General features: G+C 43.5%; 1 protein-coding gene across 3 annotated transcripts; it reads left to right on the top strand.

Moving 5' to 3' along the window:
* Positions 1–13,655: 13,655 nt before the first annotated feature.
* Positions 13,656–57,702, top strand: lmo3 (LIM domain only 3). Of its 3 annotated transcripts, XM_032505392.1 has the most exons (5): positions 15,597–15,911; positions 16,026–16,438; positions 18,895–19,108; positions 48,040–48,165; positions 55,102–57,702. In XM_032505392.1, the coding sequence occupies exons 2-5, from the start codon at positions 16,414–16,416 to the stop codon at positions 55,205–55,207; spliced, it is 471 nt and encodes a 156-aa protein (XP_032361283.1). In that variant the 5' UTR covers positions 15,597–15,911; positions 16,026–16,413; the 3' UTR covers positions 55,208–57,702. The 3 variants fall into 3 exon arrangements, with proteins under 3 accessions (XP_032361285.1, XP_032361283.1, XP_032361284.1); XM_032505394.1 differs by lacking the exons at positions 15,597–15,911; positions 16,026–16,438 and adding an exon at positions 13,656–14,230; XM_032505393.1 differs by lacking the exon at positions 16,026–16,438 and having other exon boundaries at positions 15,599–15,911.
* The last annotated feature ends 14,387 nt before the right edge of the window (positions 57,703–72,089 follow it).

The following is a 72,089-nucleotide window of genomic DNA, read 5'->3' as shown; positions in this document are numbered from 1 at the left end:
TATGTTTCTCTTGTACAGCACTTTGTGACTTTGTCTTTAAAAGGTGTCATATTAAATAAATGAAGGAATATTGAAAATCCAAAACTTCTTTTAAGGAGGTTGTGGTTGGGGGGCTGGATGGGTCAAACAACACAGGACTTTCACCCCAGAGACCGGGGATTGTGTCCCCGTTGTTCTTCTCCTAACCACAACCGTCCCGATATTGTAGTGCGTCCCACTTGTGGCGGTCTATCCCGTTGATGTGGCGTTTCATTTCCCCATTGTAGCGTCCCACAGAGACCGCGGGTCGTGTCCGCAGCCCGACCTCATGGCAGGTCGTGTAATGGTCACGTTTACGTTCATAAACGTAACTGTTGACACATCCGTAGATCAAAATAACGTGACCATTTCCCGAATTGCCGTGAGACCGGGTTAGCACATCACACTTCATCATAAAATACAAATTCTATAGTTTTAATGCAGTTAACATCCACAGACATGTCTACGTCTACATATTACATCACCAAAAAGAGATACAACAGAAATGTTTATTAATTTAAGTTATGTTTTAAAAAGTAACTGTTATAGAACCACTAGCAAGAAAAAAGTTATAACATAAAATATGTTTATTGTATCTCTTTTTGGTGTTGTAGTTTGTAGACGTCCCTAAGCGCTCGTCTTACTTTCGGTAGGGCTAGCAGCAGAGAGCAGAAGCCATCAGGCAAGTTTAATATAAATACATTCCTGGTGTACAAGCTTTCTATTGCCTTGTTTTATGAGTACATAACCTATTGGTACTACTGTAAAGGTTTGATACCATTTCAGGCATTATTAGTAGGGTAATTTACGAGATTCACACTTGTTTCCATTAGCACTAAGCCACTCAGCTGATAGCGCTAACTCACCATTGTTATGTCAAGGAAAAAAAGTTTGTTTGGCTTGAGGTCATGGTACAAAGGACCCTAGGGTGAAATTACTCCAAACCATCCCTTTAAACGCCCCGCAGCTCCATCAAATATAGACCTGGCACGTATTTTTAGCGGAGCGGAGAGCCACTTCTGGGATGCGTTGGCAGAGCATTCCACAGTCTCTGTGCTGCATACGTGAAGCTTTGATTACCAACATGATGTGATAGGAATATTTTGGTTACATTCTACAGTGATGATCCCCTAACTTACTTGTGGATCATAATCAGCATCATTGGAATGTCATTTGGACTCGACAGGTGTGGTCAGATGGTATCAAAGACCAAAGGGGTGGAACTACCAGAAGCCAACACACACAGGGTAAGGCCGGTCTTGAGGTGCCAGCTGAATGGGAAGAACAAGGTCCGAGCCATCAACATATGTGCACTGCTATTCATTACATACCCAGCTAGTATAATAACCTAGCTATAGGAAGAGAGAGAAGCCACTGGTATCAAGACAAGAAAGCTCCTCACAATGCATGAAGGGTTTCAGCATTATTCCAGCACCCTGTGACTATACACCAAACGGAAGAAGGGTGGCCAAGGACTAGTGAGCATCAGAGCCACCATCCAGGATGAAACAACAAAGATCCAGGACTCACTTGGAAGATGGCCCAGAGCAATGACCTGCTAAGTTAATATCTCAGGCAGCAGAGATCTGGTGATGAGGAGGCAGTGGAAGAAGAGGAACCATCATGGAAGGGCGAGCCCTTGCAACACATGGGAGTGGGTGATATTGGGAAATCATACCAGTGGGTGGAAAAGGCTGATCTGAAAGATAGCACAGGGGAACTAATCATGGCAGCACAAGAACAGGCACTGAACACAAGATCAATAGTGGCTCGGGTCTACTATACAAGGCAGGACCCCAGGTGCAGGCTGGGTAAAGACGCCCCTGAGGCAGTCCAGCACATAAGATACAGGCAGGTACGCTGTTCATGGAACACCATAACCAAGTAGCTGGCATAATGGACAGGAACATCTGTGTTGGCGAGATGTTGGGGGGGATGGGCTGAACGTCCTGAGGTTAAAGTGGGAGGCACCTTCAAAGGTGGCAATGAATGTAAGAGCTAAGATCATATGGGATCCAGACTGATAAAAGGGTGATGGCTAACCAACCGGGCATTGTAGGTGAAAACAGCAGAAGGGAGTCGTGATGAATGTAGCACACTCAAGCGATAGCAACAAGTAGAAGGAACATGAGAAGCTTGAAAAAATACCAAGGCTTAGAGAGCCTGAATAACAAAGACATGGATTCACATTTCTACAAACAAAACAAATACAGAAACCTTTTCTCATTAGTGGAAAAGATAGGTCTGACAGGGTCAAGATATTTACAGTAACCTTTTTTGAAATGACAACCAGTATACGACACAGATGTGATTCAAGGCTTATCGTATAGATGGAGATGAACTGGCTCAGTGTGTGGATTCACAATGTTCATTTTTACCCATCCGTTGTATGAACATCCAGTTTTTCCAGAAGGTAAAGCTGTAGCATCCCATTGGTTGCTTTTTCAATCTTCCATTTGCCACCAGCCACTCTTTTATTTCCTGTCCAGAGTCAGAGAGAATGATACTGCCTATTTCCAAAGTCCCAGCTCTGTGACTGCTGCTGTTCCCTTTTTATATTCTGACTAAATGAATTAAGTAATCTCCATTAACTCTCAGTGGAGTAATAAGAAGGGTCAATACTCTTTGGCCCAGCTATTCTTTAGATTTGGAGGGCTCCCTTCTGACCTATTACTGAAGGTGATTCTCCTGATTTTTTGAGGAAAGATGGCTCTGGAACTTAGCTCTGCCACTTCTCTTTCTACCAAAAGACAAAATTGGCCTGCGGGGGAGAAAAAGGGTTATCATTAAAATTACGTATCCCTTGACCCCACTTGAAGGTCATATACTGGAAGCAATTACTGAGTGTGACTTTAAGGAGAGGAGACAAGAGGAGGAGAGGAGAGGAGAGGAGGCTGGTCCATAGTGGAGACATGCACTTGGGATATCCCCCTGGGGGAGAACGGGGGCGGGTGGGATGGGTGGGGGGCGGTAATTGTCAAAGCCCTCAAAGAAGATTCTCTTGGAAGGACAGACATCAGAAATGTTACTGATGGGACAATCCACTCAAATCTGATAAATATGAATATCAATATTCCTCAACCAACTGCTATGTCGTTTAAAGCTTTCCATCAGCTGTTCAAAACACTGCTGTCTGTGAGTCATATGTCATAAGTTTCACATTTCACAAGGTGTGTGTGCTCAATTGGAGAGAAAAAAGAGGTGTGTAGAAAGGATGAACAGCCAACAAAGAAAACAGAAACTTTAAATTTTCAACAGGAAGTAGATGACCCCAGACCACAGAAATGATCAGCCACACATCCTGTATTTGCATTGTCATCTCACTGTTATGTGAAAACCAGTGGTGGACATGCTTAAACCACATTCACTCGAGACCAGTTTCATTTTCAGACAGGCTACTTTTACTCATCTTGAATATTTATACTAGTACTACAGCACAGCAATTTCTGTTTCATCATCCTTCCAAAATATCAAGCTGGAAGCAACATTAAATTGTTCCTGTAACTGAAACTGTAACTAAGGGCAGCATGTATGTCTGAGAGCTGGTATCAGCTGCAGCCGAGAGATCAGTTTAGGGGTCTGGGATGGTAGTAGTTAAAGGTCTACAATCGCACAGTCCCCACCCGCACTGCTGCTCCACCGTCACACACACAGCCCTGAGAGGCGGGACTGCTTCTATTCATACAGCTGTCACTTGGTTTGGTAAGTTGAGTCTCATTCTTTTAACGGGTTTGTACGAAATCTAGGAGACGGCCGGCTGGTCACGTGACATCGGCAACAGAGCTCCATGCTACGGATCTTTGTGACATGGCTACGGTGCTCCGCATGGTGCTTTGTCAGGTCAGCGGTAGTTGGTGGTTCAGTTACCTGAGAACAGGGGACTGTGAGCCGGGTACAGAGCACCGCTGTTAGGTTACGTGAGACCCAGAACAAAGAGATACAAACAGCACTCGGAAAACAGGATAATGTAAAGGTGGTTTAATGAGTGTAGTGACAAGTCCAACAGAACAGGTGACAGGTCGGAGGGATGGTGGAAGGCAGCTCGGATGATCTGTGCTGAGAGGCAGAGAAGACACGGTGAACACAAGGAAACACGAAACAAACACAAGAGGAAATACTAGAGCACATAAGCCAACTGATACAAGAGCCAAGTTACCACGTGAGAGTAAGTAACAACCTGGCGCCAAAGAGGTGATCAGCCCGGGTTTATGAATGGCAGGAGTTGATGAGTTGATGGGAAACACCTGAGCGGATGACGGAACAGGTGATGGTAGCCACGCCTCTAGGCAGGAACGCCCTCACAGCCAGCCAGACAGACAAAACAAAACAGAGGAAAAGCATGCCAAAGGTTAGGGGAGGACAGCAGACCACAACAACCGCGAGCTGCCGGCCATTTCTGCGGAGATTACCTCCTAGGAAGGTTTTAGGAAGCAGCGACTGTATTGTGTTTTGTCTGTTAAACTGTGTCTGTGTTCTTCATATTTATGTAGAATTCCAGTTTGCTCTTCTTAAGTAAATAATGCGGCTCTGGTAGATGTTTGTCATGCGGTGCAAGCACCGCCTCTTTTATGTGAAAACGCACCGCTGGATTGGGAAACCCTGGGTTTATTGAACTAGTTGTTAACCACCGTCGGGACACAGCTTATGCGGGACCGCGGTTGTTACGTTAGGTGAAGCTGGGGAACTGAAAGAAAGCCAGGGCATGTTGATCTGGATTCGTTGTGCAGGCCTTAGGTGTCATGGTGGTGTTTGTTTTTGTGTTTGGCGGTGTTTTTTTTGTTTCTTTTTCCCCCATTCCATTGGCAATGTTGATGCAGCTGACTGGCTGAGGGCGTGGTGCAATGAGGGTGTGGTTGACTGAGGGTGTGGTTTAATGAGGGCGTGGTTGGCTGGCTGAGGGCGTGGTTTAATGGGGCGTGGGTAGTTTGCTGAGGGCGTGGCTGGCTGAGCTGGGTCTATCTGACGAGACACACCTGGAATTCATCTTATAATCACTCCACCCATAAAATCCTGTTGGTCACAATTCCACTTCTATGCCAGATTGGTGTGTTTGATATAGATAGACAGTTAACTTTATTCCTCCCCGCAGGGAAATTAAGGTGTCTTCGCAGCCAGCTACTTAAATAAAGTTAAACCATAAAAAACTACTATCAGTACAGTACAATACATTAAAATACAATACAGCACAGTCACGGTACAATACAAATGCACTTAAAAAGGAGGGATACAAATACTGATATCTAATATCTGTCCTCCAAATAAAACTACAGTGGGACTGCATAATGAATAAGGTGCAGAGAGGACATAAAGCCAAGATATGAATGTTTTTATACACAATATACCGCCAGCATGTTGTCATGGCAACCACCAGCATGCAGTTATTGCATCAGGAAAGCCAATCATGAAGTAGAGCAAAAAGGAATCAAATTTAAAAGTTCAAGATGGTAGATAGTAGTTTTTAGACTCCTGGACTAACCTTAAGTTTCCATTTTTCCACCACCTGCCCACAGCCGGTTCTCTAGGGACCTTTAAAACCTTTATAATAATAGTGATACATCTTAGTAAACACCGCTGTAACTATCTTAGTCTCCGTCTGTGCACTTCAGGGTCCAAACACAAAAACAGAAACTTAACACCATCACTATCAAAGGGGACTGATTATGTTGCCATGCTAATTAAAATAATTAAATGCTGCCAGGAATTGTATTTGAACACACCGCTCCTTCTTAACTGCTGGACCTGTAATAAAACCTCTCAGTGCATCACAAAGCACCACTGTCAATGTATTGACCTGATTTACATCAGTACATTTGTTTTGTTTTTTCTCATACATTTTTAAGTTTTGATAAAACGCATAACTCCTATTCAGTTTATGTTAATGTTCATTAAGTTCTTTTCATTTTTTACCTCCTGCTGTCAGTGGTGAACACCCGGATTTCTCAGTCGTTCCAGCGCTGCTACTACGAGGTTTAAGTTTTCTCCCGGGCAGCCATCTAGCTGTCACGGTCCAGTTTTGCGTTAAATAGATACCTCCACAGTTGGTAGCTAGCTGTCAGCTGCCTACATCCGGTACACCATCTTCTCCCTGTGCCTGACAGTCTTCCATCTCTGTGTTTGGCTAACGGCTAGCTCCAGGCTAGCACTTTTGGCAACCGGCATGAAGCTCAAGTACTCTATACCACAGCTGCTAACTCTCAACAACTGCTCCATTCCAACGGGCATTGCTGCCATCAGAGAACATGGACTTCAACGCCGTCCACATTACATCCACAGAAGTTCCCGTCATAAGTTTGCTTACCATCAGCCTGGCCAGCCTTCTTCAAACATTCAAACAAATATTCAAACATTCAAACAAATATTGCGAGATCTCTGCACGCTCCGCTAAGCAGCATGGGAAACACTGCGAGATCTCGAAACACCTAGCAGGCCAGAAAACTTGGATTGGATTACAGTGTACTATGGCCTATACAGAGATTTACCACAGCATCAACACTCAAAATAGAACTTTTCAACACACAATCCATCACAAATTAAGCATCCTTCGTACAAGTCCACATCATGGACAAAGGATTAGACCTCATGTGCCTGACAGAAACATGGCACCAGGGGTGGCCATGGCCAGGGGTTTACTCAGCGCTTTATGAAGTCTGTCCCCCCGGTTACAGCTAACTGGAGAGAGTCTGCAGCACTGGTCGTGGTGGTGGCCTAGCTGTCATACACCGACAGAACTTGGAGCTGTACCCCCTCCCCCTGCCTACACTGTCCTCATTTGAATGCCAAGCATTTAAATGTAAACCCCCCTTCCCCATGACAATGCTCCTTATCTACCGGCCCCCCAAACCCAACTCAGCTTTCATCTCAGAGATACACGACCTTCTCACAACACTCTGCACCACTTCTGCCAACATTATTATACTTGGAGATATTGATATTAATAACCCTTTCAAAACTAGAACTGTCAGCTTCTTACACTCAGCCCCCTGGTACACCTACGAACTCCGGCAAATGAAAACAGCTGGGCGTGTCCTTGAGCAGTGCCACAAGGCCTCAGGATTCACTGTAGGCAGGCCTACCAAGAACATCAGAAGTCCTATGCAAGGTCCTTGAGATATGCACGTTCACAGTTCTATTCCAACATTATCGACAAGAGCCCTGGAAACTCCAAGCAACTTTTCTCTACCATGTATGACATCCTCAAACCGGAAAGTCATTCTCATTCAGAAGCCACAGAAGAGAAGTGCAACAATTTCATCACTTTTTTCAAAAAAAAAAGTAGACACCATCCGCTCCCTGATATCAAGTTTCTCCACACTCCCTGTCCTGACTGCCGACCCACAGCCTGCGATTTCCCAAACCTCTCTGCTGTTTTTTGTAGTAGTTGCCGCACAGCTTCAGGACCATCTCAAACAAAACCTTTTTGATAAATTTCAGTCTGGTTTCTGCCCTGGCCACAGCACAGAAAAAGCCCTGGTCAAGGTCACAAATGACCTGCTGATGACTGCAGACGCTGGTTCCCTATCTCTTCTCATCCTCCTGGACTTGACTGCAGCATTCGACACTGTGGACCACAACATCCTTCTCCATCATCTTAATTCCACTATCGGTGTTTCTGACTCTGTCCATGAGTGGTTCTCATCTTACCTCACCGGGAGAACTGAGCATGTCGCCTTGGGAGAGGCTAAATCCCTGACGCACAACGTCCCCTGTGGTGTCCCTCAAGGCTGAGTGCTCGGCCCCACCCTGTTAATCCTCAACATGCTCCCCTTGGCCATGTCATTGGCTGGCATGGAATCTCATTTCACTGCCATGCTCATGACACTCAACTCTACCTCAGAACAAACCCAATCCCCTCTGCTGCTCTGCCATCATCCACTCTGACCACCTGTCTGGAGGAGGTAAAGGCATGGATGAAGCAAATCTTTCTGCAGCTAAACAGCTCCAAGACTGAAGCCAGCTTAGTCACTTAGGCACTCCACACCAGGTTCAGTCATCTGACATTACCAGCATCTCCCTTTCTGGCAAAAATATTCCACTTTCAACATCAGCCACTAACCTGGGTGTTAAAATGGACTCTCATCTGGCCTTTGAGGCTCTCATCAAAAATCCCTGCAAGACCTCCTTCTTCCACCTCAGAAACATTGCCAAACTCTGTTCCACACTTACTCCAGCAGATGCGGAAAAGCTTGTCCACGCTTTTGTCTCCTCGAAGCTGGACTACTGCAGTGCGCTCCTCACTAGGATCCCTGAGAAAAGCCTTCAGAAGCTGCAGTAAATCCAAAACAGCGCTGCTAGGATCCTGTTGAGGGTGGGGAAAGATGACCATCCCCCCCTATCCTCAAATCACACCACTGGCTTCCTGTCTCACTCAGGATTGAGTACAAGGTCTCCCTCCTTACCCATCAGTGCATCCATGGTGAAGCCCCCCACCCTCAAGGAACTTCTCACCCTACAGACCTCAATACGGACCCTTCGATTTTCCTCAATCTCCTGAAACCTCCCAGGACAAAGCACCGTACAATGGGAGATTGGGCTCTCTGCTCAGCTGCTCCCAGACTGTGGAATGCTCTCCCTGACACCACCTGAGGACACCACAGTCTGTGGATGCTTTTTAACGTAGCCTTAAAACTCACCTATTTAGGAGAGCTTTTGAACTCTTGCCCTTTTCCTTATTGTTTTTGTTTATTTTAGTTTTTAGTTTTCATGCTCTCCATATGTTTTTATTTTAGCACTTACCTGTTTTTTCATGTAGCACTTTGGGATTTGCATAAATATAAAGTGAATTACAAATTAAATTTATTATTATTATTATTAAAATAGGATTTATTGTTCATCTCTCCATATATCACTCTACTTTTAATATATTTTTTCAAGATGTTCATAGGCTTGTTTAGTCAGTTCATTGTTTACTTGTTTACTCAGATCGCCATGGTAACCCAAGTGTCCACATGGTTTGGGCTTCAGGGTCGATTTCTGCAAATCTCGGGTTAACATCCTGACACAACCCTGGAAGAGTTTGATTTCCTGTTGACTTCTGACTTATCCCGCGGGAAGGAAGTTGTTCGGAGAAAGTGGGAGGGAGACAAAAAAGATGGCGTGCAAGAGTGTGAAAGTGGCCATAGGCCATATAACAGTTTGTGTTTTTCATGTTGAATTGTGGACAGCTCTCTGACGTCACTTTGGAACAGTTTACAGTTGGTGAAGTGAGAAGCTTGCTAGTCATAGATGGTTAAAGAAATGGACCAACAGATCCCGTTGTTCTGGACGGAGACCAGTGAAGGAAAATAGAAGCACTTTTCCGGTGATGGCTAGGCGTTACTGCACCGCCTGTAACTGAGCTTGACGACGTAGATGTGACGTGGGCAACGTGTCTGAAAGTTGTAAGTCTTCTGGCATCTGTGCCAACAGAAATCTCAATAATTTCCAATCAGCAGAAATGGAGAGTGTAGGTATGTTTATGTTAGGAGATAACAGACATAGGCTAATTACTGCTAACAAACATGCTAGTTAACATTAGTAATTAAACATAAACAGCTGATGTACAGTAAGTCCAAACTGTCTGCGAGCTTCTCCTGTCAATACGGTGATTTGTCGACTATGCGACAGTAAATCGCGTGGTTATGACACAATCGTTAGCCTATTTTTACAAAAACGTCTGCTACGGAGCCATAACGTGAGATACAAGGTAATGGAGCCTTTTATACATTGTCATGTTTCTTTAGAAATACACAATGCACAAATAGTCTTGACGCTCTTCAGATGTAAAGTTATTTACTGTCAAAGTGACGTCAAAATGAATGCCACTCATTGGGATGCTAACAGGTGGCGGCGGGCGATGGCTTCATAGCATTAAAATGGCGCCATGGGAGCTACGCTTAAAGAGGAGAGGCTTACCCTCTTGATGCTAGCTAGTTTAGAAGGGCCGCCAGCGTTGAAGAGACAGGGGTGGCATTCTTCGCCTGCACGGACCCGTGTGGAGACTGCTGTCAGGAGTAGCTTCAGCAGTTGTTCTGGATGTTATTTTATATATATATATATATATATATATATATATATATATATATTATATAGGTACATACATAATATATGTATATCATTTGTTTCGCTCCTTTATTTCCCAATTTCCTTCTGGTTGGCGACTGTAGTTTTTGTTGAGGAAGAAGTGCATCATTTGTTGGGGGATAATGGGCTGTGATTAATCACAATTAATTGCACATTTACAATACTAGGATTCACTTGTAAACGTGCAGTATTAAAATAAATAAATTAAGGCTGTCAATCACTTAAAATATTTAATCGCGATAAATCGTGTAGGTTACCACCTGAGCATTAAAAACTCAGGTCACATCCACAGTACACGCATACAGCTTTAGCGAGCCGTCTGGACCCTCTCTCCATTTACGATTCATTGTTTTTCTCTTGGCTCTTGAGCTTCTTTTTAATGATCATTTGAATTAGTTCAAAAAATGTAATGTAAAAAGTAATGACGCCGGTTACTCAGACTGGGAATTCTTTCTTTAGATGAAGCGTGGGGCACTTAAAAAACCTTTTTATTTGTGATTCAGGATAAGGTTTGACCTCTGAATTTGCGTTAACTCGTTCTATTTTCAGCGGTGGATGAATCCACATGTGTTGCTCTGGTGAGTATTTGTGGCAGCAGGATGGTGTGTGTTTGGGATTGTGTCAGAATAAAATACAATGTGTGTGTTCATGTTGATGAGGAACATGTCGTTGAGTGCAACAATGACTGATTAGTTTCTCTAGTTGTTGGAGAACACTGGAGCTGTGTGACCCAGAGGAAGCAGATAGATCTGGCTGGCTGGCCCCCTCGCCCCCAGACGAGCTGCTTTCTGTTCATTAAATGTTTATTTACAGATTTAGAGGGCTTTTTCAATGTAAAATAAAGCCACACTAGAGCATATAAGCATACTGCTTATGCGCTCCATGGCTGCAACACAAGCGCCTTGAAGTACGATGGTCACTACGGAAACCAAAAATTCCAATACAATTGGAACTGATCGGATTCCAAATGGTTCCAAAAAAAAGGATTCCACTGGAATCGTAATGTTTGAAACAATTCCAAGTCGGAATCGGTTCTCGATGCCCAATCCTACAGCACCAACCTGAGGAAAGTAACTCCTCCATATTTATACTCCTTCCTGAGATGGATTCTAGGCCCTCCCCCGCCCACCTCTCATTTCTGACTGCCTTGCTATAGGCAGAAACTCAAACGTGACCCATCGGTGACAGGGACCCCTCAGCACTGGTGCAACCAATCAGACTCAGCTCTACAACACTGCTTCAGCAGGACAGACTCAGCTCTACAACACTGCTTCGGCAGGACAGACCCAGCTCTACAACACTGCTTCGGCAGGACAGACCCAGCTCTACAACACTGCTTCGGCAGGACAGACCCAGCTCTACAACACTGCTTCGGCAGGACAGACTCAGCTCTGCAACACTGCTTCGGCAGGACAGACTCAGCTCTGCAACACTGCTTCGGCAGGACAGACCCAGCTCTACAACACTGCTTCGGCAGGACAGACTCAGCTCTACAACACTGCTTCGGCAGGACAGACCCAGCTCTACAACACTGCTTCGGCAGGACAGACCCAGCTCTACAACACTGCTTCAGATTCTTTATGTATACAGTGGCTTGCATAAGTTTACACACCCATGCTAAAGTTGACTGAAAAAGGAATGAAGAAACATCTTTTGGATATTGATCTTTGTGCCTTAATTAAAAAATGAGGAAAAATACAACATTTAAGGACACCAATTTCCTTCATGAATGAATAATGTATTGTAAATAAATACATGTTCTTCCTTAAAATACAGGGGGCATAAGTATACACCCCCCTGTGTTAAATTCCCATAGAGACAGGCACATTTTTATTTCTAAAGGCCAGTTATTTCATGGATAAGGATGATATGCATCCTGATAAAGTTCCCTTGGCCTTTGGAATTAAAATACCCCCTCCCCCCATCATTACATACCCTTCACCATACCTAGAGATTGGCATGGGGAACTTTCCATAAAATCATCTCTCAATGCAGATCCCACCAGCTATAAGGCTAACTATAATAACACCATGCCAATCTCTAGGTAGGGTGAAGGCTATGTGATGATGGGGGATTATTATTTGCCAATGACTTATGTTATCGTTGTGCACATGACTAATAAAGAGCTTTAAACCTTGACACACACAACACTTGGTAGTATACATTGTTTATTGACAATAGGAAAATATAGAATATCACCAGATTTAAACTACTGGACCAGACGAAAACAATGTACAGACTGTGTGTGCTGATAATGCCTTCATATACATCATAATATATATACCATAATATATATATACACTATAATATCTGTCCTCCAGTCATAAACACACACACGCACATATACACGCATAGTGCGTAACACAACCTTTGAGGGGACCCTTGATTGACATAATGCATTCCCAAGCCCCTTACCCTTACCTTAACCATCACAACTAAATGCCTAACCTTAACCCTTACCCTAACCATCACAACTAAATGCCTAACCTTAACCCTTAACCTAACCTTAACCTAATTCTAACCCTAATCCTTAAACCAAGTCTTAACCCTCAAACATCATCCAGCATTTTGGCCCCACAAAGCTGTCAGGAACCCACAAGTATACTGGACTCTCGTTTTTGGACCCCACTAATGTAGTTAAACATAGCCACACGGCCACACACACACACACACTTATTATGTTATGTTTATGTTTATTGTCCCCATGGGGAAATTAGGTTTCAGCATAAATCACATCAGACGGCATTCTTAAACAACATTAAGACAAATAAGACAAAGAACACACACACACACACTCACATGCACACACACACACACACACAGGAACATTTCAATTTGGGTCATGCATCCAGACAGAAAAATGATCTGAAAACAAGTGTGACAACATAAACATTTGGGAACATTTTATCCAACACAGCTTTCTCAGAAGACACTTGATTACACCCCGTCACAAATAGTTTTTATACGTCAGTGTGAAAATTGTCGTCTTTTGAACATGCAAAAGCATGACATTACCATTTCCCCAGTCCTTTCTGTTTTAGCACTCTGGCTAATTAGATGGGTGATAGGAGTGGCACTGATTGGCATAATAAAAGCTGCACTACCACTCCTCCTTCTCTCTCTCTCTCTGTTCAAAGGAATTATTTAAGATAAAAAAACACTATGGAAAGAAAAATTCTCCCCTGATAGATATTATAGATATTATCATTACAACCATTTATGGAAATGCACTAACTTACTTCTTTCCCCCTTCATCTCTTTGTTTCTCCATCTCACTCTCTTTTCTCCTCACTCTCTCTCTCTCTCTCTCTCTCTCTCTGTGTCTTCCAACGGGTAAAAAAAGGGAAGGAGAGGGGAAGGAGGAATAGAAGAGTGAGTGAGCTCTGTCAATTGGAGTGAGTGCACTGCTAAGTCTGGCTCCACTACAAAGGTTAGCAGATCTGACTGTCAATAGTGTCTTGTGGGTGGGAGGGGGAGGAGACATGGGGGTAAGGTGGTGGGGGGCGGTCGCTTTGAGAGAAAGAGATACTTTGATATTTCGGAATGTTAGAAGGGTGAATGTGGAGAACTGGAGGTTGGGGATCTAATTACCGGGCCATAATTGGGGGCTGGGGAATAGGTTGCCGTCCTCTCAACTCGCTGCAGATCAATTATGTTAAGAGAACATCTGTAAGTAGAGCTTAATGAGGTCCATTAGAGCAACATGCGCTGCCTTCCCTAACGGTGCTTGTCAGCTTCTTGGATGAGCTGGAGTGTGCTGCTGACTGGGGACCTGGTGGAGGGGCTTAAATAGAGAGGAGGCTCCACTCTGCGCCGCTTTTTCCTGCCAGAGAACCAGAGAGACACACAGACAGACAGACAGATAGACAGACACACAGACTGATAAACAGACAGACAGACAGACGGACTGACAAACTGACAGGGAGCCGGGACGCGCAAAGCCGTGGGGGGAAGCAGAGTTTTAGGTTCAGTGTGATTTGACATCCCAGCAACCTGGGCAGAGAACCAACTCCTGTCACCAAGTTTTCTTTTACACAATCTGGAGTTGCTGTGAGAAAGTTGCCTTGTGCCTTCAGTCAAGAACGCAGGGAAGATAGACGGCGCTGCAGCGACCCTGAGGAGAGGTTCTGGGCACCCCCGGCTGTACTTTAAGGTAGGCTGTGTTCAGTCCTCTGTGTGTTTCTGGCTTTCCGCGAAGCAAACCTGCGCGTGAAGAGTGTGCGAGCTCCGCAACAACAAGACTTAGACACAAGCAGCATGCAGCACCCATCCCCTCCACTCATCAGAGCGGCTGCTGCTGTAACGGAGCAGCCACCGGTGCTGAGGATGGGCTGTCGGGGTTTGGTGCTCTCATTTGATTTGTTGTTGGGGAGGGGTGGGATGGGGGGGGGGATGGGGTCAGGCACCGACAGAACAAGCGTCTCCTCTGTCCGTGTGCGCACATGTGATGGGTAGCTATATAAAATAATGGGGGTGCGTGTTTCCATTGGCATGTCCTCCATCCTTCACCGCTGCCTTCTGTCTCCATCTCCCATTCATACGGAGGATGAAGAACAGAAGGGCACCGGGAGAGAGGTGGCAGCCTTACACACTCTACACACACTCTACACACACACACACACACACTCTGCAGAAAATTGCATGATTACCAAGATAGGCCGCCTTGAAATAATTCAATCCATGACAAAAGCTAATTACTGGCAGGTAATACGCTGTCAGCTTTAATGCTTCTCATCACTCATAATGGCGCAGAGAGCATTTTATGACCCATCTCATTATCGCTGCATTTTAGGCTGGAGCCGCATGCCAACTATTGACTCGCGTCTCCTCAACCCACACCCCCCCCCCAGCAGAATATTTAAGGGAATCACGTAAAGCTGTCAGGCTGTGTGTTGGAGCCCCGTGTGGAGGCGTGAGGTGCCCTAACTGATGCTGATGCTATAACATGGCCAAAGGAAGGGTTGGACAGAAGAGTGTGGAGAGGCTGCCACAAATGACGCCTGCGTGTGCGAACGCACATGGAGAATGAATGCCAGAGAGAGGAATCAGGATTGATTTCATTGTCCATGTTAGCTGTGCTTCCTCTTTATTTACTTTTCTCAGACTAGTCTGTCACTGAGCCCAATGAAAACACACCACATGACCACCACCACGGTGAATGTTGATGCCAGTCTTTGTCCTCTTCTGGCCACAGAGAATCCTTTAGAGGGGCATTCAGCCCAGAGTAGCCTGGTTTAATCCAACACATAACTACATGTTGAACTCTCTTTGGACCTTTGGTAAATGAGTCTGGTTGGTGAAGGACATGTCAGTCAGGTGTCAGAAGAAGCCGCTGTTTTCCCGCCCAATAATGTGTCCCTGAAGACACAACGTGTCCTGTGGACAGACCTAGGGCTACCTGTGGTTCTGGCTCCAGAATGGAATGAGCGCCGCGCGTCTGCGCGCACCCCGGCTCCAGAATTGAAGTACGTTGGGAAGAAATGGGCGTTCCGGGGGCGCGCACGCGATGCTTGCTCCGTCATATAATGGAGCGGCTGGTAGCTAATAAGTGAATGACCTTATCGTGGCGGTGTAATGTTTCAGCGGTGAGTGACTGGCTGTGACTTCTCCCGCTGCTGCACCGGCTCCGCACGCTTTCCGCACGCTCTACGCGTGCTCTCCGCGCGCTCCAAAGGCTGCACGGCGGGCGCCCCAACACCTGTAGCTGGGTCGGATCCACGTGGAGCTCGTTCGGTCCACCCTGAAGATCAGCGCAATGCCAGTTTGGTGAACTTTTAGTGGCCAGAGGGACACAGACTTAGCACTTCATACTTCTGCTTCACTTGTTGAGAAAGGTGAGAGAGCTGAGACAAGACATTTATTTAGCCTACATGTTCCAACAATATTCATAAATGTTCTTCTTCATCATTCCATCCAAGCTGAAATGAATGTCAATGTGCTGGGTGCAGGCCCGCCTGTGAGGTGTGAGATGTGAATCCAGCTGTGTGAGTGTGTACCGTTGGCCGGTGGTGCCCGCTGCTTGCTACGTCAAAGCGCTGATTAGGAAGCAGCGTGCAGTGAGCGCGAGCCGTGGCCAGGCGGATCAGACGGGCTGTGTGCGGCGGAGGAGAAGCATCTCTTTGTCGTCCTGACTATAGTAACCGAGCTCTGGCCGACGGCAGGAACAGAGCCGCTCCGCAGCGTCCCCCTGCCTCTCCTTCCTACCCGGGCTCCGTGTCGGATATCCCCGCTGTAGGCTAACAAAGCCCGCTGCCTGCCTCCCGCAGACGGCGGCTCTCCGGACCAGGCGGCTCCGGGTTGCATGGTGGTGCTTCGGCTGCTTCAGCGCTTCAACAAATGCAGAAAAGGGAGAAAAGTTTCGGTAAGAGCTGACTTTATGAACGGCCCGTTTCATGTGTGCTTAGTGTTAGCGTGGCTCCGAGCTGCTTTAGCCCCGTTGTACAGAAAGCTGTTGCCCGCTGCTATGGTGTGCGCGGAGCTGCATGACAGATTGGGTCTGTGTGTTAAATCCGTTATTGGCCTTTAGCAGCACTCCGCTGCCATGGCAACAGTAATTAAAGTGATAGGGTGAAATGTCAACGTGTGTAATAGCAGGCTGTTGTTCGTCCGCCTCGAGCCGCGGCGGCTTACGGGGACGTGCGGCCGAGGACGCGCAGCTGGCGGCCGCAGCGCAAGCTCCACAGTGACAGGGTACACACACACACACTCACACACACACACACACACACACACACACACACACACACACACACACACACACACACACAACGTACTCCGGGCAGCTGGCTCTCTTTCCCTTTATAGAGCATGGAGCTTTTGTTGTGCACTTCCCCTCGGAGCGCTCACATTCCTGCCATGCTTCTCCCTTCTCTAGGGTTGATTGCATAGTAAAACCTCTTCCTTCTTTTGGTTTGCTAATGAGTCGCGGGGACTTTGTAGTGTTAACGAGGCTGTACAGGCACAGCGCGCGCCTCGCCGGTGGCCAAGCCGAGAGCCTCACACCGCAACCTGTTTCTCACTGTCTTTGCACATGATTTACAGTCAAATGGATACTGGTTTGTAGGCGGGCTATAGGATGTGAGAGGCGAGAATTTAAAATGCTATAATTCCGTGTAATGCAGCTCTGACTGTTTTCTCTCATTCCTAGTTAGACAAAAGGGCTTCTTCTGCTTAACTTCCAAAGGTAGCCACTAGTTAACAACATGAGACCACAACACAGAGCACAACTTGCAAACGTGAGACTTGATCGTCCATCATCACATCAGGTTGGACAAGTTGTGTGTGTCCGTGTGTGTGCGCGCATACACATACTGTTTACATCAGTGTGCTCTGACACACAGTGACTGCAGATGGCTGGATCTGCATCAGGATGGCTCAACCTTTTGACTTTTGTGTACAAAGCTTGGCTGTATCCTAGTGAAGTTGATAGTAGTAACCACTGGCTGGCTTCCAGCAAGGGAGAGACTCCAGCCTGCAGCGTCCCTCAGTGCTCAGACAATGCTTCCATCATCCTGAAATGTTTCAGACTGAGATCTACAGCGACATGTGTTCACTAACGTGGAGAAGAGGAAGTGTACAGCAGTTTTTAAAACAACTAAAGCAGAAACTAAGAATTAGTGTGTGTGTGTGTGTGTGTGTGTGTGTGTGTGTGTGTGTGTGTGTGTGTGGTGTGTGTGGGGAATGGGGACAAAGGGGAGTGGGGGTGTGCCTCTCTTTAGGAATGGAAGGAGAATACTAATTCCAGCCCAGTGTGAAGCCCCCACCCCCTCTGCCCCCCAATGGGCCAACAAAGGCTCTCCCCAGTCAGCTCAGGCCAAACAATGCAGGCCACTGCCTGTAGCCACGCCCCTTCACACACAGAGGAGGTCACTGTGAAAAAGTGTCTTGAAGAAACGTGAAACTGTGGCTTTGTGTGTGTGTGTGTGTGTGTGTGTGTGTGTGTGTGTGCGGGCTGCATCTTCAACTGTTATTTTACAGTACTGGCACTACAACAGCCTCTTCGTCTCTGCTGCTACATCAGCTTTTTGTTACGTCTTGTTTAAATAATCAAATTAATTTAAAGCAGTGTTACATAACACAACACCACATGTCTGTTTCCTGGGAGGAACACTGAAATCCATGGGGCTCCTCAATCTAGTTTCCAATAAAAGTGGTGTGTGTTGTGTGTGTGTGTGTGTGTGTGTGTGTGTCCAATCCATACTACCAACTCCTTTTCCTTTGTGCATTGCATTGTGGGACAATACTTCAACAGTACACCAATGTTTTTTTACTACACGTCATTTTTAAATAAGTGTGCACTTAATGTTAAGTACCCTTCAGTATGCTGGACTTCATTTTAAGTACACTTAGTGTAGTTTTTTTTCTGCCATTTAAAGCTGAAAAAGGTGATTCTTTAAAACTTGTTTTCTAAGGTCTCCCCTTAGAACCTCACAGTTACAGAGTCTAATCAGTGTTTTATACACACAAAAAGACATGTTGAAATTGCCTCCAGTATATGATACCTTATTAATTTGCTGTATAGTAGTGCAGGTTAAAAAATGAATGACATGAATGAAATAATTCCGAATGTTTTTTTTTTCACGTGTCTTATTTCATTTTAGTGCTAAAAGACACGTGTGTTAAATACCTGAATATTGTACTTTTACCATCGCTGCTGCTCAGAAATCGAGGAGCACAATGAAGACAAGTGACAACCCCTTATCTTTCATCATTTCACATTTTACATAACAAACACATGTTGTTGTTATTTGTTTCTTTGGTTGTCCTCTTCTGTCAGTGTGTCTGAAGCCTCTCTCTGTCTCTCTCTGTCTCCTTCAGGTATACAAATGCTCTCCGTCCAGCCGGACACCAAGCCAAAAGGCTGTGCCGGCTGCAACCGGAAGATCAAGGACCGCTACCTGCTGAAGGCCCTGGATAAGTACTGGCACGAGGACTGCCTCAAGTGTGCCTGCTGTGACTGCCGGCTGGGCGAGGTTGGCTCCACGCTCTACACAAAAGCCAACCTCATCCTGTGCCGGAGAGACTACCTACGGTAAGAGAGACAGTGTGTTCATCGCGGTCAGATATGACTCAGTGTGCCAGTGTGTACAGGGCAGCACAGAGCATCGGTATTCACAGGAAGGCGTTTGCTTTTGGCCAGGGACCTCGTTTTAAGGCCACACAATTTGGCACAACCCAGCTATTAGAAAAGTGGCATATTTGACCAGTAAATTATGGTATGGCACTCAAGCCTTTAATTATTTGCCAGTGTGGCCTAGTGGTTAAAGAAGCCAGCTTATGACCGGGAGGTCCCCAGACCGACAGGACAAAATCTGGGTGGGGAAAAAAATTAAAAGGCGGCACTTGTCCCTCCCTCATGACTACCACTGAGGTGCCCTTGAGCAAGGCCCTTAACCCCAACTGCTCCAGTGGAGCTGCTCAGTGGCCAGCGGATCAGACTGTGGTTGTACTGGGCAGCTTCCAGGTAGGAATGTGGAACTCTGGGAATGTGATCAGGGGCGTTCCTGAATTTTAAAATTTTTTAAATTAACAAAACAATAATAATAGTTAGACATAGGTATATTTTGTTCTTTTTATATTCTTTTTTCTTTGATTATTTTGTTCTGTTTCTATTTATCTCAAATTAGCTTCAAATATATTTTTTTAAGATGAATGTAGAAATGTAGTTATGTATGTAGAAATTAGCTTTTTCTTAAACTTAAAATCTTTCTTCAACTTTAAAATATGGCAGCTGTTTTGTTTTTAAAGTGCAACTGAAATAAAACAGCATCATTAAATATATGTATAAATAAATATCACAGGTGACAAATTATGAAGTGCAAAATGTACTCTCGTGTCCACAGCCCAGCCATGTCACTAACCTTTCTGACAGTTAAAGGTTCAAGGGTTATTTATTCTCCTGTATTAATAATAATAACATAATATAAATATAATAATGTGTTTCCTGTATGAAGAGTGGCTCTCTTTGCACCGTGATCCTCTGACTGACAGAGAGAACTGGTTGCAGCGTAAACCTTCCAGGCAGTGGAACATTAGCATCTTATTGACTGATTGGATTACTTCATATATTTAGTTGTTTTCTGGATTCAGTTCACTCTCCTGTTTATTTTGGTAAAGACTGAATCACGTCTTTAATTCACAGAGACAGACTTGTAGATCTTTTTTATTTGCAGTGCAGCGTGTTGGGAGTCTGGCATCATAGTTTATCAGTGTGTCTCCGTAACTGGACATAAGCGGTCGAGTTGGTAAGGTCCAATCCGTGATCACAGGGAAGACTCACTGCCAACACACATGTAGTTTCTGCATCTTTAAAGCGCCTATATTATGCTCATTTTCTGGTTAATAATTATATTTTGAGGTTGTACCAGAATAGGTTTCCATGGTTTCATTTTCAAAAAACACCATATTTTTGTTGTACTGCACATTGCTGCAGATCCTGTTTTCACCCTGTTCGTTTAGGTCTCTGTTTTAGCTACAGAATGAGAAATCTCACTTCTATACTATCTTTGTTGGGTGTCACACATGCTCAGTAGCTAGGTAAGGTCACATCAGCTATATAACTCCTTCTCCAACTTTGGTCAGTCCAAGGCAGGATTAGCTGGGAGACTTCTTCTAGACGAGGGGCACTTGTGGAATACCTGCACAACAGGGACATGGAAGTAGTTCTTTTGGAGATTATGGTTGACTAGCATGTGTTGTAGCAGTGTGTTGCCATTGAGAACGAGATAGCATGCTACGGTTAGCCACCTCTTCTCGACTAGTGATGTAGAAAGCTGTGCAGATTTTGAAGACCTCACCCGGAGACTGAAGAAAGAGGACATTCAGAAACCGGATCTCACTCGAACAGCATGGATAGTTTTTTTTCCAAGTTTGTATGCAGGTGGAAGCACCAGAGACACAAAATAACACTCCATATCCCAGAAAAAGTTTTTTTTTCATTTTTTTTTTCATAATATGGGCACTTTAACAAACTCTTTAGTAATACATGTATTATTGGGCCATTTTAAAACAATCTTTTTTTTTAAAGGCCATGAGAAGAGGTGAAATTATTTCCAATATAAATTAGTATTTAGATTTAGTTGATTTCGTTTTTAGAAAATAAATAACAGAACATTTATATATAATGTGAAAAGGGTTAGAGGGTTAGGGGTTAGGGTGAATGTTGGAAAACCATTTGAAACACTTCTTTCTTCTAATTTTAGTAAAGTGTTTCCATCTCCCTGTTTTACGTGCCTTTGAACATAGTAAAATATGACTGAGATGAGTGAGCGTGAAGCAGCAGCGCTTGTGGCTCAGAGGGTAGCTTGAGTCATGGTGGTTTGATAACTTGCTCTCTCTCGTGTGTGCGTGAGTGGGTGGGTGTCTTTGTTTGTCTTTGTGCGCATACATGTGCATGTAAAATGTAAGTTGTAAATGTAAGACTGGGCTAACATAAGGAAAGCTAACTGGGCTACAGGGAGACTGGGCTAACATTAGGACAGCTAACTGGGCTACAGTGAGACTGGGCTAACATTAGGAAAGCTAACTGGGCTACAGTGAGACTGGGCTAACATTAGGAAAGCTAACTGGGCTACAGGGAGACTGGTCTAACATTAAGAAAGCTAACTGGGCTACAGTGAGACTGGGCTAGCATAAAAGCTAACTGGGCTACAGTGAGACTGTGCTAGCATAAAACCTAACTGGGCTACAGTGAGACTGGGCTAGTATTATGAAAGCTAACTGGGCTAACATTAAGAAAGCCTTTCTGATTTTTGAAGTCAAAGTGACTCCAGTTCACTGGTTTAGTGGAATGCTGGGTAATAATTGTTGTGTTGCAGATTGTGATTAGTGACTCATTTTCCACAAGCCAATGACATGTAAACACACACTGAATTTGACTCAATCACACAAACACGGTCCTGCTGCCCCAAATTTGTATTAATCCGCCACTGAATATACTTCTCAAAAAAGTCACCATTTCCTCCTGTTTGGGAGTAGCGTTTGTTAAAAACCTCCATGTCCAGCTGTAACAACTGGTGTTTAGTATGAACCAAAGGGCCTATTGAGAGACAGACTTACAGCCCACTGAGTGTTCACTGGTCTTCCTGGTGGCTACTGTGTCACAAAGGCTTTGGAACAAAAAGTCTAAATGTGGTGAAGGAATCCGTTGTTTTCCAAAATTGAAGCATTCGAGAGCAGTGTTTTGTGAGCAGGCGTGCAGGAAGACCATTTTCAACATGTTATTCTTTCATCTCCAAAGTTCAGGGTGACTGAATTGATTTGACGCTGACTATCACAAAAGTGGCCTGCGAGTGGATGCGCTCTGACATCTCCTCACTGGCGGCTAATGAATGGCAAATATAGAAACGGCAGTCGTCCACATCTGATCTGCAGAGCAACAATGAATGCCAGGCTCCATCACTGAGCCAATCAATGGCAGCAGCATCACAAAGCAATACAATTTCACACACACACACACACACACAGACACAAAAACACTCCCTTACTCAAAATGCAACATCAAATCTATTATTTCTACTTGTGTTTATCTCAGCTGTTAGCACAGGTTAGCAACAGGAGAGGAAAAAATAAGCATGACTACACATTTAGTCCATTATTATATTCAGTTGGCTTTAACAGTAAATTAGTTGGGCCTTCATTATACTCCCCCACCCCTTTCTCCAAGTCAAACCTTTTCTGCTTAGCAGGGTGGTATGTTATTAGGCTGGACATAACCAGGGTTAATATAATTTTTCAGGGGTCTACAACCATGAGCCATGTGATCTCAAAAGCATAGAAATAATAATCCTTTATCGCACACTATGCACAAACAACGGAGGGAAAAAAACATACGGGGAGATAGAACTTAGTTTCAGCAGTCCCAGTGTGATCAAATGTGATGTACAGAGAGGTGTGTGTGTGTGTTTTTGTGTAACCAAGCCGTTCCTTCATAAACCGGCAACTGCAAACATAATTACAGGTATTATCTCCCAGAGCTTGATTTGTGCTTTGCTCTCTGAATATGGAGAAATGCAGCAGGAACGTTTTATCAACAAATGATCCCTTTGAGAGCAAAGCGTCCATTGATGATACTGGTAACAGCGCGACACCCCTGTTTATGCTGATGTCTGATTTCCACAGTACACAGTGATAATGTTTGAAGGGCCAGAGGAAGGAGGCAAGCACACAGGCTGACACATTTAAGTTAGAAAACGCAGAGAAAATGAAGACTGCAGTACACACACACACACACACACACACACACACACACACACACACAGCTCCAAGGCCAGCTGCAGGCGTGAAAAAGCTGTTGGGCATCAGTTAATGGAAAACTGTAAATTCCAGGCATCCATTTTAAAGACAGCACCAGGAGAACACTTATTTATTTATCTATCTATTCATTCATTTTTTTTAATCCAACTTCAATTTTCCTCTACAGTGGTTTTACAAAGATTGTAAATGCAGGCAAACTCACAGAGCCGTCAACATGGCTGGATTTATTAAGGTTTTGGAAAGCTATCAGTGAGAGATAACCAACATGTAATAACTTACATGTTTTTTTCCCTCCTTCAGAATCAACTTTGCCGCCTTGTACAACCATGTATGTGAATGTAAATGAAAATGTATCGTCTTTCATCTCACATCGGGCTTGTGATGCGTTGTCAGTTTGTATGTCGGCGCCAGGCGTGACTGTGACATCGAGTCAAGCTTTATCTCCAGGGACCGGCAGGGAGAGAGGAGAAACTCATCTATTCTTTTCAGAAATCTCATTTAGATACATTCATCTTTGTGAACACGTGTCACACCTTTCATAAAAAACTGTTCAGTGTGTAATTACTCACAAAGTAGCAAAATATAGTTTTCTCAGCTCTGACATTCAAATGCAGTGTTTAAGGTAGATCCACTGTATAGCTCCATCCCACCCCCAAACCATAGACCATAGGACCATATTAGTCGTTTACTCCCCCCCTCCTGGACTGAGTGCAGTTTATGTACTGACTTAGCCAGTGTGTGTGTGTGTGTGTGTGTGTGTGTGTGTGTGTGTGTGTGTGTGTGTGTTTGTGTGTGTCGATGAAGACAGATTCAGCAGCTGCTCGGCTGATCAGAAACACGTTTTGGAGGTCTATTTTAGTAAAATATGAGATTGTATTGTGAGTATGGCTTTGAATTTCCAGAGAAACCAGACCCACGTGACGCGTTTGTCCAATCAGCTGCCGTCGACAGTCAGCGTCGCTTTGGCGTGTTCACAGACACTTTTTTTTGGTCAACCTGGGGAGGCGGGCAGTCCAAAGGCCTTTTCTGTCATCGGTCTGCCGGCATTTTAGTCTCCACATGATCTTAGAACTCACCAGGAACTCTGGTACTTTCTGTTACCCATCTTCCTTTTTTCTTCTTTTCTTTGTAACTGAGTAATTTGGAGTCCAAAAGCCTCAAGATAAGACACTATTTGCTAAACTTGAAACACTTAATATGCATGGGTGCCCAGAGCAAATTCCCATCCCGACACTGAAACACTGAAAAAGATCCAGCCCAGATCTGAGGATCTTGTCAGCATCCACACAACCCACCTTATGTGTCATCATGTGGCTGAAGTAATTATTATCAAACAAACACAGGCCTTTGACTCAGGAAGCCAGGGTTGCCGAGTTAAGTCCATGATGCAGTGATTTATTATTTTTTTTAAAGATTATGTTGGTGGGGGCTTTTCCCTTTATTTGATAGTGACAGTGACAAGAAAGGTGGGAGAGAGATGGGGGAAGACACGCTGCAGGGCGGACCCAAACTACATGTTTGAAACGGCACCTGTCATGATTAGATTTTTACCGTGGTCAAGGGGAACGGTTGAAAACATCCACTGTGTGGCCTAGTTTGCTCTCGCAATAATAACTGATATGATAACGGTCATACATGTTGTTAGAGAGTCTTGACGTGTTCCATCGCCATGGTGTGAGGGTGTGTTGCAGTATCACTGGAAGATGGCCGTAGAAGGTTTTTAGTTTGCAAATTAATGAAGAGCAGCGCTTGTACTTCAGCTTGAATTCATGTCAGATACAAAGATGATTAGTTTATATAACAATAATATGGAAATACCCATAAAACCTTGTTAAATTCCAGCAGAACTCACCTCTCCTCTGTTTGTGTATATATGTGGATATACTATGTGTGTACATGTGTATACCTGCGGGCATATATACATACATATGTATACATATATACATAGTATTTATATGTGTGTTAATATTAACAACACGTGCCGGGGAATCGTTCACCTTGTAGCGCTGTGGCCGCCTCGCTGCTGCGTCTGTGTCTGGCCTCATACAGAGGAGTCTCCAGGGGAGGGGGGGTATGTATGTGTACATACACATATGTGTATATACACACATGTGTGTTCCATAGTTGGACCACAACATGGATACAAACGGTCTGCTGTGGAGTTTTGAGTGATAACATGACACATAAGCAGCATATATAATAGTTACTTTGTGGAACATACTGAACATACAGAAGGATATTCATTATTGTATTGTTTGTTATAATTATTGTATCATTATTGGAGCCACATAAATCATACAAAACATATTGGCCTCTATGAAGAACTAAGCTTTTTACAGGCTCCTTTAAGGCCTACTGGAATGACTGTTGCTAACTGTACACTGGCTAATGTAGCTTTACTGATACTGATGTAAGAGCAGCGGGGCACATCGCTCAGTATTGATTGGTTATGAAAAATAAAATCTCCCCCACAATAGAGATAGAGACGGCAGCAAAGAGTGATCAGTGTCAGACTGAATGACTGAGTGCTAATGAAATGCCATTGAGTGTTACTATACAGCTACCCAAATCACACACTGGACTCATTGTTATGGCAGCGATGGATGGCAAACAGCCCCACAAAGAGCTGCAGGCCCGGGGTCTTATAGTAGCCAGAGCACAGCGTCCCGCTGGGTGGAGGATAGCCAAGCTCCTGGGAGATCTGCAGGACGCTGCTGTAGTTTGTCATCAGCCCCCCCCCCCTGATTGTCTGCAGGCTGAAAGATCCAGGCCAGCTCCCCTTTCTATAATGACTAGCGCAGATGTTCAGCTCTCCTCCCAACTAAGAGTGAAGGGCTTCACGGTGAGCCGACCGCTGGTCCCTGACACCACAGCTTCCTGTCCTCAGTCAGAGGACAGACAGTTCATATTCGATGATTATGAAGCGGGGAGGTAGATGGGCAGCGTGTCCCATTTTTATTCAGCCTGTCCTCAGCCAGAAAATGACCGTATGATTACGCAACCAGATCATAACGCCCCACAATGTTTTTCCACAGGAGAGCAAACAACGGAGTGAGGAACTATAACAGTGCCAAATTCTGCATAAGTTGGCAGGTGGTGGTGGGGTGGGTGGGGGTGGAGGGGTCAGGACTTTTACTCAGGAGCAGGGTCGTAGCACAAACTTCAGCACCCTGTACAAAGACATTCTCTACGGGCCATCCACAGCTCTTTATTCTAGCATGTGTTTGGGCCTTCGTCACATGAGGGCCCTTGGTATTCCCCTTTACCCCCCCCCCCCTCCGTCAGACACCCCTGCTCAGGAGACCGGGGTTTGTGGCGTCACCTTACATCCTTAATAGTAGTTTTACGTGACTCACTTTAGTTCTTGATGTTTTACTAACCCTAACTATTTTTGTTGTGTAAACTTAACCAGTTCCATTTAGGTATGAGGATGTGTTGGAATTAAAATGAGTAGCAAGAGTTAATGTACCATTGCCAGACTGTAGAGGTTATGTGCAGATATTAAAAACATTGTCAAGTCATTGAACGTAATCAGTTCGCTGTCTGGTGACAGAGTCACTGTTAAACATCATGCTTATAGCTGCAAGTTGTATATAGATTTTTTAAATTGCCATTTCTGATAGATATGAATATGTCTACAAGTTTCTACAGAGTTTACAAAAAAAGTCCCTTCACATATCAGATGCTGTCAGCACCTTGGAAAATGATTGGTAGGAATGTCGAAATATGTGTGTGAGTCATAAATAGAAGTAAACAGCAGACTGAGGGCCACATTGGCCAAGTGTCTGTAAAGAACATGATCAGAACATTGGGAGCAGTACACAAACGGCAACGCACCTACAACCAGGACCACTAAGTTGAGTCTGAGACGAGACTGTCGAATGGGGGCCAAGTCCAAACTGTCTCAAGACCAAGTTAAAACTCAGACCACTAACATGTGATGGATGTTGACTCTGTGGGAGCTCTGACAGTTTAAAAGAGGACGCTTGGTCGTGACATGGTGTTGCCGGCACTTGTAAAGGACATGTCAATAAGAAGACTGGACTGGACTTGATGTACCACCTTGATTTAAGCAAGCCAAAAACAGTAAGTGAGCAGTTATTGACATCAAATGATGACCAACCAACAATAGAATATAATGTCTTAAGCCTGTCTCTCCCATGTCTGCACCTGTGCTGTAATTGTTTTGGTATTTTTGTAGTTGGAGGAGAATGGGGAGGGTTGTTTTTTGAAGGATGTGGCTCTCTAAAAGGTTACAGTGCCCGCTGTGTCAGTGAATGCCACCATCATTACTTACTCTGTCCTTGGGCCTGGCCACATTTGAGTTTTTCTTTGGCGTGACAGCAGCAGACCAGTGCTGTGTTAACTGCAGTTTAGATCTGAAAGTCAAGCCAGTCCCAGACTGACAGACCGACAGGCTTCACTATCATGTCAAAAGGCACATGAGGTGAAGTATTAAAACTGGTTTGCAGAGGTTCATTCTGGTGCAAAGATTCCGCTTATGACAAAATCTTTTTTTTTGGCCTCGTACAGACACAGCCTTCAGTTGTTGTTTTTTTGAATCACTTGAGCACTTGAGGGGGAGAATTAGCCTAGAATGTGTCGGCTCATTCAGGCCCCAGATTGAATCCTGTCTCCACTGCTACTTAGTACAATAGAACACTCAGCTTCTCCTGCTCAGCTGCTAATGGGACTCATAGGTAGAGAATGCCCCCCTCCCACACACACACACACACACACACACACACACACACACACACACACACACACACACACACACACACACACACACACACACACACACACACACACACACGCACACACACACACACTTTTAGCCTTCTTTGATGCTGCTAATCAGGCTCTCTATCACTTTAGATGATTACCTGATTCTAATTACATACAAGGGGGAAACTTTGTTTGATGTCTTTTTGTGTTTTCTGGCTGTGGCTTCCTATAGCTTTCACCCCCTCCCCACACACATACACACACACCCTTTTCCTCTCCTCTCTCCCCCCTCCCCTGGAGACTCCTCTGTATGAGGCCAGACACAGACGCAGCAGCGAGGCGGCCACAGCACTACAAGGTGAACGATTCCCCGGCACGTGTTGTTATTATTAATAACTGCCAGAGAGAGGGGTCACCCTAGACAACTCCTTGAAAAGAACCGCGGGCAAGGCAAGTAGGCCGCAGCTGGGTGTGTTGTAAAACAATACCCCCCCCCCACCTCCCTTCCCCGGGGGAGACTGACTGCTTAAAGCAAGAATAATGCGCGGGAGGGAGCCGCGCAGCCACATATTTCAGCCGTAAAAAATTAAGGTGTCACCACCTGGCGCTTTTAAGAATACCTTTACCACTGAGCTGAAGGTATTAGAATATGAATAGGTCTCTTTCTCTGCACCCTGCTTTGTCGTTCAACTTCTGATGGCAGTGTTGAATTCATGTGGGGGGGGGGGATTATGGGACATCTCTAGTTAGTGGAATTGCTGGGGTTTTATAGCATCAGTGGCTGTGATTAAGGTATGAGAGCATGGTCCAAAGCAGTCTGAAGCAGGACAGTGTTGTGCACCCTGAGAATGCTTTACAGCATGATTGGTAGAGGATGTCCTTTTCCCACATGTTGCTGTATCTTTCAGCAGAGGGAAACATGGGCTTGCAGTTTCCTCCCGCTAACCTTTTAAGGTTTCTAGAAGCCTCTGTCAGTTTGCATGCTTCTCAAATCTAGCTTAACGTCCTCAACAGTACAGCACAATTCACCCCTCCATCTCTCCAAACAAAATGGGTTTTGGTGGGGTCAAAGTTGATTGCGTGGTCTACGTCATGATGTGATCTGACCTGTGCTGACCTGTTTCCTCTCTGACCACTTTAGCTATCAGACCTATGGCTTCACATTGACGTGCCTCAACGTAAAGGCCAAACATCGCTGCTTTACGACGTCCCGTCTGTTTTGGGGAACATGCGGTCAGTGAGAGGAGAGTCTAATGGTTCAGGCTCTTACATTGATTATTCATTTTGTCAAGTCTTACATCTCTGAGAATCAAACAGCAGAGATGGAACCACTGTGTGATGAATGACATTTTGGTGTACAAAATGGTATCTCTGTGCATGGTGCACCCTCACATTTCTTATGATTTTGCCTGAAATAGTCAAATTTAATGACAGTGACTCTTATGACATATAACACAACCAGCTAAGAAAGTTTAGTCTTATTATGACTTCCCCTTTAGTAGACGGCCGTGATTATAAAATGACTAAGAAACAGTGACAAAGAAGGCTTAATGTGAAATTAAAGAAAAGAAGACATGGATTAATTCTGAAAATAGATAACTTGGTAAGACTGTGATCTGCATCTGTGCCGTTTTAATCAACTAGAAAGTAAAAAAACTGGTTCAAAGCCACAAAAGATATGTCAAAATATCCATAATAATGCAGTTTGAAGTTTCGAGAACTCATTCTTACGATTATTCTGACACCACTTGAATATAGCACAAATACCCTATCTTGCAATGTTAACAAAAGTGAAAAATAGTTTGTGTATCCAGCTGTAATTTGGATCTGCTCCGTACGGCAGCTAGCACGGAACGAGTCTGTGTGACCTTATTTGACAGAAATCTTTGCATTTTCCTGTCACTTCCGGCAATTTGATAAACACAATACACATTATACTTGAGTAAATGTGGCCCGATTAAAAAAATTATAATCATATTTATATAAATCACCGGGATAACTGAGGTTAGCTTTTATGTTCAAGTTCTTGTTCTGCTTGTTTAATTAGACAAATATTATTGTATTGTTCTGGGGGTTGGGTGTCAGGGTCTATGGGTGACTGTCCGTGATCGGTTTGGGTTCTCTTGCTGGCGAGGGTGAGCAGAGGGGAGCTGGTGATGACATCACACGGGCTGAGCGTGGCCTTTGGTCCAATGGTTGGGCTGTAGATTGGGCTGTGTGTGTGCCGCCTTTGTGCCAGTCATTGTTGAGGCCTCACAGCCACATATTCCTGGAAGAGTTGTGACGCTCAGAGCTTTCAGATCACACAGCTTTGGCAGAGCTGCCAGCAGGTTACGTCCTCTCCCTTGGAGGTATCGGTGTAGTAATGATGACGATACGTCAGGGCAAATCTACCTCAAAATGTTCTTTGCCTCATTACTGTGATGCTGTATGCACATTATATAAAGTCAGTGCACAGACAGAACTACACGCATTGAAAATGTTTTCATTTGAGTAAAAAAATAAATTCTTATATGAGACTTATATGACACAATGTCATTTAAGTAAGGCTTAATGCCCGGCGAGGTGTCCACTGTCAGATATTTTTAATTAATTTTAATTTTTAATTTTAATCTGTTTATTGATCGCCTATGGGGAAATATTAATGTATTAATGGACGACATAATGTCATGAATCAGGTGATTATTGACATCAATTCATGGTCACATGACATACATCCCAGTTCAAACCTTATTTTGGTAGTTATTCCCATCATTTCTATCAGTGATGACTTGTGTGTAAACGTTGTCCTCGCCAAGTGAAATAGTGAAACCTACTGGAAGAAATAGGAGCCGTCACACAACCAGATAGGTTGTTACCAAAGGTGAGTCAAACGTTCTGCTTCTGCTGCGTACTGAGGGATGCCTGGCAACATTACAGCTGATCTCCCTCTCACTTTGACTTCCTCAGTGCTTTAGATTATCTCCATGAAATGCTGCTCTGATTCCCAACTGTCTGGTCATGTGACTGCTCGTGGTTCCTGACCAGTCACACTTCTCTTAAGTGATGTCAGTATTCTTTTTTTTAATGATTACCACACCCAATACAAGGCACATAGCATACTTTGCATACATCTATCCCCAGTGGGAGCCCTCCAATGAGCTTAGGTACAACCCCCAATTTTAGTGTAAACACTTACCGCTTGTGTAATATTTTTTTCTAATGCTGCTACTCTTGCCATCTCACAAGCCCATTTATTGGATTGTAGGATCCTTATTGTTCCTTCATTCTTTCAGTATAATCTGACTGGCTGTCATTAAACAAGTCTGGACCCAGCATCTTATGTGCGGATCCATCCCGTTTAGGACTGACCCATCTCCCAAAACCAATTATCTTGACGTGACTGGAACCTGGTTCCCTGCAGTCTCAGATCATGTATTCCAGTCCAATACTCTTGGACCTTATCACAGGACCATAGGACATGAAGTAATTGGCCATTCTCTTGTCTTACATTTCCAACAATTCTTTTTCCAAGTCTAAACAATCAGGAGAGAGTCCAAACGAAAGGATGTCTGTATCCTTAACGCAGACTGTTGCCCCCCCATCTTTACTTCCCTGAGACACAAGAACAATAGCCCTTCTTTTCTGAGTGTTAACATGAGGCTAATTCAGTGTTGCCATGATCCTTTTCCCAGTCCTGATAGGGTAGGTTAGCCCACCAGTCCACATGGACAGCCTAGTGTTACTGAGTGCTACTGAGTGCCTGTACACAGCCACTGCTCTGGCCTTATCTAATTCAGTGTCCCAAACACATCAACCAGGGTAATGAAAAATTCATTGAGTCAGTTACTTTGTGCAATTGAACACATCCATCATCTCCTGCTGCTTTGTAATATTGTAAATCATGTGGCCGTCCCAGTCAGGAACCCCCCTGACCACGCAGACCTCTTTCTAATGAATATTGACTCATATCGCGTTAAATCCATTCAAGCAAATCATGCCTTTTAACTGTCTGAAACCCGCTGTAGCCCACTGTGGTCATGGGCGCCAGTATGTCAGCATTCAGTTGTTTTCAAGGTTTTCATTTCGTTTCTCCCAGTGTGGAAGTTGATGTTGGTAACTCCATTACCACCACAGGCTGAATGTAACTCCCCTCCACAATGGTAGCTTGTGTGGATTTCTCTCCTCATCCTGACTATTTGATATCCTCTCTCCTTCTAGATTAACCTTTATGGCCCTAATAAATGCTCTATATTGAGATCAAAGGGATGGGAAGATGGCGCTATGCCTTATGGGAAGGGGAACACGGCCTTCTGAACAAGCCTGAGCCTAGCTTCCCTTAGCGAGCAGTAATCGGCCCGTCCTCTCTGAAATGATGCTCTTCTTTGTCTTTTTAATTAAACTCTAGTGCAGTTTGGAGGCTATTTGACCTTTGCAGGCCCTTCTTTATGGGGAGTGCCGCAGGTCATTTCCATGCATATATTAATGACTCGCCCTCCTTCCTTTTTCTCTCAGGCAATGATCCAGCAGGCTTTGCAGATTAACGAGAAGTTTGGGTCTCAAGTATTGCCCATTTTTAATCTCCTATGTGGGTAGTTCTTTGATAGACAAGAAGCAAAATGTTTGAGACGTTACTAAGAATGGTTGAGAAGTGATTGTGTTTTGTCTGCTGCCATGGTTAACCTCCACTACCAGAAACATTTTTTTTCCTCACTTCATGGCAATATAAGCAGAGTAAGCATCCAAGGTTAATCAATTCATAATGTCTTTGGTGCAAGTGTCAGTGCCGTAAAATTAAGAAATGAAATAAAGAAATTTGACGTATGATTTGTTTGTTTAAAATTTGAATAAAAAAAGTCTGATAGAAACAAACACAAATATGCTTGATCATTACACATGAGTGTAAAAATACACAGGCAAACAATATACACATAAAAGTAGAGTTAGAGAGGGCGTCAATGTGACACGTGTGTGCAAAAATACCAGAAATGTATGGCTAGAGAATAGTGAATAATAATAGTAATTATAACCTTTTCAAACTCTATGACCAATGTTTTTTCAAATGATTAAGGAATGACAAAAGAGGACAGATTAGAGGGCTGGGTGTGATCCTGTTGCCACCCTGCTCAACTCTGAGCTGTGATTGGCTGACATGTCTACAGCTGTGTGTGTATGTGAGGAGCGTGTGCGGCCCCATGCTGGCTGTAGTGCTGCCACAGGTTTGGCTGCCACCTCTCTTCTGCAGGCATGTGAGAGGATGATAAGAGCCCACAGTCTTTGGCATAGGACACGTTTGGTTTCAGGGCTCTGTGTTTGGGTATCATCCAGCCTGTATACAGTCACACTCGCATGGTCCAAAAGCTAAATAAATGCCCCTCCCTTCTGGAAGGTTAGTGTGGTGGAAGGACCCCGCCTTCTCTCTGTGGACATGCACACATTTTGGTTTTCAACTATTGATGCTAAATTGCTCCAAGTTACAAAAGCAGATGCGTTGGGGCGTGTGGGATCAAATGCCCCCATGCATGACTAATGTGGCAGGATTTAGGAGCAGAGGAGGTACTAGTAGGAGGTTGGAGCAGAGGAAGGAGAAACACTCCCCATCTAGTGTGACCTTAAACCTCTGTGTGTGTGTGTGTGTTGTGTGTGTGTGTGTGTGTGTGTTAGCAGCTCAGTGATGATCCAGTCAGCTGTAGCTGCAGAGCTGAGGCCTCCCCTGCTCTGAGATCAGCCAAGGGCTGGCTGCTGCAGGGTTCCAGAGATGGCTGTGGGCTGAAGCCTCAGTAGTTAGTGGATTAGTATTTCATTAGTTGTGGATTAGAATGTGTCCAGAGACAGAACAGACAGTGCATGTCCCTTTGCAGCAGCGAGGCCATGTCCACTGTATTGTGAATAATTGCTGTTTTTCTTCCAACCGTTTATAGATTTTGACATTTCTGGCCACACTTGAAGGCAGCTTCATTTCACAGGAGAGAGAGAACGAAAAGGGAGGAGCGAGACCCAGCAAGTGCTTTATTGTTGCAGGAAGCTATTCCCCAAACTCGCGGGCAGTTCGGTGCTTGTGTTTGGTGTTTCACATCTTTCATGTGGCAGCAATAGCAGCAGCGATGTTACCGTTTCCTTTACGTGACTCTCACACCGCCTCAAACCACTCTGACAAGTCTGATCTCGGTCACGTGACGGGCCACGGCAGCATGGTTGCGTTTCTCCAAAAGATGAGTTTGTCTTTTCTTCTCAGGCCTGCTGTGTTTTATTTCAGAAAAAAGTAAAGACCTGAATGCTGAGCCAGAGCTGTTACTGTGAGCAGTTAGTGTGTTGGTGTGTGTAGACAAGGTGGGCTTAAGCCATGCTCCCCCCTCCCCTGCTTAACGACGCCTTTATGGAGATCAAGTAGGAGAGGAGACTGGAGCTGGCTGCAGCTGTTAGAACAGTGAGTGGTGTAAGGGGGGAGGGGAGGGGCAGCACTGTGGAAAACAGGATTTCAACATGCTGATTGGTTGGTGTCAGCCCCACTTACAGCCGTTATTTGGATGCTATAAGCAGAGCTGTGAGGCCTGCGTTGAACCCCTGAGCGACTTCTCAATTAGTGGGCGGCCTAGCGGAACTGCCATACACACTATTGTGCGCCCCCTCCACCCCACCCCTCACCCAGCCTGCCCTGATCCAGGCGCACGGCGCCCCCATCTCTGCAGGATCAGCGCTGGGCAGGGTATTCTGGGCTGACTCGGAGAGAACATGCTATGACAGAATCCTTTTGTGAAGCGTCTTTCTGTGCAAACATCATGTGGCAGAGCGCTGAAAAACTCTACTCAGGCTCCTGTTGTTTTCATAGTGCAACGCTTTGGGAACATAATATGATGTGTTTGATGCTGTGCTCTCCTTCATGATAACCACAGTGCCCAGATTGGAGGAGTGAGATGCTTTGTGATGCGTGGAACCTGAATCTCTGTGATAACACACGGCACAATGAGGAGGGAAGGGCCGGCTTGCGTAACCAAGCCGAGCCAGGCGCAGCCACTGTGCTACGCTTGTGTAAAATGAGATGTAAATGTGGCAATTTTAACAGCCCGAGTTATTCATGAGGAAGCCAAAAGAAAGAAAGGAATGCTAATGCTACATGCTGCTGTGCCCTTGGCCAGAGCACATTAACAAACAACGTCACAGGAATTAACATCTTCATTAAGTTACCTGACAGCGTTGGCACATGCAGCCCTGCATCACTCTGTGCTGGCTGATGCAGAGCTATCTACAAACTGTTTGAAGGCATCATCTCAGGCTGGTTGCCCAAGCCAAGACCCTCAAAAGAACCTCAAAAAAATCTGTCAGGCTAAATCCATACAAAGACTCATTATTGAGAAGGCATCCGATCTAGAGTTGGCTTTGGAGGTCTAAAAGAATCAATGTGTTGCTAAAGTCACGCCTGTGTATCTGAGTACATGGAGTGTGAGGCTGGAGGACACCGCAGTGACTGCACAGGGCTTTCCATACCATTTTAATCAGTGAAATGCTAAAGAGGCAATCAGAGCGGTGTGCAGGCGGTTGTCAGTCTGGGGACTGTCAGCCACCTCCACTGATCAATGGCTGGGGCTGCACTCAGACACAGAAAGCATCCTGCCAGCCAGTTACATAGTAAATATATTTCAAAACATGCCAGTATTGACGTAATTGAGTTTGCTTGTGTCGTTATCCTTATTGAAGTCTTTGGAAGTTGGTTGAAAGCTGAGGAAATGTCTAGTACACAGATATTGGGTTAGATTTATAAATGATTTCTAGTTCAAATCACAACAAGAGTTATCTCTTTACAGATAGAGTAGGTCTAGATCACACTCTATGATTCACAGAGACACAAGAAGAAAGAAAACCACGGACAGATCCCAGGCTCTTGGTGCAGCGGGCATCTGATGCTGCCGGTTGGACACAGAGACACTGATACAGATATACAGATATGTAGAAATATGATTCATAATAATCATAGCATGAACAGTGGCAATTGCAAATGCATCAATGTAATTGTAAAATGCCCTTTTTTTAGAAATGTTTTTTTTGCATTTTGCATTAACTTATTTGAATGAAATCATTTAATATTAATATTATTTAATACACCATATTTTTTTGTTTTTTCATTGTTGTACTCAGGTCTCACATGTAAATGAAATCTATATCTCGATGTGATTTCCTGATTAATTACAGTATATAAATCATATATGTAGTATTAATACAGATAATAGAACCATGACCACAAATAATATTATATGATAATATTATATGTTAAGTCCAGGGATCACATCAACAGCCCAATGGCTGGTGAATGTTCAAATTCTACCAGCCACTCAATAGACTAATATTGTTTTTTTGGCAGGTGAGTGAAGCCAATCTACCAGCCACTGGCATATTTTATTGGCTGGTAGATGGTGCTAATTGTGAAGCCTGGTTAAGTCGTGCATTGCATATTGAGATCAGATCCCAACATGAGCAGACTCAAGGTAACCTTTGGAAAACTCATGGCAGGGCTCCATCTCTAAACCTGATTTCCACAAAGCCCAGTGGTCCTGTTCCATGACATGACAAGTGCTCTTAATGATGCTTAGTCATGCTCCAGCTGATCTAACACAAACGGCTCAGGGTTGCTCTACGGCAGTGCTACCAGAGATGGCAAAAGTACTCACTTCCCGTACTCAAGTGGGAGTTAATAAATACTCTGTTAAAAATAGAAGAACTGATTTAACTTCTTTACCCAAGTAAAAGTAAGAAAGTACAAGCTTGGAAATATACTTAAAGTATAAAAGTAAAAGTAGCCTTGTGAATGACAACCATGTTTTATGCAAAACTACCTGGACCACACAGATGTTACTAGAGTACTGAGAAACTTTAGTGGACATGGATTGGCTACATTTTAAATGGATGTCTGGAATGTCTCTATGCTTGTCTGCCCAATCTTTAGGGTCTTTGTTTTCTTCATTTTCAATCATGTTGCCGTCCGTACTACTATGTGCTAATGTTATCAATCAAGCCGCAATGTTGATTCTTTATTGCAATCAAGCAACAGTACAAACATGGGCTTGGGTAGCTCTGCTATGGCTGTGTGTGTGTGTGTGTGTGTGTGTGTGTGTGTGTGTGTGTGTGTGTGTGTGTGTGTGTGTGTGTGTGTGTGTGTGTGTGTGTGTGTGTGTGTCATGTAAATAATGCACCTAAAATACAAACGTGAGCGAGGGAATAGTCAGGTGCAACCTAGTTGACAGTTGAAGAACACAAGCAACAAAATCATTAGCTAGCTAACTTTAAATGCGCCAGAACTACAGACCAATACAACAACGGGCTTAAATGAACTGACAACATACGACTTACAGTTCTCAAGGACTCACACACACACACACACTCTCAACTGATTATCCTCCAGACAGACAGCTAGTCTCTTTTTCTTTCCTCTCACTTTTTTCTCCATGTGGCGTGCCCGCTCGCGGTGTGTCCACGCTATTCTCCGACATGACAACCTCTTGTACAAAACTAAAGTAACAAGCCAATTTTGTAAAATGTAACAAGTAGAAATTAAATAGTAAAGTACAGTAACAAAGTATTTGTACTTTGTTAATTCCCGTCTCTGAGTGCTACACAAAGCTTCTCACACTTTAATGCTTTTCCACATTTGGGTTTTGGCCAGGCCTGAGTCCTTTGTAGGCTCTCATTATTTTGACTGGCTGCACATGGTCCATTCCTTATCAAGATCTCTTTGTTCCACAGCTTGCCTGGCTTCATCTTTACACATTTTTGCCTCATCGCCACGTTTTTGGAACAATAAAGAGCCATTATCCCCCAGAAAATGTAGGTGTTCCTTTCCATAATGCCACACTGTGATACCCAGATGAACTCAGTCAGTAGGCAGGGATGCATTGGATAATAGAGATGCACAGATTACCGGCTGGTGACCAGAATTTGCCAATTTTCACGTGCTCGGCCATCTGACATATTCCGATTTTATGCCGACCAAATGCACTCGGGCGCGCAACATCAGCATTGCACGTGCACATGCAGGGTGTCCACTATATGCAGGTAGCAGTGCTGCACCGCTGCTCTTTCAGCTGTTTATGAAATGTCATAAAGTCCTACTTATACACGGCTCTGTATAACTAACTCTGAACAACTAGAACATGAGAAATGCACTCAAGCAGGTTACGTGAAATATGACAGCTTCAGTTTATCGGAAAATAGCAATGAGACAAGAAACTAATGTTAGCGACCGCTGCGGTGACAGCCCCTCTGACCCCCCGCTGCAGGAGACGCTGTGCTCAATACGCTGTATTAACGTTACTGTTTAAAACACTTTCCAGGTCAGTGGGGGTGCATACGGCTCCAAACCAACATGAAAAACGTAGTAATCTTCCCTCAGCGTTTAGTTTTGTTGCTAAACCGGGTGTCAAATGAGCGGTGACGGTAAATCTTCTGTTTCAGGTAACAGCACCCTAGGGTACCGTCTATTTGCTGGATTGTTCCGAGGTAACTGTAACCTTAGCAGATAAGCCTGTTGGTATTGTTCATATGTACTGTATGCACATTGACAAATAAAGCAAACTTGCTAGAAAAGGAACTACACGCTGTTTTCAGGTAACGTTACTGTTGACGTTCAAACAGGCCTGTGTGTGTAATTTATTTATTATTTTATTGCCATTACCTGCTTTCCCTGTTTTTATACATAGAGAAGTTTAGTTTGCTAAATATATCACATTTGTTTAGTTGGATATTGGATGTGAAAGGAAGGAAATTGTTCTTCCACAACATTGCACTTTAGAATTTTGTGAATTTCCAACACCACTAGTCATTTATACAGTTCGATCGATTATCAATACAAAACATTTTCTATGTCCTATGCAAAATGTTCTATTAAAGAAAATATAGAAAATAATTATTTATGTGTGCTGTGAATTGGTTAGAAAAAATGATATCGTAATCTGCTAAAATCGGTATTGGCAGGCCAAACTCAATGAGAAATCGGAATCGGCCTAAAAATTTTAACCGGTGCATCCCTATTTGATACTTAATGATATGAATATTGATTGACATTGATTAACATTTGAAAGAACCATGTTTTGAGAGTTTATTTGCTTTCATCATTATTAGGGATGTTAATGATTATCTGTTTTACAATGGTGACCTATTGATACTATCAATGCATTTTAGATACATACATACAATTGCATGATAAAAGAAAAGTAGGCTAAACAATACATGTCTTTACTGCTAGTTAGTTCTAACACGTTGTTTTGCTGAGTGCGTGGCTTTCTGCTGGACCGATAACCATGCCACTGAATCAAATTTACTAATTAAACAGAAATTTTAAATGTGTTTTTAGTTTTTGTTAGAAAGGCTTTAGATCTGAAAACTACAAGTAAATTACTGGACAAGTCACATGATAGCTAAGTAATGGGCAGCAGTATTGCTAATTGATTAATGCCGACATGGCGTGGTCCTTATTTGTTTCTCTCGGCTCCATGTCCAGGTTTAGGAATGGTTTTGGGTTACAGACTGTTGGTCTGACCAAAAAGCTACTTGAGAATGTCAACTTGGGAACTTTCTCTGACTTTATATACTCCAAAGAATTTACCAATACATTAAGAAAAACTAATAGAGAGCCTAACAATAATGATCATAGCATCATTTGCAGGCCTACTGCTGTGAATCGCACCATAACCAATTTGATTGTGTTTATTCTAGGTAGATATAATTGTATGTACATGCAGTAAATATGATTTCTGTTCCTAATATCTACAAACATCTCTCCACTTGTCACCTGAAAATGTTCACCTCGCTAAAATCCTACATGAAGTGTCTTATTACACACTTAGTGTCAGGGTTATGTATAAGCCGAGGAAATCAATGGACACAATGTTGAGCTGCTTGTTGTTGAGCTTCTCAAAACCGTTTTTGAGAAGAAATAATTGTTGCAAATGTTGAAAGTGAACCAGACCAGACAGTGGATTTGATCGCAAGCTACGAACAACAACCGGAAGTTGCTGGTTATGTTTTTTTTTTTTTGTGTGTGTGTGTGTCTTCTTCCGCTAAAGTGAAGGGTAACACAGCCCTCGTTTCTAAATTCTCAATCATTTGTTATATTTGCCTGTGTCTCTTAAAGGTTCAATTGTCAGAAAGTATAATACAAAGAAATGAGAAGCTGAGAAGCCTACAGCTCCGTTTGCAGTTTAATGAAATTGCACATAGATGTTAAAAGCTCTGAAAGCACCCTATAATTGGTATGTTGTGCATAGGAAAGCTTGGCTGCCATTAACCTCCCAACACCACACTTCATTCACTTCACACGTCTAGCAATTACCACGGCAATAATGCCAGATCTCGCAAATGCGTGTGTTCTGAGGTTCCTGTAATTAAGTTGGGCTTTTCACATGTAATCTGAAAATGCTAAGGGGTCAAACTGGGCACCAGTAATCACAAGCGATTGAGTCTGAAGGAGGGTCACATGAACTGGAGGCTCTGTTTCCTTCCAGCACTTCATTGGCCCAATGAGAGGGGTCACATTTCCTTAAGGGGAGGTCAAGAGTGGGGTGCCTTTGTTTTGTTTCCCAAAAGCACAGAAGGAATGCCATTTGATGTAATAAATGACAGGCCATCAATGACAACATAATTTAGCCTGCATTTGAAATATAGCCAGTATGATGCGGGAAGGAAGCTGTTAAGTCACTACTGGACATCAGCGTTACAAAGGTAATGCAATTACAGTAATGTATACTTTTTTACTGTAACGCAGTAAGATACCGCATTACTAATTCAATTTTGGTAATATTATACTCATTACAATTTCAGTAACTTGAGTTACATTTCAACGCAACATTTAGTGGTGTTTTTTATTTTTTTATTTTTTGACCAACCCCACAAAACAATTCCTCACAGAAAAAAAAACCGTGAGTAGTATTTCCTGTTGCTCTATTTGATGGTGGGGACGACTGCAGAGAAAGATACATATTTGAGATGGATATTATTTTCAAGAGTTGCTGTCCCGTCTCTGTTCTCGTGGTCAGAGCCAGAAACAGGTGACCGTCAGTGCAGACAGCAGTGTGTCTGAGCTGCTGACAGATTTAATTATCAGGAATTAATGTTTAGGCTTGCTACATGTAAATATTAGTACATTTTATCAGCTGTGGAGAGTAATGATGGTAACTCTGCCTGTAGTGGAATGGCTTCGAATGACGACCCCTTACTGTTCAATATGTTGCAGTTTTACAAACAACAAAGTGAACGACTTAAGCTTCACAAACATATTTTGCATCTAGCGTCTCACCGTGTAGGCTGCTTCAAAATAAAAGCACTTCCTGTGACAGTTTGCATTAAAACTAAATTAAACCAATAACGTTATGTGCTTTTTCACATATCAGCTGTAAATCAGGTACTGTAAATAATGTAAATAGTAAGTTTTAATCACACTATAATTGACCATTTCCTTTAGGCTGTTTTAAACTAAACTACATGAATTTCTTATTGAAGTGCTTTAAACAAACATTTTATAACAATGCTGTACTTCCATACAATTGTAAGGTGCTTTTATGTGAGAATTTTATATTTTCTCCTACTTGCCTGTTGTACTTTTTGCTTATCTAGCTTTACTTTACATATTCATATACATTTAAAAACATGTTATGCATAATCTATGATGTATTAAAGTGGATAAAGAGAAGACTTTATTGATCACAAGCTAGCTGCCAAGTCAAACTTCTGCTGTTATTTTGGTGAAAGTAACTCAAAAGTAATGCAAAAGTAGTGTAACGCATTACAATTCAGAGACAGTAATATTGTAACATAACTTATTACTCTCAAATGACAGTGACATCTAATATATGTATTACATTTTGGAAGTAACTTGCCCCCTACTGCTGGATATAGAATACTTCTTTTAAGTGTGATGTTTTTCAAATTGTCAAACACAGTACTGGTTCCATTCTCTTTCAGTATTTCCCAAAACCTTGTTCTAGTTCCTAATGTTTGAAAAAACACACACAATTACACATACACGTTTGCTTTTCTCTTACTTTCCTTGAATAATATGGCCACCATTTTGTCTCCACGCAGGACACAACTTAGGTATTTTCATTTGAACTAAAATGCTTCAGTTCAGTTGCCTGGACACATCATTTTTTGGACCGTCCCCTCCAGTTGAGATTAGCTAAATTAGCTGTGAAGAGCAATGACTCATGGGACTGTGCGTGTTTGGTGCCGATAATTATGGGCTGGTGTGCCGCAGCCTGGCACCCAGCTTGGGATTGCAGGTGGGTTGGCATAGAGAAGTGCCTATCGAACTCCACATCTGGCCCCTGCAGGGTTTAAAATCTTTCATTACACCCACTTCAAAAGGGACCCAAACATAGCCCTGCCAAAAAAAAAGCTGAAAGCCTTTTCCTGGTTACTTTGTTTGGAGCAGACTTTTTTTAAAGAGTTGTTTTTCATTTAAGGACAGAGGAACTTTGTTTTTTCACCAAGAATTATGTTAGATGTGAGTAAATTTGGGAGAGAGGGTTGAAGGTTATATATAAGGAATACTCTTTTGATAGTTTAGGGTTGGGTTTGCTTTAAAAAAACAATACATTTGAGGATAGTAACTAAGAACAGGACTGCCACCAGTAGTTTAACTCTTCTTATAGTGTCAAGGAAGCGTGCAATGGTGGAACCTAAAATGGTGAGTGTTTTTCGACCTTTTGGAGGAGTTTCTATAGGAGCTAATTAGGTAGCACTCTGCTGCTGCTCTTCAGGCTGACAGTTCAGGGGAATGTTCCTCTGTATGGTCTGCAGTCTCTCAGAAAGCAGGCCATAATTCATCATTAGGATATCAGAGTCCAGGTGCAGATGAGAACTGATAGAGCCGGCAGTCAGGCAAGTCTGGGCACTCAAGGAGGAAAATCTTATCCCAGGGACAATTCCCAGGTCATGCCTGCGGTAATTGAAATAATTTTGCCCCCAGAGTTGGTTAATCAATGACAATCACACACGCAGGGCGTTCAAAATTGATGCACAAGTCTGATTACATCTGCCACCTTTAGCTGTCTCCCCTCCACCGACCGCCACAGTGCACATCAGCCCTAGTTTTCTGTTTCGGTTCTTCTGCTCATGTCAAGATCGTCTTGAGATGAAGCATTGATGGGACAACCATATTTAGTATTTCTCACCTCACTTGTACCTTTAATGGACAGACTCTTGTTTGCACAGCCAAACGTTAGCTTCTCACTGTGATTAAATTCCAAGTGGGACACCAGTGTGTCTCATCAAATGGACAAAGCGCGGTCCCATTAAAAAAAAAAAAAAAAAGCCTGTGTTGAGATGCAACGAATGATTTGTCTGTTATTAACCCTGAGCCTGTGATTATGCAGATTGCCATAGATTTTCCCTGGTTGCCTGGAAGTGAGATCCAGGGTTTGTTCTCAGCCTGGCAGACGGACGAGGGGACGGCCGTGCATTACTGAACTTGCCACATTCATCATGTTGACTGATGGCACAGGGAGTCGGTCCCCGGGTCCCGGTGGTTAATGTAGTGGGTAATTAACTGTCATTTGCCTAGTAATAGGCCGATGATCAATGGTTTGTGAGGAAACAAATTCTAATCCGGCAGCTGATGAATGCATGCCGAGGCTGAAGCAATTGAAGTGGTGGGAGGGATGGAAGAGACAAGGTTGGGGGAGGAAGGAGGAGAGCAAAGCCGCCACTGGAATTTCAAACGGCAACTGAATGCACCCATGCTGTCAATGCCACCCCCCCCCACACACACACACGCGCACACACACACACACACAAAATGTAATAATCCCAAAAAAGGTGAATGATGGAGGAGTTGATTGATCCTTGTGACTCCAGTTTGTTCTGTAGGCAGCATTCAGTAACTAGTTTTAAAGGGTTGGTTCCCCAAAATCATGTAATCTCTCTTCCCTCTTCAAGTAGTGTTATCTTTCCATGCAGATCGTTTACATTTTTTCCGCTTCTCCCTCAACACAATAGAGGTGAATGACATTCATTTTGGTCCTCACAGCATTAAAGAAAACCATTCAACAGCAACATTTCTCTAGAATCCCACCTGTGTCTCTCTCCACAGAATAATCCACTGGGCACTTTCATTGGGACTATCAGTTCGAGGAAAATAGTTCCCGTGTAAACAATTTGAATTTAGAGATTTTTAATCCTTCCAGCACAGACTTGTTTGCCTTTGTACAGTATCAGTAGCTCTATGTATATATTCCAGGATAATGTATTTTACTTCCTACGCCCCAGTAATTGGGCGGTCATTGCATTTTGGACTGAGCTTGACAAGGCTGAGAAAAAGCATTGGCGTGACACCACTCCTACATTCTCTGGAAGGGGTGGGGGCCTGCACATCAGATTGGGTTTTGGGGTTCATTGGGCTAAAGCCTTGTGGAATAATTTAATTGGTGTCTGTTTTTCTCTCATCAAATAGGTACCACTGAGCCGTACCAGGCTGTAATGCACAGTGAATGCCTTTTGACTAGAACAAGGTATTGGGCACCGACTGCCTCTATTCTCTTTCAAATTCAGATTTGAGCAAGGCATGAATTTTAATTTCATGTTGTATCTTCAACCTCTTTAAATATACATGCTGTCTTGTCAGCCATGGATATGAAGTGTATGTCAAGCCCACTATTCTACATATGTTATTCTGTTTTCTTTCTTTTTGTAAAGCAGACACACAGTTAGAAGCCTTCTAGATAATGGCAGACAGCTGTACCGTTGTCAGTCTGAGAGAGGTGCATTGGAAATGTATATAATTACTACCAATTACATTATAATCCAGAGCTGAAAGCATTGAGTCCCAGGCCCTGGGTCTTGCACACAAGGCCTCTAAACTGTCATCCTCTGATTGTATTGGAGCCTGTGCCTTTGAATTCATTGCAACCAAACCACGCTTAATTTGCCTCGTCCCTTGAGAGCCATTAGCGTCTGTGGCATCAAACTGGCGGAGCGGCGAAAGACGAGTGGCAGGTACGCTCCATCCATCTTCCCTCCCCACAGGGTGAGCTAGGGCTTTCTGTGTGCTGCCGGTCTGAAGAGTGTGTGCCACACAAGAGCCCGGCCAGCCAGCAGGCTGCACACTGGCGCTGCCACACATCCAGGTTGGGTAGACTGTTATCAGCCGCTCCACTTCTTTAGCTCAGTCAGAGACACTAACAAAGATGTGTTTGATTTGAATGTGTCTGTATTGTTCCCATAATGTGGTCTTTAATCATTTACAACAGTGGTTAAAGTAGCACAGGAATGTACAACAGGAATTCTACAGCAGAACAGTGGATGAGAAGAAGCTAGGAGTTTGGATGTTCTGTTTGAGAAACAGGGAGTCTTTGGCATATTTTATTTGTATTGTATCTTATTGAATAGGTCTTTTACACAGAATCCATTTCCTTAGTGTGTAAAAAATCAATGCATGTATTTGCTGAAAAATATCCTCAAGAATAGATGTTCTCGTATTCTGAGTCTAATACCTCGGCATGGATGTTGGTGTCTACTCAAGGCCTAAAGTATATTTCTCAATTTTCTGATTTTGACTCACACATACCCACTTACTTAAAAGCGACTTACTTGTTTTCACTGTTATATCTTACATATGTAATGCTTTTAGTCAAATTTATATTTGATATTTATATTATTAGTTTATATTTTTTTGTTTTTGAAGAATGGGAAGCCGTGCTGGCATTTATCTCTGCAGTGTACAGAACATATCTTATACCAGATCTATCTTTCTCTGGTCCATTACAGAATACTGTCCACACCATCTGTGAGATGTTAAATCTTTCCTCTGCTTTCTTTAATGTGTAAACCTAGTGTGCAACCTTTTTACATTAAGTCATTCACGTGCTGTGTTCAAATGATTAAAGAGGCGGCGGATGGGAAACAAACACAGATTCACAGAGAGTAGACTTTCACCCAGAATGTCTCAGAGCAAGGTGGGACAGTCCTTTTCACTTGGGCAGGCCACACTAAATTTGAAAGAGATGGCAGAAGAGCAGCAGAATACAGTTTGGATTCAAGCTGGCAGGCAGAAAGCTTAAAACATCACCTTTTTTTTTTTACACAAAAACCTTCCATCATTTATAATACAGAGCCTTGAGTGCACGCTATGTGAAAATGACTCAGATTACTGGAAAACAAGGACGCTCGCCCGTGCATTGTGAGAGGCGGCTGCATTGTCGCAAGATGCCAGACAAAGTGCTGTTGTTATGTTCAAACATTCATGCTCATTATCTCGCACTGAATCTAGCATTTCTTGTTCTTTTTTAAGGATTTCTTTTTTAGATCAATTACTCGCCTTTGTAAGGAGAGTAATAGATGAAATATCTATTTCATGTGAAGGCCTTCCGGCAATGCACATTGGTGCAGAAAAGAGAAAGGACAAGAGCTAGCACAAATGTATCCAGATTTAGATTGCTCAAAGGAAAAGGCATAATTCTTTTAATTAAGTCAGCACTAATCCGTTGAGTTGAGCCCTCTTTGTTTTCTCCCACCTACCATGTTACAAGAGATATCCTTCATTGTCTCAAGGTGTGTTGACAGTGGCTCTTAATTCTGTAGATATTCATGAGGGCACAATCTATCTGCTCCCTTTGCCTCTGGGAAACATACTTTCTGAAGGTTAATAAACAACCCTGCATTTCCCAAGCGCTGAGATCATTTATCAGATTGCGATCTCTTACAGACTCTGAGAGTGGCATGCCGTTTTATCATTTTAACAACGACGGCTAAAAGTGCCTCAAGAAGTCTGCCTAATAGGTTATTTTGTTATATGATTTCGTTATCAGATTTTTTTTCCCTTGCTAGTATACTGTAGGTCGCTGTGTAGTAACAGCCCTGACTCCCTAATGAATACTCCCATTAATGTCCCCGGAGCAGGCCAGGAAATAATAGCCTCCTCCCTGGGCAGTAGTGCTAGCTCTGTCCCATCTATTCCTATGGCACAAGCTGTGGCCCTGTGCTACTGCAGTCCGCCTCTGTCCAACCTATTCCTGTGACTAATTCAGAGAGCAGCTCATGTTAGTGTGTTTCCCACAATCTCTCCGACAGCTGTCGCTCTGGTGTTCAGATGCTCCGAGAAGCAGCACAAGCACTCGGCCTCTTGTCATTCTGTTGGCAGTATTATAATGGAAGGTGGGACACAGTGGCGGGGGAGTCAAGTTCACAAACTCTGGACTCCAAATAATATGATGCCTTCATGGTGTTTACCTGCCGTGTCCCCAAAACATTTAGGGAAAAGGTCTCCTCATGTTTTATTTCAAACTAGTGGACTGTTGAAACTTTCATTAGAGCATGGATGACAGCAGTGAGCTTCCTCCTTAAATGGCACATCATCAGTGGGAAGCATGAACACATGATCTCTACACCTAAAAAATAAGTCAAATAAGATACAAAGAAAACAAAAATAAAAAGAAGGGCTGCACGATATGAGGAAGATATCGCCATAACAATATTACTTGTGATAAATAAACAGATATTAAAGTGTACTCACTTCTGCCGTTCTGCTGCTTTCAGTATTCTAACTTGTTGTTTGTTGGATTTAAAACAAATGAAAGGAAACTATTTTCAACTTTCTTTTAATGAACAAATTCAACATTACAATAAATATAAAAGCTCCACCCAAAAAGTGACAGTTTTCTTTCAACTAACAAAACACATCTATGAGTGTCCTTCGCGATGTGTTGCACCCTTTGGTGATGTGTTTATTGCCCCAGTTGATATTGCAATGATAACAAAATTCCACAGCCCTGATGAAAAGTAATAACAGGAAAAAGAAATTTGCCATGCTGCGTGTATGTCACTTTTCCTTGCTAAGCTTAGCTAAGCTAAGCTACAGACACCTCCCAGGCTTATTGTTGTGTACTGAGTTCTGGGGGAATGACTTACATCATGTGTCGTCTTCTGTGTGTGTGTGTGTGTGTGTGTGTGTGTGTGTGTGTGTGTGTGTGTGTGTGTGTGTGTGTGTGTGTGTCTCTCTCTCTCTCTCTCTCTCTCTCACAGGTTGTTTGGTGTAACGGGGAACTGTGCAGCCTGCAGCAAGCTAATTCCAGCCTTTGAGATGGTCATGAGGGCCAAGGAGAACGTCTACCACCTGGACTGTTTCGCGTGCCAGCTCTGCAATCAGAGGTGAGTGATTGGGCCGCTCGTGCTCCTCGGCCATGCCTGCGTCTGGGCAGATGGCTGCTCAGGGAACGCAAGATCACAGCGCAGTCAATCTCGAGCGCTGCTGAAAGTTGAAGACAGATCCCATATGATAAATTTATCACTCTAACCAGTGACTTAAAAAGACACATCCAGGGCCTTAGGGACACCTGCTGGACCTGGCAGAGTGATTCTAATCCTGCACTACCACAACAGTGTCAGCCCAGAGCTACAGGTGCCGCGCTATGTCCACACATATGCTTCCTATCAGGCGTCATTAGGATGTGGTCAGAGATTTCAGGACACAGCACAGAGGAAAGTTACGTCCTTACAATACATCCTATCTCTGTGAAGCTCATACCCTAATACTCTAACTCTAATAATCAGTGTTCATAGTTAGTGGTGGTGGATTGAACTGTAATAGGGCCTCTGTCCTTGCTCATTTACATACATGAAAGGAGTTTAAGAAACAATAAAACGCAGTTCCACAGTGACACATAAGTGGAGTCAGAGGGAGAGCGGGGTAAAGTCGAGGTGCCTATCAGGGGCTTGACTGATTCCAGTGATCCGGGAACAGTGGTTTCCAGCTTGGTAAAATCCAATTCCTTGGGATCCTGTTTCTGGCAGGAGTGGAGTGGTGGCGGGAGTCAGATCCAGGATGCAGGAGTTAGTTAGTGAACGATATATTCAAGTAAAGAGAACAACAGAGTGGCTAGAAAGTGACTAACTGGGAGGTATCATCTACGGTCTGGCGCTGATTTAAGGGAGGTTGATTGTGGCTGATGGCATGCAGCCGGACACCTGGACCCCTGGCTCCAGTCCTGCCTTTAACGCACAGACAGAAACCGCAGATACCTGCTACACCTCGGGCCCCCAGAACATTGTCTCTGTATATATAACACATTACTGTTTATAGTCATGGGAAGGTTCTATCTTCCCGTGGTACTATGATGAAAAGCATGGGAGCAGTCATGGAGTCGAATGAACAAACCAGAATGAATGTTATCTAAGGATAGAAAAAAAACTTATCGAACAGAACACCATAACGTAACATCAGGAAGGTTACTTGTCGGCCTTCCCAAACGTGGTTTTGTTACAGACACATAGACACAAGCACCTGCCTGCAACCACACCAGCCACATTGTGCATGCTAAAGGCAAAGGAGCTGGTTACGCACAATTAGCACTGGGTTATTGTCTTGCCACTTCAGCCGGCTGCACCAGACAGCCTCCCCTAATGGAAGAAGTCAGCTAATCTTCATCAGCCGGGTCCAGGCAGGCCAGCTTTGCTCCCCCACATTAAAACCCATTAAAGCGCGAGCAAATCTTTCTTTTTACATTAGGCCGGCTGATGAACTGTTGAATAAAATCGACGTCGGTGTGTTTCACATGGTCCACCGTGGCCTTGCAAGCACCGTCGAAATGCCCATCACAATTTTACCGGGGCCTGGCCAAGATTTATGGTGTCGCTGCGGCTTTAATCGAAGCCGTTCCTCGGCTCAGACTTTTTGTTTTCCATTTTGTTTCTTTACATTGGTGGAGCTGTTTTGGGAGAAATACCTGTGCAGTAACATGACTTTAAAGGATCAATTACTTTACCATGAGTCAAACTCTAGAGACAACATATTTCAATGGGTATGCATACTTTGAAAATAAAGCTCTGATGTACAAATGATTATTGTTACCCCTCTGCAGCCTGCTAGTGAGCTAGTCTTTGAACTTACATTTGGGAGTTAATGAATTTTGGTCTTTAGGAAGATTTTCTGATTCAGAGCAGGTTTGATGCATTCTCAGTGATGACCACAACATTACTGAATTAGTCTAGAGTGAGTTTCTCACATCTATATCCAGATTAATAGAATGACCTTTTACAAATGTTCCCAGCCTCTGCCTGAGATCTATCACGGGATCTCACTGAAGATTTCCTGAATAGTTTTTCAGCGCCTCGTAGGCTTCTGGTCTTTGTCTGGCATGCCGATTTGCTGTCTTGTTCATCTGCACCAGCTCAAACAAACATGAAAGCCCCCATCGACCCCTCCCCCCACGGGCCCTTCAATAAAGTAATCTAATCCATCTCACAAATGGCCCAGAGATTTCTCAGCGTAACATTGTCAGAAAATGTGGAATCTGATAAACAGAGCAGGCGTTGGCGAGGTCAGTAGGGGTCACGCAGTGTAATTATCTGTCGCTCCTGCAAGTCAGCCGCAACCCATGTTGCCGCTTGAAGATTGAATTGCTACAATCAAGTCTAACCATACAAGTCCCCCCCCCCCACACACACACACACACACACACACACAAACACACTCACTCATAAATCTATCCACGCCATCAGTTGCTTTGTGGGTACATCCATCCTACTGTATGCCACAAAGCAAGGATTGGATACGCCAAGCCAGTAATTACTCTGATTTCATCAGGGACTCCTTGCAGGACTCTAATGGTCATCGCCATGCTCAGCTATTAGGGGCCGCGCTTAAGTTATAGGCCAGTTAGTACAGGGCAGAGATGGGAGGACATGTTTGCTTTTTTTCTTCTTTGTCATCATCACATCAAAGTGGCAGCAATCTCTGGCTTGCCACGAAAGAAGCATTGAGAGCTGAACCTTTTTTAGGAATAAGAAAAATGGAAACGCCTCACCAGTTATCTTACTTGTTTATCTGCCAGAGAGCAAAAGCCCCCCCCACTCGGTCTTCACTCTGTGCATGACTTTGAAATGGTATCAAGCTGAGGGGAGTGAAGAGCTCCTGTCCCTGGTCTATCAGTGAAAAAATAGGATCTTACATTGGCTCTGATTGCTCATGTCTGCACCCAGTGTGGCCTTACTCTGTTAAAATGGACATAAATCCACCATTGTGACCTTCCCACCAGCCAGACCTGTTATTTCTTCTTCTTGGGGAAACCATGGTCTTAGAGCCAAAGGGAGAGGGGGGGGGGGATTGGTTCTTAGAAGACAGGGGGTGTTGGTGAGGGTGGGGGTGTTGGAAATAAGGACAGAGATATGAGACTCCATCCAGCAAGCAGTTAGCCACAGATCAGCCCTGGGGGACAGCTAATCGATGGGCCTGTCGTCCAGCCTCATCATCTAGCCAGTGCTGGCCCAATTTCCCCCTGATGAGCTGGAGGCCACAGTCTGGGAGGCTGAAGGAAGGTTAGAGGAGAGAGGAGCGGGGGAGAGCAGGATAGGTGACAGTGCAGGGGAAGGTCAGTGCTGATAAGGGAGGATGCTCCATACTGGAGCTTTGGAAGGCCAGACTGACACCAATTGGGTTCAGCAGAGCTAAGCTCAGCCACTGGTGCCTTACTTGTCCCGAGTAAGGCTTGTTAGACAGGAGCCTAATAGCCAATAAGGGACAAAGTTGTCAATTTGTGTATGATTGGTGTTGAGAACTCAGAGCTTGTGCAGCCAGCCTACAAGAGAACACAATTTAACTATGTAATCCTGCACAATAGTAAAGTAAAAATGACACATTTCATACAAATAAATGTCAGTTTTTCTCCACTCATGGAGATGTTTCAACCAATAACCAATTCATGCATTTGCAGCACTGTAAAGATCCCAGCTGTGTACCATCTTTAGCCACATCCTTCAAGATCTGCATTTTTAGACCTTGACTAGTAGAGATGTTAATCTTCCTCTGTAATACCATTCAAATTGAATTTGTTCATGATAAAAGCATTTCTATTCACATGTGTGTAGGCCAAGGCAAGAATAGGGAGATTAGCTAACGTTAGCCAATATATTTATAAAAAATTCACATTGAATAATAATTTCAGCATTCAAATAGGATGGATTTTTGTCTACTATATATTTGACTTTTGGAATTGGTTCCAACAGCCCTATTGACTAGTAATGTGCACATACCCAGATGAGTTTAGAGTTCCATTTTAGGTGCTGCCTATTTCAAAGGAAGCCAAAATGAGCTACATTTGGAAGAACTTTTGCAATGGGATAGCCTTGCCAAGTCCCTATTTTATGATTTTATGATTACTATCCATTTTTGTCTCATGACCAGGGCCACACAGCATATGCAGATGCAGAATTCTGCAGAATTGTTTTGCAGATTAAAAAAAGGAAAGAGTACGTTTCATTTCTGTTCTGGACTTTTTACTCTGGCAAAGCAGGGTCATATTGAATTGGATGGTGCAACAGAGCTAATATGATGGCTTCCTCCAATTGTGGCCACATTGTTTGATTAACAAATGATTGTTTTGGTGTCAGCATCTGAGCGCTGAGCGTCATAAATGGAGAAAAAAAATAGCAGTTTAGCAGACAAAGTAAATACATGGCAATCTCCTTCTTTCCAGATGTGAAATTCTATTCTCCACGTTACACTTCACAAAGAAAGACTCATCTTCAGTGTGTCCTTGTGCTGCTGTCTCACTGCCCAGCAGCAATCTGCCACAGAAGATTTACAACATGCTGTTACAATTAAGCATCAGTTTCATTGGGGCAAGTGTCTCTGAACCTGTTTGCATCTTAACAGTAATTAGATTCGGTGCAGTTGAGACTATTTTCTCTCTTTGACAATCTCCCTGTTTCTTCATTTGAGTGGAAAGTGAATACACGGGCCTCCGAGGCAAATTGCTGGCATCACAGTACATCTTTTAAGTGTGTGCCTGTGGAAGCCATTCTTTCTCTTCCTCCTACAACAAGAGGTCTCTAAAGACTCATTAGTCACAGTCACCTCTCGGTAAAGGAAGGAAGATGGAGGGAGTGCAGGGAGAGACCAAGACAGCTCAAGCTGACTGAATGGAAGTTAGAAACCATCATATGATTGGCCAACTCTGTGGATCCTAACAGACGTGGCGTTAAGGTTAAAGCTAGCTCATATCAGCTGCTCACACAGTAACGTGTGGTTTAGCTACACATGGGTGACTTAATGAAGGAATCACCTGAACCTGAGGGAATTAGTACAGAATATCAAAAGCAGTGGTTTCTTACAGGTTCAGGGGCTGAATGCTTTGATCAGTGGCGTGACAGTCACACGATCTCAACAAACGTTTTGGGCGCCACACGGTGATGTGTCCCAGTTTTTCTCTTTTACAGCGCCATAGTTGTACTCTTGAGGTCTACTAGAATAGCTTTACATGCTTTGATGTTCAAGAAACAGATGTTTGTCATACTGCCCACTCTGTCCGAGCTCTTGGCCCGCCTCCCTGAAAAGCCCAATCTGCTCTGATTGGTCAGCTGGCCCACTGTGCGGGCTGTGCTTGCTCAGGCAGCACCAATGGGGAGCACAGATGGAAAACTGGGCTGATTCTTTTCAATCAGTGACATCCCTAATGAAGGAATTTCAGATAGGAATGTGGGCGGGGCGTTTTCAGGCATTTTTTTTGCACTTTATACATCTATGACATACACAACTTACTTACACAGTAAAAGATGGGAAATCCAAAAAAGCATAGTAGGGCTCTTTAATACAGCTGAGGCAAATACAGTTAAATATTTTATTATTTATTATATCAGCTGTGAACATGTTCACCAAATGTTTATTGAAAGTCCAGTAGCAGGCGACTAATATGTCAGCATTCTCTAATAGAAGATGTACCCTGCAACTGTTGTTAAGGAAGTAGAAGTACTCGAGCAACTGAAGGTCCTTTTATTAGACACGCGTGTGTAATATCCTCATCATAATTGGTGCACAGATGTCACATATGCTGTTGACATTTCACTGAGCAGAAACAATTTGGCCGTGTGAAATGAGTGGAGTAGGGCAGGGGTAAGAGCTGGGGGGGGCATGTCTAGTGGAGAGAGGGTATTAAAAAAAATGAAGGGAGATAAAGTGAAAGTGGGAGTGGGCTCGGCGTCGGTAAAGACAGCCACTTAATAGATGCTGTCATTTTCTATTAGAGTGGATGTCACCATTACATGAAACACAATAATCACCATGCCAGATGAATGGATATTAGTCATCTGGGTTTAGTCGGGTAAAAACAAGTCCTGGCCACAGCCACATTAGATATGTAAGGAACCAAATGTAAGTATTGCAGGCGGTTCTTATCCTACAGTGCTGGGGCGATTGGCAGGAGTAGATGGCTGACATTTGACTCTAATGCTCATGTCATCCATTGCTGAAATGTTCATGAATTCAGTACATACATCCGAGTGTGCAGCTTTACGTGATTTTTTTTTTTTCTTCTCAACATAAACTTCCTCAGAGCATTTGGATTTATTTACAAAAACACACCGTTCTTACACTTTTTGGTATTTTGTGCCAACCCCTTTGGTGTTTTAAGTCCTGCTAATTGGTCCCAAATGGAAGTAACAAATCAGGCTCTGAATCTGCCCTGCAGCCCTGAATAACTGCTGCCATGCTTGTCAGGTACCTGGGCTCCGTCCCAACACTCAACTCAGCAGTCTTAACATCCAAGGAAGTCAAACGGAGCCCCCCCCCCCAGGTAAACACTGGCACCGCTGCTTCCCGACCTTGTCTAACCTGCACACAGAGGGAGATAAGCAGCCCTCGGGACAGAGCAGAGAGTTACTGCTCCTACGCGCTCAACATAATCTCCACTTGGCACTGTGCTGAAAGGTCAAGCGTAACTGTGTCCCCGCCCCCCCCGGCTGGAGCAGGATGGGCTTTTGCTGAGGTCAGGGGGGAGGGGGTCTGGAAGAGCAGCAGGTGGAAAGACCCCCCCACCCAAGCCGCTTGTAACTGAGTTGACTGCTTCCTAGAGGAGAACCTTGCAGGCACACTGCAGCGCTGCAAGTGAAAGTGTGTGTGTGAGTGGGGGGGGGGGGGGTCGGTTACGTGTTGCAAAAGTAGAGATTTTGCACTGTAGTCAGGAAGCTAGCTGCACCTAGCTAGGCCTGCTAGCCTAGAGCTCAGTGCTATTGATGAGATGTTTGATGCTTATGTAAAGCCTTCTCTCTCTTTCTCTCTCTCTCTCTCTCTCTATCTCTCTCTGTTTGGTGCAGGTTTTGTGTGGGAGACAAGTTTTTCCTGAAGAACAACATGATCCTGTGCCAGACGGACTACGAGGAGGGGCTGATGAAGGAGGGCTACGCCCCCCAGGTCCGCTGACCCCCTGCTAGACAAGGAGGAGGAAAAGGAGGAAGAGGAGGAGGAGGAGGAGGGAGAGGAGGAGTAGGAGTGGGAGCAAGAGAGACTGAAAGAGAGACTGCTCCTGTCCAGCTCCTGGCCCCATCATGTACATAACTCAAGTTCCCTGGGAGTGGGTGGGGTGGGGGGGCGGGGGGAGCGCACACTCTGCTGTACAGAATAGTCATACAGACACCGACGTGGCAAGGGAAGGCCCTGGACACCTACAATAAACTACACAAATGAAAACAAACACTTTGGCCATTTGTGACGGATGCTGCCACCAGAGAGGTCTAACCAACAGCTGATCCTGCCGGTTGGAATCTAAAGAAAATGGACCCACCCAAAAGCAGTCTTGTCTCATCTTATCTGACAAGGACAGATAACTTACTACTTGAATTCTAAAATACACTGAGGTATTGCCAATCCATGTTTTAGAGAAAAGACCCCTGTACTGTATGATAGAGTTAAAACACAGTGAATGTAAACTGATGATTTTTTGTTGCTGTGCGTGCGTGCCGGTGTGTGTGTGTATGTGTGTGTGCGTGTGCGTGTGCGTGTGCGTGCGTGTGTGGCCCAAGGCATCCGTTCCTTCAGATTCCAAACCTAATCACAGTATCAACATGCTTCCAAATCACACAGCTTTATTATTTCACAAACTCTAAAATGCAGACTTTGTGACATAATCAGAGCGTTTCTCTGGATGGATGGAATATCCCACGCAGTCACTAGGTGAAGAGATGTGACGGCACTAGGTCACTAGAAGCAGTTGACCCTTGGAGATGACTCCTCTGGCAGCACAAAGTAAATGTGTGATTGGCCCATCATTGAAAAGCCCTTTCCTGGTCAAAGGAGTCAGCTTTTGAATAGAAGCTGACTCATATATTCTATATGAGGACTCTGGTTAACTGCTCCTCAGATCTCCTGAGACTATTTACCAGGGGCACCCCATCCGGTGCGTCCAAGACGATTGTGATTGGTTTAAAGAGATGCCAATAAAGCACAGTTTTTTCCTTCCAGGAATGTTGTGTGGACTAGCCAGACCCTCCTCCTCAGCGCTGGGGAGGAAGGAATGCATATGCAGCATGATTTACGCTTCTGTGTTAAATCTACGCCATGGCTACGTACGTAGTTACGGGGAGATGTGGACCTACACCGCTGTAGCCTGCACCTCTCCAAAAATTTAACTACACTTTGCGGCGATGAAAATTCACTCGGCTTTGGCTTGGTAGTGTTACTTTACAGTGTCCAGTCCCCCCCCTCCCCCAACTAATTTCCTGGTTCTCCTTCTCCACAAACATGAAATCAAGGAGAGGGTTAACTTCTCCTGCTCCAGATGTCTCACCGTGGTCTGAAAGAACAGGGGAGACACTTTGTTTTTCCCACTAGGACTCTAGTGCCACTACTCACTCTGAAGATAATCATTATCACCCTCTCACTCACACACATGCACCAAACAGCAGTCCCAGTTAGCAGCTAGGTGGCTCTGAGGAGCATTCAGTAACACTGACGGCTAAAACAGTGGACTTCCATTCATCCTCATGTTTTTGCTCTGTCTGCTGGATGTGTAACTAGGCAACAGACTGGTTTGGCAACACCGTTAGAAGGACTACAGTCTTTTTTAAGATGTTATGCTCTCAGCTTGCTCTACTGTCCCCGAGTGGTCCAAAAACCGATGCAGCAGCTTTAACCATGACGGAGAGGACAGAATGCCTGTGGACAAACACGTGGCTGCGCCACGCTATCTATCATGGGGTGACCAGAGGCACCGTTCCATTCCTAAGGGGCATTGTGTCAAGGCTCCATTCAGCAACGTTTGGCAGCCGGGTTCTGACTGGGACTCCAGCTTCTGTTCTGAAAGAGGGCTGGGTATTTTTCCGCTGGAAACAGTCTTTCTATTTATGAAAACCTTGCTGTCACACTGCTCAAAGGGAAATGTGGGGACATGCTGGTTTGTCGTGGGGGTGTACAGATTGGTCCGGGGTGGTGGGGGTTGGTTACTTTTTGTACACTATTTATTTGATAAGCATTACCTGTTGTCCAACATTTGGCATTGTTTGACATGCTGATACTTGAATCCAGTTGATGATTTCTCTGTCTCTGTCTGGCTTATGTTGAGGTTAGCTCTGTCATTTCCCACACAGCTTTGGGTTCAGTGAACTGCTCTCTGCATTACGGCGGCCATCTTGGTCCCAGCGCCGCCCCCCCAGCAGAGGAAACCCATCCGGTGTTAACATCAACATCCGAGCGTGTGCAACAATGCTCAGCACCATTTCTTTGCTGGAGAAAAAAAACATTAATTTTCATTTGTAAATTGTGGGTGTACATATAAGAAATATTCATTTTGGCTTGCTACTGTACAATGATTTCTTTTTAAGTGTCATCCAGCATGAGATGTTTATTTTTAGGACAACGCTTGTAAATACTGTAATTGTAATAATTTTAAGCACAAATGTAATACAGTTTTATTGTGTTACTGGTGAGTGTGGTGTCTTTTCTTTCAGGCTGTGATTTACATCTGAAGAAAGTTTAGACTTTCATACTTGGTGTATCCATTTAGAAATCAGTGTTTGCTGAAACAACTAAGGTTAAGTATTTAGCTCCAAGGGCACAGCGCTAGAACCAAACCAGGAGTTTCCTGTCCATTACCCGGACCAGCAGAGCATGGTGCAGCCTATGATATATGACTGATCTAAAGTGCAATCATTTCCTCAGTTTGTTGTCTCTGCTGCTTGTAAAATGCCCTTTTGTCCCCACGACTGGGAGCCTTGGATGCATGGTTTAGATTTCCCATTCAAATGAGATTCATTTTTCAAATCAAGCCTTTGTTCAGCCATGAAAACACAACAGTCTTTCATCTTGTCTAGGGAAAAAAGTGGATTTTGGTCCTGTCATGTGTCAAACATGGAACAAGGGGGAAAAGAACTGCTGCTCACATCGCCATCAGCAGCATTCAAGAAGAAGCGCCCGCTATCACCTCGTAGGTTGTTTCAACTAATTATCTGGATTTCAATTTGGAATCATGTGGAATGTCGACGTAAAACATTTGGATTAAAGTTATTGCTCTCATTAGCGAGGTGCTTCCAAAGTGCCCTGTGAAGTTTGTCGACACTGATGCTTACATCACATTACAGAGCATAATATCCAGGCCAATTAAGCTAATTGAATTTCCTTATCCAGAGACAAAGACGAGAGAGAAACTCTTTGATTAGGCGCAAGCTGTTGGAAGTTGTGTAGCGGATGAAAACACAGAGTAGATGGAGATTACAGCCTTGGCACATTAAAAGCAAGTGTGGCAACCATAGGGGAGAATTCTCACTAATGGCCGACATGTGTCATGTGTTATTATGGCTCAGCTGCTCTGGAGTCAGATGTTAGCCCCTGATTGCTGCTGCTGAGAACGTAGCACCCTCACCACTGTGTTGTCTGGTGTCACAGGAATGATGCAACACAAAGCCATGGCTAAGTCTAGTGTACAGTACTAACCATGTTCCCATATTCACCAGAATGGCGTTAATGATCCCTGTGGTAGGAACGATTCTTTCATATGCTAGAGATAAACAGAGCCCAGGAAAAGTCAGTGCACACCCCCGAGCCACTTTCTTTCTTCAAGTGAAGAAAAAGATTTGCAGTCATAATCTAGTTGAAAGGCTACTTGCACGCTTCATTTTTAATTTTATACATATTTTACTTTGCTATATATACTAAGTATGTTGGTTGTACATTTTATTCCACACTTGGGTATATATATATATTTATATGGCCAAAGGAGGAGATAGAGGCTACTGACATCAAGACCAGAAAAGCTCCTCACAATGCATGGAGGGTTTCACCCCAAATCCAGCACCCTGAGACTGTACACCAAGCGTAGCGAGGGGGGCCGAGGGCTAGTGAGTATCAAGACCACTGTCTAGGATGAAACAACGAAGATCCAGGAGTACATCAGGAAGATGGCCCCCAAAGATGAAGGGCTTAGTGAATACCTCAGGCAGCAGAAACCCGAAGGTGAGGACAAGGTAGAGGAAGAACCGTCATGGAGGGACAAGCCGCTGCACGGCATGTACCACAGACAAATAGAAGAAGTGGCTGATATCAAGAAATCCTACCAGTGGCTGGAAAAGGCTGGACTGAAAGACAGCACAGACGCGCTAATTATGGCAGCACAAGAACAGGCACTCAGCAAAAGATCAATAGAGGCCGGGGTCTACCACACCAGGCAGGACCCCAGGTGCAGACTGTGCAAGGATGCCCCTGAGACAGTACAGCACATAACAGCAGGGTGTAAGATGCAGGCAGGAAGAGCGTACATGGAACGCCATAACCAGGTAGCTGTCATAGTGTGCAGGAACATCTGCCACGAGTATGGGCTGGAAGTCCTAAGGTCAAAATGGAAGACACCTCCTAAGGTAGTCGAGAATGACCGAGCTAAGATCCTGTGGGACTTCAAGATTCAGACTGACAAACTGGTGATGGCTAACCAACCAGACATCGTGTTGATGGACAAACAGCAGAAGAAGGCAGTAGTGATAGATGTGGCGATCCCAAGCGACAGCAACATCAAGAAGAAGGAACACGAGAAGCTTGAGAAATACCAAGGGCTGAAAGAGGAGCTGGAAAAGATGTGGAAAATAAGAGCAACAGTGGTGCCAGTGGTAATCGGAGAACTGGGGCCTGTGACCCCCAAATTGGGAGAGTGGCTCCAGCAGATTCCAGGTTAAACATCAGAGGTCTCTGTCCAGAAGAGTGCAGTCCTAGGAACAGCTAAGATACTGCGCAGAACCCTCAAACTCCCAGGCCTCTGGTAGAGGACCCAAGCTTGAGGATGACACGTACGCACATTATTTTCATTACTCTAAGTATATACTATTTTTTTTCCAGTAGTTTTGACATTTTTATCTTTGTTATCTTATTTTTTATCTTATTATTTCTAGTATATTTCTTGTATTTTATGTGTGTGAGTGAGCATGTGTGTACTCTATGTCACTTGCTGCTAACAAATTTCCCAATTTGAGATTTTTAAAGTCCGTCATCTATCATCTATATAAATTCATACTTTTTATGCACTTTTTAAAACCCAATAATCACAAAAGCACATGGCATGGAAGAGAGAAATGACAAACAAACAGCACCACACCCCTGATGATGTCTAACCCGGAATATAAAGAAGCATACTAGCACGCATTGTTTTCTGGAACTGGATCACTTATTGTTGCAGAACTAAAACATATGATCAAGAAGAAATATAAAACGTAAAATATTAATGAGGAAATATTAACAATGTGAACTGAAGGGTATACTGTACATATAGAGCCAAACAGAAACATTTTGCAAATCAAGGTGAGAAATGTTATTTATTATTTCTGAAACCTGCTAGCTCTTTACCTCAGGAATCATTTCTGGCTGTTATTATAAAATTATGCTTGGAATGTATTTTCCTTAACCCTTGTGTTGTCATCCAGTTAACAATGGTCACTTTTTTCAACATTAGTATTGCTTTTTCCGACATTTTTGTCACTTTTTCAATGTTGTGGGTGCTTTCTTTTGATGTTTTTGGTGTTTTTTTCCGAAGTGTTTTAATATTTTTAATGTTGTTGATTTTCAGCACTTATTTCGACGGCCCATTTTTTGTGACAAAAAAAGAAAAAAAAGAACTGACAACATAAGGGTTAAAAATGAAATTACACATCCATTGTAGGCTATGTTTACCCCAAAGACCTGAACATTTTTTGAACATTTTTCTAACTTGCTTCTAATTGGTAGGCTCCATGCAGATAGTTCCAGAAGCTTACACAGGTCTGAGAGATTCTTCACCTCTCATTATTTAAAGATCTGTTGCAGCTGCGACCGAATGGTTTCTGCTTGTTTTGCTGTGATTGTCTTCAGGTGCGTACCTGTGCAGGTGGCAGCCCTCCCACAGCTGGAGCTGCTCAGCTGTAATCAGGGAGCGGCGCGTGGCCGAGCCAGTGGTTGCTAGTGTGAGTTAAACAGATGTTCAGTGGAAGTCAGAGTGGAGCCAGCGGAGCGGTGGTGTAGCAACATACACTTTAGTTAACCTTTCGTGATATAGCCGTGTTCCTTTTGAAGAGATCACTTTCAATCGTGTGTGTGTAGTTTTACAATAAATAATTGTATTGATCTTGAACTGTCTCAGCCTCCCCCCAGGTTCTTCTCCAGGCTTATTTAATCCTTGTGTTGCCTTCCCGTGGATCATGAACTTGTTGTCCTTCTGGGTCTTTTTTTTATGTTTAGGCCCTTTTTTCAATGCTTTTGGTGCTTTAAAAACAAAAAAAACATTTATATGTATTTGTTACAAACAAGTGTTACACTAAGTATTCATGGTCATTAAACCTCATTCATACCAAATTATGAGTTAACCCTCATGTTGTCCTCAAACTGACCCGTTTTCCTATATCAATGTTCTTTTTAATTACCCAAAATAACATGATTGATTCCACACAACGCTCTTTGGCAAGTACAAATCTCTACTTTCATAAATTTTGGGGCATCTTCTTCAAGTTTATAGCATTTGGAGAAAGAAATTGAAGTGGTTTTGAAATAGTATTGAGTGAAATTTGACATATTCCAGTCTGTGATTATCCATCAACATACATTCCTTTAATTTTAGTCTAAATAATTCCTAATTTCTGCTTTTCTAACTCAAACATTAGGTATAATTTCCTATGAATGCGGTTTATTGACCATGTATTCCAAAAATAACTGTAAAACTGAAGTAACTAAGTTAGTGTTACGTAGTGTTGAAAACGTCAAAAAACTGACAAACATTGAAAAAAGTGTCAAAAGGGACAAAAACATGAGAAAAAGTGTTTATTTTCAATATTGACGGGAAGACAACACAAGGGTTCAAAAGAAACCCATGTGTCAGATATAGAATTTTTTTTAAAGGGGTCAAATTTGACCCAAGGATAACAGGAGGATTAAACATTTTTCTTTTTCAAATGAAAACACCCTCAATATCATTTTACTTGCAGAGAGCGTTGTATGGCACCATCTATGTTTTTTGGGGGGAGCAATTTTGGTTGAAATAAAACTTCTCCTGATTTTTGCAGGTCTACATACATGTAGACTATGTTGGTTTGACCCTAGTCTATAACCTACGCTCCGATTCCTCCCCAAGTGTGGAGTAGCCAGACCCCCCTTCAGCGCGCTTTGGAGGAGGGTCTGGCCAAGCTACACTAGTTTGACCCAAACAATTTCTATTGTCCCTGTTACATTGCATCTGGATAATCCCATAGGAAATATTAGGCTTAGAATCCATATAAAAACAAGCCCTTAGTCAACTACTAATATTCTTTACCTATTATTTAACTTTTAAAATACCACATGATTATTTTAATAGATAGTGCAGTGAAACACACTGAACATTTCTTCTACTGCACCTCCTCTTGCTCCCTTGTGGGTCTGAAGTTGGGAGTAGTGCATCCCATCCCAACATTTGGCTGTACCAAAGGAGAAGCTACACAGCCACACTGTGTTTTATTTAGGAGTTTTGATTACAATATCACCCGCTCACAACTCACTGGGGCCATCAGTGAGACATGCTCTCCCCTCCGTCCACCCGCAAAAGGGAGGGGGGGGGATACATCAAAGTAGAAGAAACCCTGATAAAAGTAGATAAAAAGCAACAACTCTGCCACATGGAGCTGACGAAGCAAAAAGAAAAACAGAGATCCCAAACTCTCTTACATTAGGGTTGGCAGTCATTAGGAGCATTTAGAAAAAGCATTAGCTGCCAGGCTGCGTATCGTTAGCGTCTTCATCCCTGTGTTGCAGCTGACCCTGGAGTTAGCGCTGGCTGTGCAGTTAGCCCTGCTCTCCGTTGCCAAACGGCTCCAGGGGCAAAAATAATGATCTTTACAGACATGCCAATGCTATCTGGACCAGATAACGTTGCTTTAATGACTCCTTATCCTTTGGCCCTTTCAAGGAGATGGGTGCCTTGGCAAATATATTCTTGTTGTTGGGTCATTAGCTCTTTATTGCAGGGATAATGGAGTTTTGTGTCTGATTTGAGTGTACTTCCCAATTGAGTACAGCCTCCTGAAAGATTAGTGAGCCCTCAGTAACCATGCATTGACCAATCAGAGACTGGTAACCAAACAACTCTTGACATGTGTTATATAAACAGAAAACACACATTAAATGAATGAATACTTTTCTGGATAGGGATTGTTTGGTGGTTCTCTGAAGTTGTTTCTTAAAAACTCACCACTAATTATGGAATGTCCCATCTGTGCAGCTTAACCGTGTTGACCCACACTACTGAGGGCCAGTCAAAGCCATTTTTTAGCCTTATTCAGATTCTGACCCTCCCAAACAAGGAGGAGTATACTAATTCCATACACTGTTCTTTAATTTCATGAGCAACACTTGGAGATAATAGCTGTGGTGTTGTGAATACAGCTGCTGCTGCCACTTAGTCATGGCTGTCAAATCAGCTGTTTGGACTTTGACAGCTGATGGAAAACAGTTGTGTTGACCTCCCTTGCCGATGTGTAAAGAGATTCCATGCAGAATCTAATATGGATCTTTGTGGTCGCCATAGAGTGTCTCCTAAATCAAGTGGTCCCTTGGCCCCATTCACTTCCACCAACCAACAAGGTGTCTTCAAAACTAATGACTATATGAATATATGTGAAATTTGCTGAGGGTATTCATGGTCTCTAGAAGATGAAATGGTGCAGAGCACCACTTCTTCAACTAAAGCTGCTAAATGGTGAGACATTGCATCTTATGGCGTTTTTCCATTACACGGTACCTGCTCAACTCTCCTCGACTCTACTCGCTTTTTTTTGTTTTCCTTGACGATAAAAATTCCCTGGTACCTGCTAACAGGATCTTTATTTAGTACTGCCTCCATCGAAGTTCCAAGTGCGCTGAGGCGATACCAAAAAGTGACCTGAAACCTGCAGACTGCTGATTGGTCGGAGAGAATCGTCACTAATCACTGCGTCATCATCACTAGCAACAGCCACATGCCGAGAATCAAAAACAACACAGCTTCGACTTTCTGTGTGTGTGTTGCGTTGGGTCATGGCAGTTTCCTGCGGCATCGCTATAATGACCAGCCACCCTCGGTCCTAAATGTGCAATAGAAAAAACAGGACGGGGCACTGTGGTCCAGCCGAGCAGAGCTGGTGCTAGCAGTGGGTAAGCGCCATTAGAGTTCACCAGAGTTGGATTCTGCAAAGGTGAATGTACGTGCAGGAATTCCACCCAAATTAACTGATTTCAGTCTAAAATGGGGCTATCATAAATTACTGAGCTGTAAAAATAGCAAAATCAGTATGGTGTTAACTCTGCCAAACATGTGGGGTGGCTGTGGTTCAGGAGCTAGAGCAGTCGCGGGTCGGTGGTTCGATCCCTGGCCCCTTCAGTCTACATGTCCTTGGGCAATGTTATAAATTCATAACTAACTTCGCGTTCGTTCGGATCTCTGAGGAAAAGGAGGCTGAGGGTCGAATTGAGAATTAAGAAAAGGTTTAATGCAACAGCAGTTTTGGTTGCAGAGCAAATGGTTCTGTTGTGTAAATGTGAAACTCTGACATCAACATAGTCAAATCAACATTGTATTGTCTCAGCCTAGACTAAGACCCCAGGGGACAGGAGACAGAAGACCACCTTTTGTTGCATAGCAGGAAGCCCCTTTCCATATGTTAAATGCCAGACTTGACCTGTGTTTCTTTACATTTTAGAGAAATAGAGGGGAAGGTGAGGAACACATTGCCATCTTGCCTTCTTCACAGACATATGTATATTAATCCCATCCTGGCTGCATAATACATAGTTTATAACTTTTTTATAACTCAACAGCAACTTACACCCACCATTGCTCGTGTGAGTGTACATGTGGATGTTTCTCAGCCTCAGTGTGGCATCTGTCTCCAACTGTAACGGCAGCTGGTTTGACCACAGAGATGTGAGTGACGGCGAGCTTGACCGCTGTCAATTTCTGTGAGAGAAACATTGAAGCTACTACAGTTTGCTGATCTGCTGTATCTCAGATTGCTAAGATCAGCTGACTACAGGAGACATCAGCTCAGATATGTGGAGTACACATACAGTAGTGGGTGTGGTTTGAGGTCGGATCACGTTCTCATCACAGGCCAACCGCTCCAGAGATTCATTGAAGGCTTACCGGGACCACCTCATTGAGCAGGTCTCGGTACGCTTGTTTGGGCTGCTCTTGGTGCACCTGAGTGCCTTGGTTGTGTTCTCACAGGTACCCAAACAAACCACACCTGCAGGGCAATCGATTCATCCAGACTAAATGAGGCAGGTGAGAAGGTGCCCTAAGATTAGAAAAGCGCAATATAAATGCTGTCCACTTTTGTCTAGCAGGCTGTAATGGACAATGAACACCAGTGAGGCCATAGCATTTTGATTTGGTGCTGGAATGTTTGCATCCTACCCATCTTTTGCAGTAGATTGAATGTAATTTTGTCTAATTACCATTCTAATCTTTATTGTTTAAAATGGTATCATGTTGTCTCTTCAGTCACAAGCTAACCCAGTTGATTATTGACATTCTAGATAGCAGAAGATGTCAATGTCCCGGAGACACACAAATTGCACCCCATTGATTGCGTAGTTGCATCTCAAACACATGTTCCAGCCCTAATCTGAGCTAGTCAACTGATCCTCTATTCAGAGAAGGCATTAGGCAAGTTAGCATCGCTGATGAATCTGCCTGTCATTAGCCACAGTGCATTCAGCGTGCATGGCAAGAGGCTAAGGGTCGGTGAGATGCAGGATTCTGCATGCATTCAGCTTTCTGGGTCTCACAAATCTCGGTCGTTTGATGTAGCAGGGTAACCTCTACCAGATGCCCATTTAGGCCTCAGCTTACCAGCTCAACCATGTAAGCAAAATGACTGCAATCAACCTCCCACACACAGCTGACCAACAGAAGCCATGCACTGCAACTTTATTTAAAGCGTTGAAATGATAAAAGTGTGCCTGTAGTAGTGCTAAGAGAAATATTAAGGCTCTTCTCAGATGGCAGCCCTGATGTCAATACTGTCGTATCTCAAACCCTGGGAACTCGTTTGTTTGTTCAGATATGATTTAAATTGAATCAAAAGAAACAGCCAAAGCCGCAGTGTGTTTACTGATCCAGCCGCAAATCAAACATCCAATCTGGTCAGGCTGCTTCGGGAGGAGGGTGGGGGGTCGGCTACTCTCTTTCTCCCAGTTAGTAACAGAGATCTGTGGATTTCTGTTTGTTTGTTGCCCTGGTTTCTCCTACTGCCAGTGTCATGGCAATCAAGGCTGGATGCACCCAGAACAGGGGGAAACGGTGCCACCCTCCCCATCCTCCATTGCCGGCACGCCGACCCGGTGTGTTTACGATGCGCTGTTTCCATATGACCTAATCTCAAACAAATTGGAAAGATGATTGTCATCTGCAGGGGGGCAGGAGCTGCATTATTTTCAACAATAACCTTCAGACAACCTTTCATGAGCAAAAAAGAAAAAAGAATCAAGATGTGGATTATGCAAAAGGCAATTTTCTCTCCGTTTCCTACCCACCCAGCTTGTTTGGTGGAGAAGCGTTGTGCCATGAAACATCTTATTTTGTGCGGAGGAGAGTCAAATACACTTCTCTCTCTCTCCCTGGAGGATGAGTGTAATCAAACAGGGCGGATGGCGGATCTGAGGAGAACTGTGTATCAGCGATAAACAGAAAATACAGAAAGCAACACTACACACACAAACTTTCCAAAAAATGTACAAGCAGGCGATGGAAATGAAAATGAATAAGTGCAAGATATGACCAAAAGCCTGTGGACACCCCTGTGTGCTTATAGCCTATTCCTACTTTTTTAAGTTGAATTACAGGGAAATCTGAAAACCTCCGCATAAAATGAACAATAATGTGTTTCCATCAGTTTAGGAAAAAAATAGGTCAGAATAACCATTCAGGGGGTTCAAAAAGTGTTCGTAAAACAAGAATTGTTTCTGCCACATTATGTTGCTCTGTTCCTTGTATTTCCTCTGTTTCCTGTTTAATGTCATAGTCTGTGTTTCTTCCCTTGTCTTGTCTAGTTGTACTTCCTGTCATGTGTTTTCGACGAGTGTCGGTATGTTCTGTTTCCTGTTTTATTTTGATATTCTGGGTTTCTGTCTGGTCTTGTCTTGTTGTACTTCCTGTCCTTTTGGTTTTCCTGCCTCTGTGATTGCCTAATGTTGTTCACCTGTTTCCCGGCCCTTGTCACCTGCCTCTTGTTGCCTAGTTACCCAGTGTATTTATCATTTTGTGTTTGTTCCTGCTATAGTGTCTCTGTGTTAGTCTTCCCTGAGGTATCTGGGCTCTTGTTTTTGTTATCCTGCTTTTTCCCTTTTTCCGGACTGCCTGCCTCAGTTTGAACTCTTTGTGTTGTTTGTTTTTTGCATTTTTGGATCCTTTTTGTATTTCCCCTGTTTTTTTTTGTTAATAAATCCTCAACGCTAACTTTCATCTTGCCGGCCTGGGTCCTCCAATCCCCTGAACTGTCACATTATGATCATGATTGCGACAAATAAAGATAAATTCATGTAGCTTTAAACTTATGGATCCTATGGCTTTAACAAAGTCTCATTCTCTAACAGATTTGTTGTTGAGATGCACATGGTTCCTAAAATAAACATCATAAAACATGTTTTCAACTATACAGGAGAACAATGTATCAGAATAATACCATAACTTGATGCAGAAAAGGCACACATTTTTGCATATAATTCCACTACAATGAAGGCAACACCTTTGGGGGTGCTATTAAATAATATGCAAAGGGAAGCCTGAACATATAAAAAAAGGAACTTTTAACAAACTTACAAACATTGAAGTCAACAGCAGCGTTGTTAGGCCGGGGCGTCTGAGGCTACAGCCCCGAATGTTTGACGAACAGCCCCTGACTTTACAGAGCCGTTAAGCGACTTGCTGCTTAGCGTAATCTCAGCGGCTCTCTCTGGGCATGCGCACGCAGGCAGGACTGAGTTACTATGGTTACGGGAATTGGGGGTCTGATTGTCAGTGCTGACTGACACAAGTTACTGTGGGAGAAGTAGAGGGGAGATGATGAGCTTACAGGTCCAGGTGAAAAAAAACTCTTGTCTGCTTTGGTTTTCCCAAAAGAGAAGGGAGTTAGCCTATGTAATAACTTTTCAATATTAAATAGAAATGCCTGTTGATTTATTTTATATAGTGAATGTCTTGTAAACAAACTGAAAGTCTGTAAGCAACAGTAAAAATCCTCCGTAGAAACCTGTTTTTATTCCAGTAGTAACACATAGAGAATGTGTCCTGAATATAGTATCAGCCCAAACTATCCTTATCCACCCCGAGCAATTACAAAGCCTGCAGCCTGCTTTTTCAATAAGAGGCCCAGTGCACCACAAGGTCAAAATCTCTACCAATCAGATCTCATGACAACATCACAGTGAAGCGGTAACCTCCATTAACTTAACGTGCACGTCTCACCTTGCTGACTGCTGCTCTGCAAGCTCTTGCTACTGAGTGTGTTATTAAGGAGGCTGTGGACTGAGGTGACGCTAACAACAACAGTGAGCTCCACTGAGTGGGCCTAGCCTACCTGCCTGTGGACCTCTACCTTAATGGGTTGTATACGTCGCAGAACCTGACTCCCCTAATTCCCTGGCAAGCCCCAGTCTGAAAGGTGGCCCGCAGAGGCTGAGAGGTGGATCACCAAATGAAGCTTCATCTGGTGATCCGTCAGAAAGCAGGAATGGTGGTAAGTCAGTTGGATTCTGGGGCTGTCACAGAAATCACCCCAACGCCAGAAACTGCACCGTTAGCTTGTATCAGCATTAGCTTCAAGTGATTCTTGTTGTGACAAGGCTGGTTGGCTGTTTAGATTCAACCCCACATGAAGGAGAAATGTATCTGCTGTGTTAAGATTTTCATATTTCATACAGCTGCTCTCAGCATGACTCTCATCCTGTCCCTCCTCTCTTTGTTGATGTATTTGTATTGGTGAAGTCATGAAATACGTCTTTTTGCCGCCTCCATCACTGACCCCCTGACCCCACTGGAACAATTTTGAAGAGCTCACCCACATGCAGTACTTGGCTGTATATCACTTTGGGTTGAATACGTGGGTAGAGCGAGAGACAAACAGAATATGAGAGAAAGCAGAAACAGAGTGTTTTGTCTCTGAAGAGGGAGCGAACCAGTTGAGCAGGGCGGTCTCTGGAGAGCAGCTGGGACAAAGCCATTGCCCGAGGCCCTACCCCGGGGCCTCCCAGCCCTATACAGCACCACTTTGGCACCAGGACTTACCTGGGACTGCCTGTATGGACAACAAAGAACCCAAAACTGTGAGTATGAATTATTGATTTGTGTCACAAAGGGAAGCTGCTTAACTAAACAGCAATAGTGAGTTACAGCTGTAATCAACATGTTAGGCAATGCACTGAAGGCCTTTCATCATTTAGCCAGTACTTGACCAGACATGTGCTCTGTATACAGTACATACATAGAGTGAGAATAAATATTTATAATCCTCTGAACCACACTATTGACATCTGTGTATTGCTTTTAGTTTGTATAGTTGGCTTCTAAATAATGAGTGAAATCGGTCAGGTTCCAACAGAGAATCATGGGCAAACTGTTAGCATGTTGTCTTATTAGCATAGAAAAATGGTCCTTTTAAAAAATGTCATTGTTTTAATGTTACCTTAAGGTAACCTTAAGGGATTACAAGAATTTAGTATTATGCTCAGTTAAATCATACATTGATAAGGTGAGGATTCAAAAGCTTTCGGGCATGGGTAGAAAGTCCAACATAAGGAACTGATAATTCACAGGTAACCAGAAAGGAGCAAGAATAAAGGTGCAGGCAGACAGACAGGTCCAGATTCAGCTGACAATAAACAGGTTGCAGGGTTCAGGTGAAGATTCCAGATGACTATTCTAGTAATTCTTACCTTTTTAACAGATTCTGTGCAGTCACCACTGAACTACTCATTCTCTACAACTCAAATTGCCTATGGTGTTCCACAGGGTTCCACTTTAGGTCCAGTTTTATTTTCTGTTAATATGCTTCTACTCAACCAAATTATCCAGCAGCACATTTGTTTTTTTTTGCGATGCTGATACAAACCCGGCAACCCGAGAAGCTACGTCAAAGATGTGAACCCCTGGGGGCCCATAACTTTTTCCAACTAAATAACTCCATAACCTGAAATTGTACTGTTCATTCCACCCAACAATATCGCCAGTCTCATCAGCCTACTGCCAGAAATGTACATGTAATTTTTTTATGATCAACAATTAAAAAAAAAAGTGTTTTCATTCAATTCAATTTTATTCATGGTATTACATCATAACGAGTTATCTCAAGACACTTTACAGATAAAGTAGGTCTAGACCACACTATAATTTACAAAGACCCAACAATTCCAGTAATTCCCCCAAGAGCAAGCATTTAGTGTGACAGTGGCGTGGAAAAACTTTCTTTTAGGAAGAAACCTCGGGTGGTGAGGAAAACTTCCTTTTAGCGAGAAACCTCGGACAGACCCGCATAAACAGCATACAAAACACATAATGCACACATCCCCTCCCCCTTAATGCCCCCATTCATCATCACCACTTGCTCAATGAAAAAAAAAGATAAGTTAACATAATAAACCCTAATTATTCCATACAATACAATTACAAAATAACATAATAAATCGCTGTAAACATATGAATATGTGACAAAACAAACGCATTGTCTTGGACTGACGGCACCCCTCAATTCCTCCATTAAAATAATCTTTCTGGCTCTTAGTAAACTAGTTTGGACCCAGCATCTTATGTGCTAACAAATGGACTGAATGGAACCTGGGTCCCTGCAATCTGACATAGGTTATCCCGTACAGCATGCTGGTCCAAAATTCCTGGACTTTATCAAAGGACCATTGGACATGAAGTAATTGGCTGTCCTCTTTCTTACATTTCCAACAATTTGGTGTATCTTTCAGACCAATTCTAAACAATCTGGAGGGAGTCCAATGGAAGCGATGCATAAACTTGAACTGAATGAGGTGCACCCTCACATTGGTTGACATAGTTTTAATATTCCTACAGATTCCATCCCATTCCTCATTATCGATTCTAATACTCAGATTATTTTCCAATGTCTTTTTTAGGGGTTGTCCAGGCTCCACCCCCCAGGTCCTGCATAAGCATAAAATAATAGCCAGAAGCCTCATGACCTTCTCCATGTTTCAACAAAAACTTATTTAAACATTCTGGTGCCTTCGGGGCGGAAGAACTGGAAGGGCGATAATGGGGCATGAACAGATTGATCAAGAGAATACCAAGATGGGGCTCTCTCAGGATGAAGTGACCATTAGGCCAGATGCTATAAGTTAACCCAAATCTCCAATTGGTCTTTGTAAGTTATTAAAATGTAGCCAGAGTTTTTTACCATTCCATACACATGTCTTTGTTATCCTGTCAAACCATTTAAAATATGACAGAGGACCCTCTGGAGGAAAATATTGGATTAGGTAATTCAGCTTGGTAACACAAACCATTTTAAAAACATTGACCTTCCCCGCTATTGAGAGATTGAAAGTCGCTCATCTATTAACATCAAAAGAGATTTGATTAAATATTGGTTCCAAATTAACTTTAACTACGTATTTAAACCAGGGAGGGAATAAGATACCCAGATAGATGACATCTTGCTTTGCCCACTGAAATGCACCCTATTGGAAGGCTGTTATGGGGCACAAGTTGTTAAAGGCACTGAGCTGTTGATGGTAATGCTTCTGACTCGGCCCAATTTACTCTATTACCTGAAAATTTAGAGATACAATGTCAATGATTCCGAGTCGACAGGGTATAGTCGACTAT

This window comes from Etheostoma spectabile, chromosome 23 (genome assembly GCF_008692095.1).
Source record: "Etheostoma spectabile isolate EspeVRDwgs_2016 chromosome 23, UIUC_Espe_1.0, whole genome shotgun sequence".
Taxonomy (NCBI): Eukaryota; Metazoa; Chordata; class Actinopteri; order Perciformes; family Percidae; genus Etheostoma; species Etheostoma spectabile.
Note: the sequence above shows the minus strand (reverse complement) of the source record. Positions and strands in the feature narration are given on the sequence as shown.

Bases quoted from the DNA above. Each gene is read 5' to 3' on its own strand.
- lmo3 (XM_032505392.1), top strand. From the start codon at position 16,414: ATGCAGAAAAGGGAGAAAAGTTTCG. The intron at 16,439-18,894 runs GTAAGAGCTGAC...TGTCTCCTTCAG, and splicing joins GAAAAGGGAGAAAAGTTTCG to GTATACAAATGCTCTCCGTC. The intron at 19,109-48,039 runs GTAAGAGAGACA...TCTCTCTCACAG, and splicing joins TGCCGGAGAGACTACCTACG to GTTGTTTGGTGTAACGGGGA.